The 72,089-nt window shown below is 45.1% G+C and overlaps 1 long non-coding RNA gene across 1 annotated transcript; it reads left to right on the top strand.

Moving 5' to 3' along the window:
- Positions 1-39,149: 39,149 nt before the first annotated feature.
- Positions 39,150-52,381, top strand: LOC310849337. Its single transcript, XR_014566872.1, has 3 exons — positions 39,150-39,258; positions 39,621-39,922; positions 52,334-52,381. It is a non-coding gene; the product is annotated as an uncharacterized lncRNA (long non-coding RNA).
- The last annotated feature ends 19,708 nt before the right edge of the window (positions 52,382-72,089 follow it).

Below are 72,089 nucleotides of genomic sequence, written 5' to 3'. Positions count from 1 at the left end.
CATTCCTACCCCTTGAACTTACAGAGGTAATTCTCTCCATTACCTGTTCTCTGTACTATCAGGTCTCTGAACCACTCTGCCAAATCCAGTCTAAACATATAGCTATGGCCATATGTCTCTAAGCAAAAAAACCCCATGGACTGTCTCAAATTCAGCCCTACTAGGAAGGTTCCCGCTCCATCTATTGTTTTGAAGTCTATATGGCACACCTGCTACAACAGATATAGGAGGAGTTGGGATCAAGAATAGCCTTAGATTATATCCAAGTCATGTATTGGTTCTGAGCATGCTCAAAGCTGTTTCTCTGAAAGCCAGATCCCCTCATAGGAAACAAGAGAAACAACAGGAAGTATTTTCTACTCTGAAGTGCTTTTTCATTTGGTGCTTTTATTGTGACTTTGCTAGAGAAAGAGAACAAGCAAGCAAAGGTATATCTCTTTCTATAATAAATAAATCTCTCTTTTTAACTTTTCTGAATAGGGGATTGGAAATAGCAATAGTGGATGGCTTTTGTTTGTAATAAAAACTCTGTATTAAACTTCCCCCTGCATTCACTCATTAAAAGCATCAGGAACAGCTTGGTGAGGCAGTACAAGTAGATCTGAGCCACAGGTAATTCCAGAATATTTTCCGTAGTATTTCCAGAAAAGGTACATTGATCTGTTTCCAACAAACCCCTCCCCTAGTTTAAATTCAGAATAGCTTGAATCTGGAGGAATGCAGGAAAATGCTATCACTATTGTATCTAGCTTGCTTTTACATTTCTCAAATGCAAGGTTTGGGCACTATGCCTGTATGAATGCACCGCCACATCGTTCCCCAAACCTGGAAGATATTTTCCCTAATTTCGGACATAACAGAGGCTGATTATTATTAATCCAATGTGATGTGTTCTAGAGATAATGACTTTGCATTTTCAGGGCATGCATTGTAAATATGTTCCACTGTGCTCTCGTGCGCCCTGCATCAAACGAAACCATTATTATTATTATTATTATTATTATTATTATTATTATTATCATCATCATCATCATCATCATCATCACCACCTTTCACCATTAAGGTCCCAGGGCGGGTTTCGGTATAACAAGACAATTTTCAAATAGTATAAACACAGACAAAGAAATCAGCAAACAATACACCCCCCAAGAGGCATCAAAAACCCAAAGACACATTTAAAAAATGAATAAAGGGAGGGCAGGGTGCCTTGGGAAGCAGAAAGAGGAGGTTGTGTGAGCATGTTGTTGTTTAGTCGTTTAGTCGTATCCGACTCTTTGTGACCCCCTGGACCAGAGCACGCCAGGCCCTCCTGTCTTCCACTGTTTGGTCAAACTCATGCTGGTAGCTTCAAGAACACTGTCCCACCATCTTGTCCTCTGTCGTCCCCTTCTCCTTGTGCCCTCCATCTTTCCCAGCATCAGGGTCTTTTCCAGGGAGTCTTCTCTTCTCATGAGGTGGCCAAAGTATTGGAGCCTCAGCTTCACGATCTGCCCTTCCAGCGAGCACTCAGGGCTGATTTCCTTCAGAATGGAGAGGTTGGGTCTTCTTGCAGTCCATGGGACTCTCAAGAGTCTCCTCCAGCACCATAATTCAAAAGCATCAATTCTTCGGCGATCAGCCTTCTTTATGGTCCAGCTCTCACTTCCATACATCACTACTGGGAAAACCATGGCTTTAACTATACGGACCTTTGTTGGTAAGGTGATGTCTCTGCTTTTTAAGATGCTGTCTAGGTTTGCCATCGCCTTTCTCCCAAGGAGCAGGCGTCTTTTAATTTTGTGACTGCTGTCACCATCTGCAGTAAGCCCAGGCCCACTCTGACTGGCAGCAGCTGTGATGGCCTGGGACTCGGGCTCCGACAGAGGAGTCTCAGTCTGCACTGGATCCTTTGCCTCAGGTGGCATCTGAACCAAGTCTGGGGCCTGATCCTGAAGAACCCCAGTCTGCACAGGTTCCCCTGCAACAAGCACCAGCTGGGCTGAGTCAGGGGCCTGAGCCTGCCCTGGCTCCAGATGTGGGGATTCCCTTGTTGCCTTCAGCTGGGCCATCACTTACAGCTGCTCCACTACCAGTTGGGTCAAGGGAGGCTGAGGCGGCCTCTGGGTCTAGTAACCACCGACGTCTCCCAAGCTGCAGAGACTAAGGTCTGAGAGAAGGAGAGACCTGAGTACTCACAGGAGGAGTGCTCGCCTTCGGGCGAGACAGGGAGGTGAGTCACCGGGGGATCAGGACCAGGTGTTACCTCATCAGAGATAACCCACCCCAGGTTGCAGAAGCAACATTGCTGTATGCTAGATCTTGCCTGTTACTCTGTGGCTGACCTAGCCTGGTTTCCTGCCTTGGCCCTGTCGGACTGACTCCTCGTAGAACCCTTGGATTCTGGACTGGACCTGGACCGCGTTACTCGGGTTACCCCCGGGCCCAGCACAGCAGCTTTCCAGAGTTTCACAGCCGTACCTTTAGATTCCAGGCATTGAAACTGCGACCTTCTGTATTGACAACAGGATCTCTGACAGTGAGCTGTCCCCTGTCCCTTTGTCTTTATGCCGCATCTGTGCAGTTGCATGTGACCAGGGGTGTGCCTGTGAGAGGACGCCCACAACATCCCCTGACGAGGGCCTCTGCTTTCTTTCACATATACCGTATTTTCCCATGTATAAGACGCTCCCGTGTATAAGACGCCCCCTATTTGGAGAGGGGATGCAAAATTAAGAAAATGGAGGGACATTGCCCGTAGTTGTTGAGCTTTTTAAAGGGGGGGGTTGCCAAAAATTGCTCACCCTGAACTACACTGCCACTCGCATGCGGCGCCTATCGTCTGTCCCCTCGCCTAGCACCCACCCGATTGCCATGGCAACACCAAATCAACACAAGACTTTGCCACAGCAACCAATGACACACCCAATAGCCACTCTCTCTCTCTCTCTCTCTCTCTCTCTCTCTCTCTCTCTCTCTCTGTGTGTGTGTGTGTGTGTGTGTATATATATATATAATCTTCCCCATCTTCAGCTCCCTTTTCCTGCCAGCCTCTCTCTGTAGCAAGTGACTCAGCCCTGACAGCTCAGATCGGGGGGCAGCCCCCTCAGATGCTGAAATGCCAGCCAATCTAAGCAGCAGATTCAGATTAAAAGCCAACTATTATGTACGTGTATGTGCATATATATAAATAATGGGGCTTCCCCCCCCCTTCTCCCTCCCTCCCTCTCCACGCCCCCTGGCATGGTGAGTCAGTTAATCAAGCCTGCTTTGTGATGGCATAGGGTACCATTGCTGGTGGGCAGAGACCAGCCAGCCAGCCAAAGATGGACATTTCCTGTCTCGCCCTGCTTTTGCAACAGCCCCAAGCGATTGCTAGGGAGAGAAAAAAGCCACAAGCCTAATTGGGATCGCATTCTGAGTTCCAGCGCTGCTCTTTGGGTTTTCCCTTCCAGATCTTGGGGGGGCTTTATTTGTGCCTGATCGGAGGGGAAATGTTCCTTTTCACAGATGAGACAGGGTTGAAATAAACACCAGTCTGTCTGCTCCGTTCAGTACCAGGGTCAGTGGGAGATCCTGCCTGCAGCAAATCCAGCTTTGCTTTATGTATTGCATTGTCCTGTGTTTGAGGAGGTTTGAATGGTGATTTCAGGAGGCTGGAGAAGGGGGTGGGGGAATGGTAGAGAAAAGAGGGAAGCAGTTCTGCGAGGGATGGAAGCACTACAGGAAAATGTTAAGCACCAGAGCAGTTTCAGAGTGGAAAATATATATATACAGTGGGCACTCGGACTGTGAACATGATCCGTGCAGGATACACGTTCGCAACCCACAGTGGCGCGTCTCCACATGCGCAGGTTGCGATTCGGCGCTTCTGTGCATGCACAAAGCACAATTTAGTGCTTCTGCGCATGCGCGACTGCCACAACCTGAAAAAAACGCAACCTGAAGTGTCTGTAACCCGAGGTATGACTGTACAGTGGTACCTTGGGTTACATACGCTTCAGGTTACAGATGCTTCAGGTTACAGACTCCGCTAAGCAAGAAATAGTACCTCGGGTTAAGAAATTTGCTTCAGGATGAGAACAGAAATCGTGCTCTGGCGCCGCGGAGGCAGCAGGAGGCCCCATTAGCTAAAGTGGTCTTCAGGTTGAGAACAGTTTCAGGTTAAGAACAGACCTCTGGAACGAATTAAGTTCTTAACCTGAGGTACCACTGTACTATTAAATCCCTTTCCTTTAAAAAAAGAAATGAAATGTTCTTGAATGCCTGTCAGAATAAAGCAGTCTTAACCTGCCGGTGGGAGGTCAACAAGATACAAGCCAGTCTAATGGGCACAAGAAGTTGGACATAATATTATGATGGCTGACTGGGAACAGTTATGGACCACAGGTATGAAGTTCACGGCATGTAATGCCTTAAGAGAGAATATAATGAAAATGATATACAGGTGGTACATGACACCAGTCAAGCTTGCAAAAATCTATCATTTGCCCGATAATAAATGTTGGAAATGTAAAGAGACCGAAGGTACATTCTTTCACCTTTGGTGGACATGCCCAAGGATTAAGACTTTCTGGGAGATGATCTACAATGAAATGAAAAAGGTATTAAAATATACCTTTCTGAAGAAACCAGAGGCCTTTCTCCTGGGCATGGTCAGCCAGTTGGTGCCAAAGAAGGATAGAACTTTCTTTATGTACGCTACAACAGCAGCAAGAATACTTATTGCAAAGTATTGGAAGACACAAGATCTACCCACCCGGGACGAATGGCAGATGAAGGTGATGGACTACATGGAACTGGCGGAAATGACTGGCAGAATCCGAGACCAGGGAGAAGAGTCGGTGGAAGAAGATTGGAAGAAATTTAAAGTTTATTTACAGAAACATTGTAAAATTAAAGAATGTTAGAAGGATGCTGGAATGAAGTTATGTGGTTTGAGCAATTATTAAGACAAAAACAAAGATGGAAAGGATTTGCTGAAATAGTTAATTGAACTAGAATACAAAAAAGGGAGGTGTGAGGAGGTCAAGGAAACAAGCAAATGAAAGATAAGTTATGGAAAGATTGATTTGTTTTTTAATTGTTTCTATTTTTCTGTGTTTTCTTTTTTTCTCTCTTTTTTTACTTTTGTAATTTTTTGAAACTTTAATAATTTTTTTTTTTTAAAAAAAGATACAAGCCAGTCTAGCTTCTCTGGGGAGGGAGTTCCAAAGTTGTCTGGGAGCAGCCACTAAGATGGCCCCCTCCCATGTCCATCCGTCCCAAGCATGCCTGTGTGGGTGGTGGAAGAGAGAGAAGAGGGTGTCACCCACCCAGTTCCTGCTGCAGAGGTCAACCTGTATCTGGCTTGCAACATTTTAATAAAAATTAAACAGCAACCACCATATGGTTATTTGACCTTCTTGTGATATTCCAGTTTGTCCTCTCATGGAAAGCAATCCATTTAGATTGGGTTTGCTTGATCCAGGACAGCAACACAATGCAATGATGACAGCAACAGCACTGCTTCATTATTGAGAGGGTTGCATGTATTGCAGCAAAATCAGCAGTCTTTGGAACAAAAGAATCTGTCTTCTTCTTCTTCTTCTTCTTCTTCTTCTTCTTCTTCTTCTTCTTCTTCTTCTTCTTCTTCTTCTGTGATCACGTGTAGCCAAGTAAGATTGTCTGCCATGAACATGGTCTTATCAGTGACTGTGGAGGTGAATTCTGGACCAAGACGTCCTTCCACAGTGGGGGCATCAGTTTCCAGGTGAGAGTTGATCACAGTGAGGGTTTGCCAAACGTACCTTCCTCTTAGCATGTTTCTCCCTTTTGCCCTGAGTTGGCACGTCTTCAAAGCCCATGACACCTTTGGTAAAGGCTGTTCTCCAATTGGAGCGCTTGGGGGGGGGGCAGTGGACATGATGTCAGGGATTGAGACAGAGATCATCTGAGATGCTCTGCCACTGAACTATGGACCTTCCATAGCACCTTTAGGGCTGTGGGGGTAAAGGCATAAGCCAGTGGTAGCCAGTATAGTGCCCTCCCTTCCATAAAACCTAGGAGATCCCACTCACATAGGAAGCATCTTTGGCCCCTTCAATATTGGGCGGAAGGTGTGTCCTCTGCCTCAGCATCTGCTGCCTCACTCTCCCTAATGGAAGGGCCATACCTGTGTGCAGAGCTTCGGTTTTTATGGAAGAAGAAGAAGAAGAAGAAGAGTTTGGATTTGATATCCCGCCTTTCACTCCCCTCCAGGAGTCTCAAAGCGGCTAACATTCTCCTTTCCCTTCCTCCCCCACAACAAACACTCTGTGAGGTGAGTAGGGCTGAGAGACTTCAAAGAAGTGTGACTAGCCCAAGGTCACCCAGCAGCTGCATGTGGAGGAGCGGGGACGCGAACCCGGTTCCCCAGATTACAAGACTACCGCTCTTAACTACTACACCACACTGGGGGAACATTGAGTCATTTATTTACTGTTAAAGCATCAATGATCAGGTGATTGTCATGGCTCACATAGCCCTGTGCATAGGGCTTTGCAGGTGCCGTCAATCAGCTGATCTGCAATGCCTCTAGGCCTCCATCTTTGCCCCACATTGGATATGGGCATGGCTTGGTAGCAGTGAAGATAGTACAGTGGTGCCCCGCAAGACGAACGCCTCGCAAGACGAAAAACCCGCTAGACGAAAGGGTTTTTCTGTTTTGGAGGCGCTTCGCAAAACGAATTTCCCTATGGGGTTGCTTCACAAGACGAAAAAATCTTGCGTCCCCCAGCGGTTTTTTTTTGCTTTTTTTGCCCTTTTCCTAAGCCGCTAAGCCGCTTATCAGCTGTTCCGCTGATAAGCCGCTTAACAGCTGATCGCTGGAAGCCGCTTGACAGCTCTAGCACTAATCCGCTAAGCTGTCAATGGGCTTGCTTCGCAAGACGAAAAAACCGCTAGACGAAGAGAATCGCGGAACGGATTAATTTCGTCTAGCGAGGCACCACTGTATAGCGTAATCTCTCATTGACATCCATAAGGTTGGGACTCCAGATGAACTCTCCAAGAAATAAAAGTGGAATCCAATCCATGAATATATCCAACCGGTAACAAGTGATTGCTTCCACGGGCAACCGAGTTGTTTATATGGGAAGTAAGCATTCAAATTCCACCTCTCTCTCTCTCTCTCTCTCTCTCTCTCTCTCTCCTCACTTCAAATAGAGTACTTCTTTTTCTCTCTCAAAATGATACAATCGCAGCTCACACAATCAGCTGGAAATAAACTGAAATGAAAGCCATTGAATGATGAGATGTTGAGCTGAAATAATGCATACATGTCTGAATCAGTGGAGTGGCTGTGAGTAGCCTCATTATTCCAGCTGCAATTCCTTTCTCCTCTGCGAGGCTCTTCGTTTGCTCAACACGTCAGCGATGTGTGCAAAACATTCCCGTTGCTGTGGGTTCAAGGTTCAATTGTGGGACACTGACAGTTGATGCAGTCCCATGGAGGAGGTATGAGAATGGACAATGCCCAAGTTTTGATGGGGGTTGCATGATAAAAAAATCTGGATAACACACATGTTGGTTGGTTGGTTGGTTGGTTGATTGATTGAATTTACATCCCACCTTTTTCTCCAAGTAACTCAATGTGGCTTATATAGTTTTCCCCCTCCTCAGTTGACCCCCCACAACAACCCTGTAAGGTAGTTTAAGGCTCAGTAGCAGTGGCTGGCCCAATACCAGCCAGGGAGCTCCATCGCCAAGTGGGGATTTGGGTCCTGGTTTTCCAGGTCCTACTCCAACACTCTAACCACTACACCAGGCCTTCTCAACCTTGGCCTTCCAGATGTTTTTGGCCTACAACTCCTGTGATCCCTAGCTAGCAGGACCAGTAGTCAGGGATGATGGGAATTGTAGTCTCAAAACATCTGGAGGGCCTAGGTTGAGGAAGCCTGCAGTACACCGTACTGTGTGCTGCAAAAGTTAATGGGAAAGATGAAATAAGGGGGACTGAGTAGCAAAGAGAAGATGACATGAACTTGATGGGATTTGATGTGTGATCTATATCAATCAATCAATCAATCAATCAGTGGAACATTTTTCTTTCTACTAGATCAGGAATGCAGATGAGGGATTAAGCAGGAATAAGAAGACTGTAGTCCACCACTTCACCACTGACTAATTTCCCCTGGGACTATCTGGCTATTTGCAGGGATTCTTGCAAACAAAACTGGATCGTCTTATACTCTTAAGAAAGCACATTCTTGCTTTGTATATTTAAAGCACATCAGAGGACCACAGGGATTAAAGCTTTTAGAAATAATTAGAGAACACACGTTGGAAAAGCCAGGATAGAAAGCTGCCTTCCTTCAACTCCATGTTGCTAAGTAGTGTCTACTCAAGTCTGACAGTGACTCTTAGGAACCACGTGTGACGTGAGGGTTTCTTACTATCCGTTTCTGGAGAGCCAAATGGAGAGAAGACTTCTATGCTCAGGTCCTGCTTGGAGTCTCCCTGGAGGTATCTGCTTGGCCATTGTTGCCAGTTCATTTCCGGGTTGAATTTAAGGTGCTCACACTAGTGTTCAACACCCTGAATTACTTAGGCCCCAAATATCTGAAAAAAACTGCCTTATTTCCTTACAGATTCTCTTGGGTGTTGAGATCAGCAGAGGGAGTCCTCTTGGTGGTTCCACAGCCCTCAGAAGCTCAAAGGGTGTTGGCCCAGGAGAGGGCATTCTCTGACGGAAGTCCTGCCGTCATGAGATGGTGCTTAGCTTAGAAAAAAGACACAGAGAGCCAGCTATATTTTCAGGATGGCACAAGCAGCTCCTTCGACCACTCTCCTCCGATTTTATTCTCCTTTGTTCTCCCCTGTCGCATGGCCTTTTGCCAATGTCTCACGTTACCTCATCCAGTCATGGCTTTTACTACACCCATCACCATATAAGGTAATCACTGCCCAGAGGAAACACAACTCCATATAAGGTCAATACATTCTAATACATTGTAAGGCACAGAGTGCTGGTCAGCCGAGGTCAAGGGGCACCCTGCAGTATTACAAGCCTCTGCCATGGCTTTATGACTCTCACACTCTGTGGCAACTGGTAAGTTGTGGAATTCCCCCCCTACAGAAGTGCATTGGGCTCTGTCACTTTATAGCTTTCATTGAATGCTGAAGATGCACCTCCTTATCTTTGACATATGAGATGTGCGTGTTTTCAGGACCCACCCTATCCCTGTAATTGGTGTCAGCTTAATTCAAATTCTTGCAAACTGCAGTCTTGATGAAGGACAGGGAATGAAAATACCTTCTTCTTCTGCACAAATGGGATTTTGGTCTGATTCAGCAGGATTTTTTCGATATCCTTAGCCTTGCTTCCAGAGATGCTCACCAGTGTCTGAACATGGGACCATTTTCATGGAGCAGGTAAACCCTGCGATGTACACATATCAATAAGAATTAGGGGGTGGTAAATCTCCACTTGGCCTGGGGGGGGGGGGTAGGACTTTGACTAGCTCCAGCTGCAAAATTTGAGGCTGCTGAACAGACCCTTGGGTTGGGATATCGTTTAAGGGGCTATGTTGGTGTGTGTTGTTATTATTGATGTTAAATTCTGCCTCTTTATTTTTAATTTTATTATTCTTGTGGAAATTGTTCAATTTAGTTGTGTACTTTTTGACTTACCGTATTTTTCACACTATAGGACGCACTTTTTCCTCTCCAAAAATGAAGGGGAAATGTGTGTGCGTCCTATGGGGTGAATGCAGGCTTTTGCTGAAGCCTGGAGAGTGAGAGGGGTCGGTGCGCACCTCCACAGTCACTTATGGACTCACTGTTAAAACCATGGTCATGGAAGACAATCTTACTCAACTACAAGTGATCACCAAAGAAGAAAAAGTGGAGGAGGTTTGGGAAGTTCCAGACAGGGAGGCTCTCAAACTGAACAAATTTGTTTCAGTGTCCCGAGCATGAGGGGTCCACTTTGGCTTTTATAAATGTGGATTTCTACGACATGAGGGGGGATGGTGCTGTGGGTTAAACCACAGAGCCTAGGACTTGCCGATCAGAAGGTTGGCGGTTCGAATCCCCGCGACGGGGTGAGCTCCTGTTGCTCGGTCCCAGCTCCTGCCAACCTAGCAGTTCAAAAGCACATCAAAGTGCAAGAAGATAAATAGGTACCGCTCCGGCGGGAAGGTAAACGGCTTTTCCGTGTGCTGTTCTGGTTCACCAGAAGCAGCTTGGTCATGGTGGCCACATGACCCAGAAGCTGTCTGCGGACAAACGCCGGCTCCCTCGGCCAATAAAGTGAGATGAGCGCTGCAACCCCAGAGTCGGTCACGACTGGACCTAATGGTCAGGGGTCCCTTTACCTTTACCTTTACGACATGAGAGCTCCCAATGCAAGGAGTTTGGTGCAAGATGACACACACACACACACCGGGTGCTACTAACTGCACAGATAAGCACAGAGCCTAGTGACAGAGGCTCTGGCAGCAGCCCGTCCTGAGCAGATGCACCAGGATCTTCATCCGGTGAGCTGGTGGTGAGGAAGGATTATGTGGCAAGAGCGGGGACAGGACTGAAGCAGCATCACAGCTCAGGGGCTGCGTGCAGCTTGCGGATGAATAGCTGTGCTGAACGTAGGCTGTGTGGGAAGGAACAATCAAGGAAGGGAACAGCAGTGGGCAGCACGGGAAAGAATGCCTTTACAACGTGGAGTAAAGCAAGGAGGGATGTGCGTTCTGCACACATTAGCCTTGACAACTGCTCTCCTCCCAGCCGTGGCGTAACCAGGAACTTCCACGTCTGAAAGAAGCAGCATTAGTGCAGTCAGGGAAAGGATGCTCGGTTTGCAGAGATGAGCAGGAGGGAGAAGGGGGAATGCTGCTTTCACCCAGATAAACTCCCCCCCCCCCCCAATTGATGGATGCCTGGAAATACTCAAAGCAAAGGCATACAAAAGCCTGGAAGCTGGAATAAGGCTGTAGTCCTAAGCATGCATTCTGGAAAGTTAGCTACACCAGAATAAAAAAAATATTTTTATGCAGAGTACATTTTTGTTTGTTTGTTTAAAATCTTGTCCACCCCATATATATAGAGAGAGAGCACTCACAAAAGAAGAATTAGTTCCCGGAGCTGTCTCACTTGTAGGACACTCCTTGCCCTGAGGCTTACATTCTAAAAGACATGACACACAAGGGAGAGAAGAAAGCTCAGGCATCGTTTCTTAAAGTTGGGATAGGAGCATCATATATATATGCTCAATCCACAAATGCATTTTGCCCCTATGTTGCACATATGTTCAGCTTGCCTGTAGCCCTGTTAATGTGTAAATTTTCACTGACCCAGGATTTAGAGGAAGAGACAGGCCAGGAGCTGGGAAAGGGAGGAATCTATCATCTATCTATCTATCTATCTATATCTATCTATCTATCTATCTATCTATCTATCTATCATCTATCTATCTATCATCTATCTATCTATCTATCTATCTATCTATCTATCTATCTATCTATCATCTATCTCTATCTATCTATCTATCTATCTATCTATCTCTATATCTATCTATCTATCTATCTATCTATCTATCTATCTATCATCTATCTATCTATCTATATCTATCATCTATCATCTATCTATCATCTATGTGGCTCATAGTCAAATGTTAGCCCTCGGGCAATGGGGACAGCCCAGCATTGGGCACCAGATTACATGGATTTTGGCCACTACTAATGCTCTCTTGGGACGCGGGTGGCACTGTGGGTTAAACCACAGAGCCTAGGACTTGCCGATCAGAAGGTCAGCGGTTCGAATTCCCGCAACGGGGTGAGCTCCCGTTGCTCGGTGCCTGCTCCTGCCAACCTAGCAGTTCGAAAGCACATCAAAGTGCAAGTAGATAAATAGGCACTGCTCCGGCGGGAAGGTAAACAGCATTTCTGTGTGCTGCTCTGGTTCGCCAGAAGCGGCTTAGTCATGCTGGCCACATGACCCGGAAGCTGTACGCCGGCTCCCTCAGCTAATAAAGCAAGATAAGTGTCGCAACCCCAGAGTCGGTCACGACTGGACCTAATGCTCAGGGGTCCTTTTACCTTTAATGATGTCTTCCCTCGCATGTTGCAACAGTGCAACTGATTATGTTTTCATTTTAATGAGCAATTATGTAATTCCCACTTCTTGGACCAAGACATGAACCAAAGCACAGCTGTCCTTCAAAAGTTTCACTCCTCCTCTGAATTTTGTGATGTGGTGCTTCAACTAAACATTGTGTACAAAAAATGCATATATTAAAGGCTAACGGCTAAGGGAGCTGGACATGTTAGGCTGGAGAAGAGGAGGTTAAGGGGTGATATGATAGCCATGTTCAAATATATAAAAGGATGTCACATAGAGGAGGGAGAAAGGTTGTTTTCTGCTGCTCCAGAGAAGCGGACACGGAGCAATGGATCCAAACTACAAGAAAGAAGATTCCACCTAAACATTAGGAAGAACTTCCTGACAGTAAGAGCTGTTCGACAGTGGAATTTGCTTCCAAGGAGCGTGGTGGATTCTCCTTCTTTGGAGGTCTTTAAGCAGAGGCTTGACAACCATATGTCAGGAGTGCTCTGATGGTGTTTCCTGCTTGGCAGGGGGTTGGACTCGATGGCCCTTGTGGTCTCTTCCAACTCTTCTATGATTCTATGATAGTACATGCAAAATGCATGATATTAGGGGGAAATGCTTGCCCAAAAATGTGTTCTGCAAATGTTTATGGGGAGAAATTGACACTACAGTGGTGATGAATTTTCATAATGATCCCTCGCCCCACAAAATCACAGTTTACTGAGGAAGTGTGGAACACTGAATTGGAAAAAAAGAAAGAGAAACAGAAATTGCCTTCTTCACCCATCCTTGCTTGGAAGCACAGAAGCACATGAGGCTTCCTTTTACTCAGACCCTCAATTTCTCATGCTTCCAATCTTAATTTCTTGATTTTGCAGCAATTTGCAATTTATTTCTTTAAAAAAAATAAATCTCATACAAGTTCACTGGCATTTTAGTGCAGATTTCTTCTGAACCAATAAACAAACTGAAACACAGCCATCCTTTGAAATTTATACTTTTCTGCATTTTGAAATGCAATTCTCCAGTCATGTAATGTGTAAAAATATATGTGCTCATATTAGGGTAAATAGGTGCATATAAATTCACACATTAGTGAAAATATCACGCAAGAATGCATTACATGACATAAAGCTGCTTTGCAAAAATGTGTTCGTTAGGCAAAATTTGATACAAAAATATGTATAGTCTGAAAAATCCATGCCACGCAGCTAATCAATATTCATGGGAACATTTTTTTAAAAAAAGGAAAATTCTCAAACTGATGTTTAAATGAGGAGAACTCAAGATCTGAAAAAGCCCCGCACTGGCGAGTTTCAGAAACAGAAGTTCAGTCTTCTATTACTCTGTCCCACTTTCCTACTTCTATCAGTGGAGATTGTATAACTAAAGGTTGAATTTCTATATTTGAAACTCCCTACTGAAGGGCCTGAGAGGTCCAAAATGAATTGGGCACTAAACTTTTTATCTGACCCCTTGCTTTCTGCTCCTGCCCCCTGTCAGGTGCAGGTGGTGGTTGCTCGTGAGTAACCAGGGAGGACTCCGACCTGGCTTTTACAGGTTTTATTTTGCAAACTATTTACAGTGCAGATCCACAAAGTCCATGCCTGTCTTAGTCACTTGCAGAATCCGGGAGTGGCCCCTTCCGGTTTCTCCCCCAACATAAGAACTTCGGCACCCCAAGCCTCCTCCTCCCCTCCTTGCGTTTCACCCCTCTGTGCAAGCTGGGTGACAGAAGGGGCATGCGTCCCTCCTGGCCAGCCTGGCTCGGTGAGGCGCTGGGTGTCTCAGCAGCATTCTCAAGCTCTTTCCTCACTTGGCTGGCCCCTTCACTCTCTTCCTCACTGGAGGTGTGGCTTTTCCCACCACTGAAAGAGGAACTGCTCCTCAGGAGTTTCGGAGGCTCTCTGTATCCCAACAGCCCCCCTGCCTCCCTCCCCTGTTCCGATGGCAGTCCCCTGACAGTTCTTAACCTGAAACTGTTCTTAACCTGAGGTACCACTTTAGCTAATGGGGCCTCCTGCTGCCACTGCACCGCTGCTGCGCGATATCTGTTCTCATCCTCAAGCAAAGTTCTTAATCCGAGGTATTATTTCTGGGTTAGGGGAGTCTGTAACCTGAAGCGTATGTAACCCAAGGTACCACTGTATGTTTGAAACTGTTGTAAAGGTAAAGGTAAAGGGACCCCTGACCATTAGGTCCAGTCACAGACGATTTTAGGGTTGCGGTGCTCATCTTGATTTATTGGCCAAGGAAGCCAGCGTACAGCTTCCGGGTCATGTGGCCAGCATGACTAAGCCGCTTCTGGCGAACCAGCGCAGCGCACAGAAACGCCATTTACCTGACACACCCATTTGCCCACTGTTTTTCCTTTTTTGCTGCACATTAAAGAATATCAAAATATGGAGGTGGAAAAACTGTTTTAAAAACAAATCTACAATAAAACTACTCTTGCCTAAACAGAAAAAAGGTTTTAGCAGGCATTAAAAAATGGTGCAATGAAGACACCTCCCTAATATTCCTATCAGGCCCAAGTATGTCCCCTGTTAGAGAGAAGGTGACCTTCAAAAAGGGACTCTCACAGAAAACCAGCTGGTGATACTCATGCAGACAAGCCTACAGTAACTGCAAGCAAAGGCAAAGGTCTCTTTGAGCCTTTCATGGAACCATTCAACAGGTAGTGCTGCTGTAGCTCAATACTAGGAGCAGAAATTTCATCTGCATAATTTGAATACCAGGGAGTGTTTCCTGGGAGGGTTGGGTAAATAAGAAAGCAAGGGAGATTCACAGTTCAAATCACCTCTTAGGCCACTGTGAAGTTTGGTTTTCTTGGAGGCAAGGTACTGCATATGCTTATCTCTAGTGAAAGGTTTTACCCGAAGCATCTCTTTCTCTCTGTTTCACATACTCTGCTTCAAAGAAAAAGAAGGAAGGAAGTTTGAAGTGCAGTGAATTGTGGAAGGAAGTCTTCAAGGAATGTCCAGGAAATAGATTTGCGTAACACAAATCAGGAATAAAAAGAGAGAAGATCAGCACCAAGCAAAGAGGTCATCATAGGTACAGTGGACGCTCAGGTTACGAACGTGATCTGTGCAGGAAGCACGTTCACAACCCGCAGCATACGCAACCCGCAGTGTCACATCTGCGCACACGCAGGTCACAATTTGTCTCTTCTGCACACGCGCAAAGCGTGATTTAGCACTTCTGCGCATGAGCGAGTGTGTGATGGCCTGGGAATCCGATTCAGAGGCTGAACCGGAGGAATCCCAGCCTGCACAGGAGTCCCCGCCTCCAGGGCCGGCTGAACTGGGGCAGGGCCTTGATTCTGAAGCGCCTGCACATGTGCCGGATCCTCAGGAGCAGGCACCAGGTGAATCCACTCTGGCTCCAGAGGTGGTTGAGGACTCAGTGCCTACAGGTGAGTCTCCCCCTGGGTCCAGTAACCCTCCAGCCTCTCCTGAACTGCAGAGGCTTAGGACAGAGAGGCGAAGGGAACTGGTTTCTCCCAGGAGGAGTGCTCGCCTTAAGGCCAGGAGAGGCGGGTCACCTGGGGGCCGGGACCACCCCTGGCCTCAGAGAAGATAAAGACCAGTCAGCCCGGTCCCAGGTTGTGGGAGCAACGTCGTTGTTGAGTACCTGTTCCTGCCTGGACCCAGACCTGATCCTCCAGTGTTCCTGTCCCTGCCTGGCTTCCGGCTTCGGACCTCACCCCGCTCCTTGTGAACTGTTTCCAGGCTAGTGACCCAGGACCGGACTTTGACTATGCCAACGGTAACCTTCCCCCTGGACCAGCACAGAGTACCAAAACCAAGAAGTAACCCGATCTGGTACTTCCGGGTTCAGCGCAGTGCGCAACCTGAAAATACACAACCTGAAGCGTCTGTAACCTGAGGTATGACTGTATTGAGAAAATACATAATCATGAGAATCTTGATTCATAGGCTGTGAGCCAGAAGTTGGATGGAAAGGGGAGATCCACCCCTCTCCTTCAGCCCAGGTTCCCACAAATATAATAATAATAATAATAATAATAATAATAATAATAATAATAATAAAAAATAGTAATAGTAATAATATATTTGTATCCCGCCCTCCTGGGCCAACACGAGGCTCAGAGAGGCTAACAACAGGTAAAAATAGCGCAGTGTACATATAATCACACAGTCAATTAATTAAAATACATTCTAGAATCAATTCAGAATCAAATTAATGACAACCATTGGGCTAGAGTTCCATGAGGATTACAGAAGGAGGGGGTCAGGCTGTGCCTTGGCCAAAGGCCTGGTGGAACAGCTCCGAGTTGCAGGCGCTGTGGAAAGATGTCAAGTCCCGCAGGGCCCTAGTCTCTTGTGACAGAGTGTTCCACCAAATCGGGGCCACGTCTGAAAAAGCCTTGGCAATAAGCGAGGCCAGCCTAACCTCCCTGTGGCCCAGGATCTCCAAGATGTTTTTATTTGAAGACCATAAGGTCCTCTGTGGGACATATCAGGGGAGCCTACCTCCTTTATTTCTTCCACCTCTTAGCACTGTGGGGCTTGTGACATACAGTTCATAAGGCTACATCTCAGTTTCAACCAAGCAGTTCGCCGTTCAAGTCTATGAGCTCCAGCCACACATGCATAATTCTGTTTGTGGGTTTAGGTTGATAATTACACATTAGCACGTTGCATTCTGTTAGGTCTGAGTAGGCAGCACACAATGTTGCTATGCTTCTCTGCCATGCAAATATTTGTATGTCAATAAGCCTCAGGACCACGGGTTGCCAGATCCTTCCTACAGCTTCCTTTGTTTTCCAGTAACCTGGAAGCTGCTGGTTCCTTCCCAGGGAGACAATGAATAAATCAACCTGATGTTTGGAGGAAACTTCATACACTAGGCATTGTACCTTGAGCGCACACTATTTTTAACTTTAAAAACCAACCAAACAAAAACAGGCCCAGTTTAAATTCTGCCCACAACCCACATGTCACAATTATTTGGGTGCCTGGAAAGTGCCTTTAGAGATGTATCATTATATATTTATACAGCAGATGTAGTCCATCCAAACAGATTTGCTCTGCCATTTGGTTTCTACCATGTAACAGCTGGATGAGATGAAGGTGCACATCAGACCAGAAGAAAAAATCATCAATTATGGAAAGTCCCAGCACTCCACATGAAACCCAGGAAAAGGATAGCTTATTTCACAGGAAATCCACCATTCTTCTCAGCCTCCTTGATTGAGGGCACAAAAGGAAAGACTGTCCTTGCCAGGGGGGGGCAACTTGGACAAAATTTTGGGGGGGCCATGTAAGCCCCACCCTGCATAATTGGTTGCATGATGTGGTGCGCACCCACCATTTGAATGACAATGGTCATCAACTTGGGAGCTCAAATATTTGATGGGGGGGGCAAAGACCCCTTGGCCTCTAGTAGTTGCCTCCTATGATCATTGTCCTTTATAGCTTGGTACTTTTGAATTATGGTGCTGGAGGAGACTCTTGAGAGTCCCGTGGACTGCAAGAAAATAAAAACTCTCCATTCTGAAGGAAATCAGCCCTGAGTGCTCACTGGAAGGACAGATCCTGAAGCTGAGGCCCCAAGACTTTGGCCACCTCAGGAGAAGAGAAGACTCCCTGGAAAAGACCCTGATGTTGGGAAAGATGGAGGGCACAAGGAGAAGGGGACGGCAGAGGACGAGATGGTTGGACAGTGTTCTTGAAGCTACAAACATGAGTTTGACCAAGCTGCAGGAGGCAGTGGAAGACAGGAGTGCCTGGCATGCTCTGGTCCATGCGGTCACGAAGAGTCGGACACAACTAAACAACAACAACTTCTTCACACAGTGTATAGTTAAACGATGAAATTTGCTCACACAGGAGCCAATGATGGCCCCCAACTTAGATGGCTTTGCAACAGAATCAGACAAATTCAGAGAGGAAAGGACTATCGCTGGCCAGAAGCCATGATAGCTATGCCCTGCATCTATTTCTGCAGTCAGCAAGGTTCTGCTTGTGAGATTCCTATAGGCATCTGGTTGGACACTGTGTGGACTACATCAACCAAGGGCCTGATCCAGCTCCTCCCATGTTCTTATTGACCTTCCTGTTGAGGAGAGCCATTGGCCAGCCAGGGTGGGTAGGGACGCTCCAACACTTTGGAAACTTAAACTGCCCAAGGACCTGCTTTAAGCAACCATGATGTCAGTAGATGTCAAGAAGGGCTTGAATGCCCACAGCTTCTGACTTTTGCTACCAGTATGATGGTATATTCCCTCTGCAGTCCCTTTTCCTTGGTCAGAAGACAGCTTTGATCCAAATGGATAAAATACACTAGCAATGAACAGCAGGAACTTGTGACAGGACCTAATGATTACAGAACACAGCATCAGTTCTATCAAGGAAATTAAAATTCTAGAAATGGTGACATCCAGGGACCAAACACAGTATTAGTCCTTCAAAACAAAAGAGAAGCCTGAAAATCAAGAGAATTATCTAAAATAAGGTTAAATGTTATCAGCTGAGAAATTGGGGGAGATGATGAGATGATGATGATGATGATGATGATGATTATTATTATTATTATTATTATTATTATTATTTTATTTATACCCCGCCCTCCCCAACCAAGACTGGGTTCAGGGTGGCTAACACCAGGTATAAAAACAATTGATTAAAATACAACTTAAAAACAAGATGCAAATACAACATTAAAATGCAGCCTCATTTCAGTAGAAACTCAAATCAAAAACTTTTGGGGGATGAAAACCTTAAATCTTCACCAAGGCCAACTATCCAGACTGGTCCTACGTGGGCCAGAAAAAAGCCAGGGAAGTCCCCAAATAGAAATTCCAGAAAAAAGAAAGAGGGGAAGGGGATCAAGTTGATTCTAAGCCAAAGGCCAGCCAGAATGAAATGACAAAACTCTGCCAATTTCCAGGGGTGGGGAATAGAAATCAGGATGTGTGGCAAAATGTACTGGACATGAAACACTTTCCCAAGTGTTGGCTGTTTGCTCCGAATGACTCTGACAACTGTCGCCTGAACTAGACACACCTTTTCTTCCCTGCACCATAATTCAATGGGTCATGGGGGGCAGGTTATAGCTTTGCATGCCCAAAGTGTCAGGATCAGTCCCTGGCATCTTCAGCTCAAAGCATCAGATAGTAGGTGATAGGAAAAGTAACAAGATCATTGTTTATGTATGGTATAACAGCAGCTAGAACCCTTGTAGCAAGGAATTGGAAAAATGAAACGCTCCCAGAGATTACAGATTGGCAGATACTCATGTTAGAATATCTACAATTAGCAAAACTGACGGGATCAGTTAGAGGAATATCGAAACAAGAAACAAATAGAGAATGAATAATATTTAAGAATTATGTAAAACTTTATTGTACAAATAACTCCTTATTAGCAGAAATTGAGTGATATTTGTAAAGAAAAGATCAAAGGAATGTATACAAAGCAGAAAGAAATGATATTATATAACGTAAACCTGTGTAAAAAAGAGTACTTTTACTATGTAAATAACTGTCTTTTTTATTTCTTTGTTTCTTACATTTGTTAGTTCTTTATTTTTATTTTTTTCTTTCTTTATAAATTTTCTATTTTATATCATTTTCTTTTTTATACCTGTTAAGAGACTGTACATAATGTTTGTATAGACATGTAAATTTTTTAATGAATAAAGAATATTTTTTTTTAAAAAAAAGGAAAGAAAAAAAGGAAAGGCCTACCAGAATTCCCAGGAAAGCTCCACTTGTCAGAGTCAAAAGATGTGCTGAGCTAGACAGTCCTTGGGAACAAGGCAGCTTCCTACATACACACATCAGGCCCTTCCTAAACAACAGAGACATGTGCACCTAGCAGCTCCTCTATCAAAGCTGCTTGTTTAAGCAGATACCTATATTAGAATTGAGGATGCTTAAGAGACTTCCAGCATGCATGCTCAGCATTTGTTTTGTAGCATCAACTGGTGTGAATGAGACATTACAAATTAATCATCATAGACAGAACTTTCAATGCCTGCTCAAGTGCAAGAGAGAGTCAGTTCACACATCTCCAGACACCAAATGCTGAGTAAGTTACATTGCTTGGGTACATATACCTGGTGCTGGTTGGGAAGAAAAATGGGCACGATCCATTCTGCCCATGAAAGGATTGTGCGTGGCAGCTCAGAAGAGCCCCGGTGGACCTTTCCTAAGCTCTTTGTCCCTTGTGGACACATGTGGCTTGCTGGACCATTATGAAGAATGGAAGACCCATGTCAAATTCCCATCCAGACCTCCCTTCCGCACATTAGTGAAAGTCATTCAAACTGTAATATCCCGTTGCTTGGATTGAACTTGATGAAGGATGTTGGGTGCAAATGGGGTAGTCAGGAGCCCTTTTGCTCTTCTAGTATCATCTGGCAGGCACAAGGAAGACCAACTTATCTGGGGATCTAAGAGCCTCCACCTTTCTCACCAGGATTAAGCTCACAATAGACTAGCCCAAAGGATGGTTAGCTCCCACTACAGTGGCAGGAGTCTACAGTAGCTCAGCCAAATGCCAAGGCAAGAATGCTGGTGAGATCAGTAGTCCCAGCACTCATATTAAATGCAACCAAGAATTTGGGGGCCTCTCCCTCCCTCCCTCCCTCCCCCCCTTCCATGCATCATCATCGTTGTTGTTGTTGTTTTCTTATTTTTACCCCGCCCATCTGGCTGGGTTTCTCCAGCCACTCTGGGCGGCTCACAGCATATCTAAAAACATACTAAAGACATCAAGCATTAAAAACCTTCCGATAAAGGGCTGCCTTCAGATGTCTTCTAAAAGTTGTGCTTCTTTATCTCCTTGACATCTGAAGGGAGGGAGTTCCACAGAGCAGGCGCCACTACCAATAAGGCCCTCTGCCTGGTTCCTTGTAGCTTCACTTTTTGCAGTGAGGGAACTGCCAGAAGACCCTCGGAGGAGGACCTCAGTGTCCGAGCTGAGCTATGGGGGTGGAGATGCTTCTTCAGGTATACTGGACGGAGGCCGCTTAGGGCTTTAAAGGTCAGCACCAACACTTTGAATTGTGCTCAGAAACGTACTGGGAGCCAGTGAAGATCCTCCCCCAGTCACCAGTCCAGCTGCCACATTCTGGATTAGTTGTAGTAGCAAGGTCTTGCCTTATTGATCATGAGCTTTAACCATTGGACAAACCTTGGCTACAGACCATAATTAAGGGGGAGAGACCTTAACTTTGCTCCTCCCTGGACTTTTTAGCTTAGCACAGCATGGCAGCTAAGTCAAGGTATGGCTTAGCATGTCATCTGCACCTAGGATCATGGTTTAGGTCTCTCCTCCTTAAGCACATAGTCAAGGTTAGTCCGGTTTTTACAGCTCGTGGTTAAGGAGGGGAGACCTTCAGATGACACACTGAACCTAGGCTTAACTGCTGCACAAAGCCAAAAGGCCTGGGGAGAACAAAGTGTCTGTAATCTCCCATCAGGAGGCAGCTCAGTTACCCATTCCCACTGCATCAGGGTTTGCTTCAGCACTATGTTCAATGCAAGGCTGTGTCTGAATCTGTACTGAGAACAGAAGTTACAGAAAGAAAAGGTAAACAGCCTCACACTCTCTGCATGGGCCCATTGCCTTCTGCCAACAACAGCAAAAGTGTGCAATGAAACCTCTGCAGTGCTTCAAGAAATGAATTGTTGGCTTGGTTGCTTGAGCAATGTGGATACAGTGGTACCTCGGGTTACATACGCTTCAGGTTACAGACTCCGCTAACCCAGAAATATTACCTCAGGTTAAGAACTTTGCTTCAGGATGAGAACAGAAATCGTGCTCCAGTGGCGCAGCAGCAGCAGGAGGCTCCATTAGCTAAAGTGGTGCTTCAGGTTAAGAACAGTTTCAGGTTAACAGCAGACCTCCGGAACGAATTAAGTACTTAACCTGAGGTACCACTGTCCTTTTCAGAGGGAGAATAATAACACAAGTGACTCAATTGCGTAGTACGTCTTGGGGTGTTGCCGGACTTTGGAGTCAAGTGGCAGCATGAGACAGGTGAGGAAGAGGAACAGGAGCACTGAGACCAGGGAACAGAGGCTAGGGTGGTGGCTGACACAGCCAGGGAAGCCGGACTCCCATTTTCCCTCTTCCCTCCCAGGGAGAGCACAGCAATAGAATTCAAGGAGGATATCAGCCTACCACTAGGTGGGTAGGAACAGTAGTCAGAAAGGGAGGGGACAGCATGGTCACCTATGGCCTAGCAATATTCCATCGGTAGGGACAGATGCATCCTTCCTGCCAGGCATGAGACTTTCATGCGTAAGTGTGCCATGCCCTGCCTTTAAAAGCTTGGCCGGTGGGCATGCCAACCTTTTGGGGCAACTCTGTTGCTTCTTTGCAATTCTGCACTCCTTGCCCTGATCTTGGCCGCATTGGACTACTGCCCAGAATGCCTCACCTTTGCTGTCTTCTAGCCTGAGCATAGCAGCAGCTGCTGTGACTCCTTACCTCCTGTGGAGCCTGCAAGTCATCTTTGTTTCAATACAGAACTCTCCCTTACTCTCAAGTGAGAGTCTCTGTTGCCACAGACTGGGTAGGAGCCAGAACAAATTTGCTCTTGACAACACTGATAAATACACAGAGATGACTGGTTATATAATGTTGTGACATCACTGCATACTCTATGGGATCCCTGATTGACAGTCATCGCTGTCCCCCACAAGAATGTTGTTATTGTTGAATGGCACCAAATCAGCCGCTGATCCAGACTGGGGAATAGGTGGGAACAGCCAGTTGGAATACTGAGCTGGTGGGGGCGGGGAGCATTTTGGCACTCCCTGAAGTCCAACTTTTACAATGAAAATGTCTGGGGTAGGAACATTTTGTCCAGCTCTAATTCCTGATTCTTGCAATGGTTTGATGTGGCTGCGACTCTGTGCCAAAACGAAGGAGGAGGAGGGAAACTGGGCTCTACAAAGTCCTATTACAATCCTTTTAAACACTGGAGCTGTGACTGCGCTGGATCATGCACAAAGTCTATAAGTACTTTTTAATAAAAAGAAAAGAAAAGAGGGAAATGGTTGAAAGAGAAAAGCTAAAATAACTTTCAGCAATAGCCACTTTTTGCACATAAGCACCTGTGGCACCAACAATCCTTTGTGTCAATCGCCCCTCATCAAAAGGTGTTTCAAATGACTCTTGACACACCCCCAGGGGATCACAGTTCTTGGCAAGGCGTGAGGTTATGAAACCAGAGAAAAGATCCATCCCAATTTACTACTTTGGGCTGGGCTGGCCTTTCCTAGCAGTGAGTGGGGAGTAGGCAGGAGTAGAGGAGGGAGAAATGCTTCAAGGCTTATTGCAAAACCAGCAGCCGCTGTCAAATGCTGGATGAGGAAGAAAGTGGATGACTTGCCCCATTTTGTAGGGGAAAAGAGAGAGAGAGAGAGAACCACAACACTTGGGTTATATGAATATACAATACCTGATGAAGCATAGGAATGACATATTGCCCCAAAGATCATCCAGATCATCTACATTACTCTGAGAGAGAACATCATTTGTCTCCAACTACTGTTACCACAGGGACGCGGGTGGCACTGTGGGTTAAACCACAGAGCCTAGGACTTGCCGATCAGAAGGTCAGTGGATCGAATCCCTGTGACGGGATGAACTCCTGTTGCTCGGTCCCTGCTCCTGCCAACCTAGCAGTTTGAAAGCACATCAAAGTGCAGGTAGATAAACAGGTACTGCTCCGGCAGGAAGGTAAACGGCATTTCCGTGCACTGCTCTGGTTCGCCAGAAGCGGCTTAGTCATGCTGGCCACATGACCCGGAAGCTGTACGCCGGCTCCCTCGGCCAATAAAGCGAGATGAGCGCCACAACCCCAGAGTCGGCCACGACTGGACCTAATGGTCAGGGGTCCCTTTACCTTACTGTTACCACATTCACACTATAAATTTAGATCATAGTGATACCACTTTAAAAAGTCATGGCTTCCCCCAAAGGAATCTAGAAACTGTCATTTGTTAAGAGTTGTTAGGAGACCTTTATTTCTCGCACAGAGCTGCAATTTTCAGAGCCGTTTATGTTGCAGATATTAATACTGTGCAGTTTGAAGTAACTGAAAGCATAAGAACTGACTCCTTTTGTCCAGCCCCCCCCCAAAAAAAATTCAAATTTCTACTGGCAGAAGTCTTCAAAAATAGAAACATAAACATCAAACGATAGATCCAAAACTATCCATACAGTATCTTGTGCTGTCCAGCACAGGCTCAGCATCTTAGAAAATATGAAATAATCCAAACAGACCAAGAAGCAGAGGTTTCTCTCTCCCCACAGTTTGCATTCCAGCCCCCACTGGCCTTAGCTTGTTTACTCTCCCTCCAGGAGAGCTTCATTTGCATCATCACTCCATGGAGTTTGGGAGTCAAAAGACACAAAGGCAACTGCCTTCAAAATGGAGATTTGCAACCCAATACTTTCATCACATGATCTAAGGTTACAACACTCACATGTTAGCTACCAGAGAACAACAGTTAGTTAGGTAATTATCAACTCAGGAACTATACAACCTTTAGAAGACACCTGATGAGAGCCCTGTGTAAGGAAGCTTTTTTAATGTTTAATGTCTTACTGTATTTTGATATAAGTTGGAAGCCGCCCAGAGTCAAATGGGCAGGTTATAAATATTATTATTATTATTATTATTATTATTATTATTATTATTATTAAATAGGATGTCCCTATTTTCATCAGAGAAATGGTGGAGGGTATGAAGTTCTTAGGTGGAAAAGGTTTTCCTGCCCTTTCTCCAATACCTCACTGCCCCTCAGTATCTGATACCAGAGGCAGCTGCCCACTTTGTTAGGTGGGCCTAGCTAATAGCTGATGAGCTTAATAATAATAATAATAATAATAATAATAATAATAATAATAATTTATTTGTACTCTGCCCATCTGGCTGGGTTTCCCCAGCCACTCTAGGCAGCTTCCAACAGAGATTAAAAATACATTAAAACATCAGTCATGTCTTTCAGACAGCTCATCCACATTTGACTGATTGGAGGAATGCCTCCAGTTTCTTTTCTTCAATTTTTAAAATTAATTTTCCAGATTTTTTTTAAACAAACAAACAAACAAACAAACAAACATAAATCTCAACCATATTTAAACCAAACTTAATAACATTGCTACATGACTTCCTTGTATCCCCCTGTTTGAATTTCATTGTATATCAAGGTTGGATGGCCATCTGTCATAGATGCTTTAGCTGAGATTCCTCTATTGCAGGGTGTTGGACTAGATGACCCTCAAGGTACCTTCCAACTCTACAATTCTATGATTCTATGACTCCTACAACATCCAGCTTCTGGGGTCCTGGGGTCCAGTGTTATGAGATAGAGGGAAAAACAAGTGGTCCACCCAGATGGAATGAGTGCTAATGGTCCAGGAGAGATTGGTAATCTGGAGGGATTCTTTGTTATAAATATTTCCCTTCTACTTACATAATACTACACAGGTCTGAAATACGAGTACTGAAATGAAGATAAATGTATATGATTAAGCCCAAAGTCAGAGGTGTCGTTCTCCTACTCAACAACTGAAATTCTAGCCTCCACCCCCTGTCCAGGTAATTATCACCTGTCAGTTTAGTTTACCCACTCTTACTATTTTTGAACTATTGTTCTGTTTCAGAAGGAGAAAAAACAGAGGGAAAATAACCGAGTTTTGATCCCCTGCGAGAACAAAATGCACATTTCATAAGAGCCTAAATATTTAACCGTGCCTGCAAAATGTTTCTTTATTATTGTTGCTAAATCATTGTTTGATTCCCCCCCCCCCCAGTTGGGATATCTTTTTAATTAATCTATTTCTGAGTCAATCACTTTCCATTTAGCAACATGTCACTCACCTCTTTTGAAAGCAGAATCCATAATGCAAACTCTCTTCTGTTAGACTTTGACATTTCCTGCTTTTTGAGGCGGGAGAATCGACACTTAATGGACACTAATGGGCATTCCAAGGCCCTGGAATATAATTCATATTCATCTGCCAAAAGAGGCTCTGAACCTAGCAGAGGTTGTTCATTTGTTGATGAACTAGGCTGTTACCTAGCAGAGGATATGCAAGGAAGGCTGAATAGCAAAAGGCTGGATTTAGCTAGAGAACTGGTTTGAATCTGGAAGGGACAGAATGTTGCATCTCTGGGTCTAACATCAGGGCACATATAAGCAGCTCATTAATAATAATAATAATAATAATAATAATAATAATAATAATAATAATAATTTTTTATTTATACTGTAGCACCCTGCTTGTGGTTAACGCTTAGCTGGAATGAAATATTCAACGCAGCAATAGAGAAATTAAAATAGTAATTTATTTGTCAGACAAATAAATGAGAGGCACAGTGGTATATGGTTACCAAGCTCTGGCCTGGCCTCCTGCCATTCTGGCCAGCACTTATATTTCCTTAATCCAGTCCCCTTGCTCCTCCTGTGGCTGCCTCTGTCCAATCAGCCTGGTTGAAATTCCTATTGGCTGTTTGCTAGAACCAATCACAAAAGATACACCCATTTCCTTTTGTCCTTTTATGGGAAACAAAAAGCTATATATTCTTCTATCTATAAATGACAAATAAGTAATAATATATCTTACATGTGTCTCAACAAGGAATCTTAATTACCAGCTCACCTCTTGCCCTCCTTGCCCTATTGCCTTCCAAAACAGATGGTTAATCTTAAATTTTTATCTTAAACTTTTATCTTAAACAGATGTCAAGGATCTTGAGTTCACATCAACATTGAAAGATCTCCTTCATTTGGAGGTCTTTAAACAAAGGCCTGATAACCATAATGTTTCCTGCTTGGCAGGGGGGCTGGGCTGGTGGCTGACTTAATTTTCAGGATAATTACAACTCTTACAACTATATGAAATAAGAATCCATCATTTCTTAAATCCTTTGCATAATTACATTTAAGCCAATATATTTAATACATTATCATAAATAACCTTTTAAAAGGAAAAGAAATCTTAAAAGGATCTCAGTTTAAGACAGAAACAACTTTAGAAAAGACTTCCAAAAATACTCTCTTCCTTTCTGCCAGCCAGATGCTCTTGGCCTTTTAACCTTAGGAAAATATGGCTCAAGTTTAATGGGAGGCACATGGTGTTATTTTACTATTTACCCACTCTTAATTATGTTTATCTCTGCTTTTTTTTATCTTCTGTAATATGTAGGGTCAGTGTCCTCGCTCTCAGCCTGTAATTCCCTTTTTACGACTTTGAGAATTGTTTTCTGCTATAAATCAGGGGGCCCCCTTGTCTAGGAGGAAAAACATCTTGCCAAGGTTCTTTAGGCAGCTGGTCTTCTGCCTGGCATGAAACATTTGAAAATCTTTAAGCTTTTTAAGATACAGGCCCTGATCAAAATATATAAGCTTTGATAAAAAAAATGCAGGCTTATGATTAGATGCCTCAATACCCTGCCCTCCCCAGCCAAGGCCGGGCTCAGAGCGGCTTACAAGCAATAATAAAAACAAGATGAATGATTACAACTTAAAAACAAAAATAAAATACAACATTAAAATAATGGAACATTAAAATATTAAAATGTAGCCTCATCGCAGCAGGAGAAGGAAAAGAAAGAAGAAGAAAAAAGAGAGAGAGAGGGAGGGAATCAAATTGGCTCCAAGCCAAAGGCCAGGTGGAACAACTCTGTCTTACAGGCCCTGCGGAAAGAAATCAGATCCTGCAGGGCCCTGGTCTCATGAGGCAGAGCGTTCCACCAGGCCGGAGCCAGAGTTGAAAAGGCCCTGGCTCTGGTTGAAGCCAATCTAAGTTCTTTAGGGCCTGGGACCACTAGGGTGTTGTTATTTATGGACCTTGAGGCTCTCCGTGGGGCATACCAGGAGAGGCGGTCCCGTAGGTACGAGGGTCCTAGGCCGTGAAGGGCTTTAAAGGTCGAAAGCAGCACCTTCAATCTGACCCTGTACTCCACCGGGAGCCAGTGCAGCTTGAAAAGCACTGGGTGAATATGCTCCCATGGCAGAGACCCCGTGAAGAGCCTCGCTGCAGCATTCTGCACCCGCTGGAGTTTCTGGGACAGCTTCAAGGGCAGCCCCGCATAGAGCGAATTACAGTAGTCAAGCCTGGAGATGACCGTCGCATGGATCACTGTGGCCAGGACGGGGCTGGAAAGGTTTCATATATATGAAACGAGAGCTTGAAACTATATGCATGTGAACATTTTGATAATTAATAGCATTTGTTGTGATGAACTTTGTTCTCAGTTTGGGTGAGGGCACAGCAAATCTTGCAAATTCTCATTGCAATGTATTACTCCTAGGCCCATGATGCACATTCAAACTTTTGAAAGTCCAGTCAAAATTTGATGCCAGCAGGATTCCAACATGAAACTGGCAGATGATCTAGGCTCCAGAACCAAGCCTGATGAAGAACGGTTGAAATAGCTGGGTAGGTTTATCCTGGAAAAGAGGAGAGTGAAAGGAGATATGATAGCCATCTCCCAATACTTCAAGGGCTATCCCATGGAAGATGGAGCAAGCTTGTTTTCTCCTGCTCTGGAGGGTAGGACTCAAATGGCTTCAAGTTACAAGCAAAGAAATTTGACTAAACATCAGGAAGAATTCCTGACAGTAAGAACTGTTTGACAGTGGAATGGACTCTCTTGGAAGGTGGTGGAATCTCCTTCCTTGGAGGTTTGTAAACAGAGGTTGGGTGTCTTGGGACGTGGGTGGTGCTGTTGAGCCTAGGGCTTGCTGATCAGAAGGTCGGCGGTTCAAATCCCCATGATGCGGTGAGCTCTCGTTGCTCGGTCCCTGCTCTGGCCAACCTAGCAGTTCGAAAGCACAAAGTTGAAATAGATAAATAGGTACCGCTCTGGCGGGAAGGTAAACGGCATTTCTGTGTGCTGCTCTGGTTCGCCAGAAGCGGCTTAGTCATGCTGGCTACATGACCCGGAAGCTGTACGCCAACTCCCTTGGCCAATAAAGCGAGATGAACGCCGCAACCCCAGAGTTGTCCACGACGGGACCTAATGGTCAGGGGTCCCATTACCCTTTACCTTTGGATGTTTTAGTTAAGATTCCTGCATTGCAAAGAGTTGTACTAGATTACCCTCAGGGTCCCTTCCAACTCTACAGTTGTACAGTTCTATGATTCTAAGATCCCATCTCTTTTTGCTGACCTGTATTTTGACTTGCTACACGACTCTCTGATTTAGGAAAACCTTGGGGGTAACACTCTTCCTTAATGCAAGCACTGTGAAAAATGCCTTATCACAATCACACAAACTGCAGTCCCTTGTCCCAATTTTCACCTGCAAAGAGTTCTGAGCTGTTGAAAGACGGAAAGAAATGGAGAATATGCTTTTGCAATCCAGGCATAGTTGACTGTGTCAACTACAGCAAACTATGGCAAGTTCTTAAAGAAATGAGAGCGCCTGATCACCATTGGATATGGAACAACTGATTGGTTCAAAATTGGGAAAGGAGTACGGCAAGGCTGTATATTGTCTCTCTGCTTATTTAACGTATATGCTGAATTCATCATGCGAATTCATCATGCGAAAGGCTGGACAGGATGTCGGAATTCAGATTGCCGGAAGAAATATCAACAACCTCAGATCAGTGGCGTAGCGTGGGTTGTCAGCACCCGGGGCAAGGCAAGTAATTTACGCCCCCTAACCCGTGGATTTGTGCCCCCTAACCCGTGGATTTGTGCACCCTAACCCTAACCCCCAGATGTTGCGCCCGGTGCGGCCAGCCCCCCCCTGCACCCCCCATGCTACGCCACTGCCTCAGATATTCAAATGACACAACTTTGATGGCAGAAAGTGAGGAGGAATTAAAGAACCTCTTAATGATGGTGAAAGAGGAGAGTGCAAAATATGGTCTGAAGCTCAACATAAAAAAAACAAAGATCATGGCCACTGGTCCCATCATCTCCTGGCAAATAGAAGGGGAAGAAATGGAGGCAGTGAGAGATTTTACTTTCTTGGGCTTCATGATCACTGCAGATGGTGACAGCAGTCACGAAATTTAAAAATGCCTACTTCTTGGGAGAAAAGCAATGACAAACCTAGACAGCATCTTAAAAAGCAGGGACATCACCTTGCCGACAAAGGTCCGTATAGTTAAAGCTATGGTTTTCCCAGTAGTGATGTATGGAAGTGAGAGCTGGACCATAAAGAAGGCTGATTGTCGAAGAATTGATGCTTTTGAATTCTGGTGCTGGAGGAGACTCTTGAGAGTCCCATGGACTGCAAAAAAATAAAAACTCTCCATTCTTAAGGAAATCAGCCCTGAGTGCTCACTGGAAGGACAGATCCTGAGGCTGAGGCTCCAATACTTTGGGCACCTCATGAGAAGAGAAGACTTCCTGGAAAAGACCCTGATGTTGGGAAAGATTGAGGGCACAAGGAGAAGGGATGACAGGGGATGAGATGGTTGGACCGTGTTTTCGAAGCTACCAGCATGAGTTTGACCAAACTGCGGGATGCAGTGGAAGACAGGAGTGTCTGGTGTGCTCTGGTCCATGGGGTCTCCAGCTGCTTTTGGACTACAGTTCCCATCATCCCTGACCACTGGCCTTTCTAGCTAGGCATGATGGGAGATGTAGTCCAAAAGCAGCTGGAGACTCAAGTTTTGGAAAACCCTGAGTTAGAGGAAAGAGACCATAGTTCAGTACTTGAATACACCCCTATTTCAAATATACATATATGCATAGAAAACCCTGGAGTTCCTGTATTCCATCTCTGCCATCTCCAGTTAAAGGATATCAACCATCCAGACTGTGGAAAGACCTTTGCCTGAAACTTTCCAGACCCTCTGCCAGATGGAGGAACCAACAATGGACAAGATGGGTAAATTGGAGACTCAATATTAGGCCATTGCATAGAACCTAAGGAGGGAGAGATCCCAAGTACATTTCTCAGTAACATCTTCACAGCCCCCTTTTCAATGTTTAGAGAAAGAAGCCCAAAGCAAATATATTATGAGCAAGTGAACTGTTAGAATTTGCCGTGAAAATGGCAAGGCTTTAACACGCACCACCTGTGCCAATGTCCTTCTCACATAGAAGAGATAATTGGGTGCTTGCTGATCTAAAAGTAGGGCAAAATGCGGGACAAAGGGCCTGAAGAGTAGGGAGTTTCTACTGGTTGCTGTTGGATATAGTGTCTCTTCTAGAGAAAGGAAGATTGGACAAAGGGGTCTGCCATTGCCCTTTTAGTTCAGTATGGGGAGAAGACTGCTATCTGAAAAGAGAGAACTTGCACACTTTAGAAACTGAGGCATTGGCTCCTGAGATCACGACATCTATATGAACAAAGAGAGCTTTTTGATGGTTTCAACCTCTGCCATAGCTGGCAGCTTAGGGGTTTGTGATGGTGGTGAAGGACAGTGGCACTTGCTAAGTAACTAAGACACAGGAAAGTTTTTTGAGTTGAAAAGATGATGGTATTGATCGGGAAAGGACGGTAAAACAAACACATATGTAAGAAAGGCTCGATAACAGACAAACTGGATGAAAGGGCACCACCAAACTCTTATGACCGAGTCAGTGAAGAGCTGAAACTTTTATCCCTTCACTATCCCTCCCCCAAGTAAGGTAAAGGTAAAGGGACCCCTGACCATTAGGTCCAGTCGTGACCGACTCTGGGGTTGCAGCACTCATCTCACTTTACTGGCCAAGGGAGCCGGCGTACAGCTTCCAGGTCATGTGGCCAGCATGACTAAGCTGCTTCTGGCAAACCAGAGCTGCGCATGAAAATGCCATTTACCTTCCTGCCTGAGCGGTACCTATTTACCTACTTGTACTCTGACATGCTTTTGAACTGCTAGGTTGGCAGGAGCAGGGACCGAGCAACGGGAGCTCACCCCGTCGCGGGGATTCGAACCACCGACCTTCTGATCAGCAAGTCCTAGGCTCTGTGGTTTAACCCACAGCGCCACCAACGTCCCTCTATCCCCCAAGTACTGGGCCACAATTCAGTTCAGGAATTCAGTATTGCCTAGCCCTCCAAAACAATGACATATATAAAAACAAATAATAAAAAAGTACTGACCTTGCTGTGATAATGGAGTGTCATTTCAGGGCTTTTGGTTTTAGTTTTTACTGAATTTAAATACAGTGGTACCTTGCTACTCAAACGGCTTGGCTCCCAAACAAATCAGCTCTTGAAAACTTGGAAGTAAGTGTCCTGGTTTGCAAACATTTTTCGGAAGCCGAACATCCAACATGGCTTCCACTTGAGTGCAGGAAGCTCCTGCAGCCAATCAGAAGCCACGCCTTGGTTTTTGAACGGTTTCAGGAGTCGAACAGATCGAATTAAGTTCGGAAACCAAGGTACCACTGATGAATGATAACAAAGATATAAAATATTGTAGAATAATATTGCAGAAAGTCTTCTGGGTGGCAGTTTGGAGAACTGTAGTTCTCACAACACACATTAACACACCTACTTTTACACTTCAGCCACACTCATGTGGCCCTTGGAAGTTTGCCCATGGGTCAATGTGGCCCTAAGCCCACAAAAGGTTTGCCACTTCTGCTTTAAATAATAATAATAATAATAATAATAATAATAATAATAATAATAATGCTTTAGATGCATGAATTGGTCTGAGCTGGGCCTGATCTATTCACCAAGCAACACGGACACTTGCATAATTTCCCCATGTATTGGTGTGCAGAACCACATGTCATATGAAGGGACCTCGAGAATGAGCAAAACTGAGCCATTATTGGAGCATGACCATACCAACATAAATGTTTTAGAAATGTAGGTTGGGGGGGGGACATAAATATAATATAATAATATATTATTTTTACCCCACCCATCTAGCTGGGTTTCCAACAGCTAGCAGCAATTATATAAGGTCTGGAAAATGAGACCGAAGAGATCTAGACAGTGGAATGGAGACAGGTTAACTGTCTCTGCCAACAAATATAGGCTTATTATAAAATGGGAAGGGATCAATTGCTTCATTAGGTAATGAGGGGAGAACAATAAATAATAGTATTATATGTGTGCAAGTGGGAAGTATTTCAGACCACTGCTGTGGTTAAATGCCATGGTCAGGGCAATCTGCCTGGTTTGTGATTTTACACAAGCCCTAAGGGAGTGCCAAGATTGCTTTCAGGTGCAAGATTCAGTTCACCAATATTCTTTCTCTTCCGGGCATATTTAGTGACAGGTAGTGGGACACGAAGATCATGGCCACTGCTCCCATCACCTCCTGACAAATAAAAGGGGAAGAAATGGAGGCAGTGAGAGATTTTACTTTCTTGGGCTCCATGATCACTGCAGATGGTGACAGCAGCCATGAAATTAAGAGACACCTGCTTCTTGGGAGGAAAGCAATGACAAACCTAGACAGCATCTTAAAAAGTAGAGACATCACCTTGCCAACAAAGGTCCATATAGTAAAAGCTATGGTTTTCCCAGTGGTGATGTATGGAAGTGAGAGCTGGACCATAAAGAAGGCTGATTGCTGAAGAATTGATGCTTTTGAATTCTGGTGCTGGAGGAGACTCTTGAGAGTCCCATGGACTGCAAGATCAAACCTATCCATTCTTAAGGAAATCAGCCCTGAGTGCTCACTGGAAGGACAGAGCTGAGGCTCCAATACTTTGACCACCTCATGAGAAGAGAAGACTCCCTGGAAAAGACCCTGATGTTGGGAAAGATTGAGGGCGCAAGAAGAAGTGGACGGCAGAGGATGACATGGTTGGACAGTGTTCTCGAAGCTACAAACATTAGTCTGACCAAACTGCGGGAGGCAGTGGAAGACAGAAGTGCCTGGCGTGCTCTGGTCAATGGGGTCATGAAGAGTCAGACACCACTAAACGACTAAACAACAAGTGGGACGCGGATGACGCTGTGGGTTAAACCACAGAGCCTAGGACTTGCCGATCAGAAGGTCGGCGGTTCAAATCCCGTGACGGGGTGAGCTCCCGTTGCTCGGTCCCTGCTCCTGCCAACCTAGCAGTTCGAAAGCACGTCAAAGTGCAAGTAGATAAATAGGTACTGTTCTGGTGGGAAGGTAAACGGCATTTCCGTGCGCTGCTCTGGTTCGCCAGAAGCAGCTTAGTCATGCTGGCCACATGACCTGGAAGCTGTATGCCGGCTCCCTCGGCCAATAAAGGGAGATGAGCGCCGCAACCCCAGAGTCACTCAGGACTGGACCTAATGGTCAGGAGTCCCTTTACCTTTAGGTGTTCATAGGATTGCAGCCTACCTCTCCCATGGTGCAGTAAGATGCTGATAAAATTATTCTCAAAAAACAACTATGTGTGTGTTGATATACAGCAGTTGTGGGGAACCTTTGACTCTCCAGTTGTTGCTGAACTGCAACTCCCATCATCCCTCACCCCTGGCCATGCTGGCCGGAGGTGTTGGGAGTTGTAGTTCAGAAACATCTGGAGTGCCACAGATCCCCACACACCTGCTTTAAGACATCAACAATCATGCAGTTGTGGGAGAATGTGAGAAAAAGTATACCTATGCTGAATTACAGAGGAATTTCATAAAACAGTGTCCAATTTGGGTGCAGCATCAAAGATGGGTTTTTATTTGACCAAGGGATTTTTCCACGAAACAACAATAACCACCCCACCCTGTCTGTTGGGGTGAATGAATTTTGGAGAGGTTATTTTTACAGGTTAGTGTGGGATGTGAAACACAGAGCAGCCAAGTTCAACATCCCTAGAGTGGACATAAAAAGGGGGTGTCTGGACCAGCCATTCAGAACTTCCTGTTTCCTCCTAGGCTGGGACAGACTTCCTCTACATGTGACCAGAGGTGGGCATGGCCTCACCTGTGCAGGTAACAAAATACCTCACTGGAGGCTGCCATCTCCCACTCTGACTACATTCATCAAAGAAGCAACATCTGCTTAGCCTAAGATGCTCTCTTGGCTTCCAGTCAAGAGAGGACAAAGGAGCTGTTTCCTTATGGGATAGTTTCCAGGTATATTACTTTTGTAACTTAAGTTTGCCTTCTGGGGTCCATCTGTGAACAGAATGTGAGTGAGTAAACTCTTTTTATACTTTTATAGAAGACTGTGCCATGTCTATCGTTTAACGAGGGACTAAAGGGTAAATCACCAGGTAACTTATTTTAGAGGCTTTAGCGAGCCTGAGCAAACACATCCACTGTGCGAGTTTAAAAAGGGGAATGTTACTCTGCTAAATTGTAGAACTTGTTAACACAAGTTGGAAAGGATATAATCAAACAATATATCCTCTCCTGCATCCCTGAACATTCCCACAGTTAGCTGATGTGGTCAGGATTTGTTGCTTCCAAATAAATGTGCTTAGGACTTCAGGACTTGCACTGACGTTTCTATGGAGAGAAATGCAGGGTACAAAAAATGCTTCAGGTCACTGTACGCTTCTCTTTAAGCTGATGCTATTAAGCAACAAATTCAACTGTTCAGAGTAATTATTTGTTTTTTTGTGAATGCAAAAATCTGGCTAGTCTAATTGCCTCATTTTGTCGGGCCCTCCAAACAAGAGGTCTGAGATCTACAAATAAATGGCTACTCATATATTAAATATCAGACAGATCAGGGAACCCATGGAGAATGTAAATGCAAATAAGAGTGGAAGGACAATTATGTGTGGTGTATTATACATATTTAAAGTGTTCTTATTATCTCTACATGCATCTGACTCAAGAGACATGAGTCCCCACTGGAAAATCAATAACAGCACCTCTGCGAGTGCTGCTGGAAGCTGGACCCTTTCAATTAGTGCTCAGGAGAGACCAATCTTTTCCGTTGACTTGTCACCTGCTAATTCCATTGGAAGCTGCTGCATTACTGCTGTCTGGAGACATGTAAGACCCAGAGGTAGTAAAAGGGGACGATTAATGTTCATTCTTTACTTTTATGTGAAATGAGAATTTTCACAGCTAAATGCAGAAATCAAGCAAAGAGCCATGTAATACAGTCAGTCCTCCCACGATGAGATTTGCATCAATTCAGACAAGGAAATAGGTGTGTCGTCCACAAAATCAGCGTGTATCTGGACTAGCTAACATAATACCGTTATAAAAATCTATGGTGCGAATGCATTCGGAATACTTTGTGTCATTCTGGTTGCCTCACCTCATGAAGAATATTGCAGGGTTGGGAAAGGGGAACTGACGTGTGATGTCACGGTCGCAGTGCACGTTGTGTATGACATCAGGCTGCACCGCTCTTCGATTGCTGCAATGCCCTCCATCCCCACAGACATTGGAGGGGCTGTAGAGGCTCAGTTCCTTCTTCCAAAAAGAGCAAGTGGATCAAAACACAACTATCCTTGCAGAATTCACACTTTCACAATGCAGTTCTCCAACCCCAAAATGGGAACAAAACTGAATCGGCCTGGAGGAAAAGGTGCATAAAAATGCATTGCCTCTGAAAAGTGATGTCAAATAGTGTACACTAGGGGAATTTTCTCTCTCTCTCTTTCTCTCAGATGTGAGGACATTTTCTTTTTTACAAAGGAAATAAGCCACAACCTGATGCAGCAATGTGGCAAACTGAATTTGGGATTGGAAAAATGAGAGCACGAGAGAAACCAAAACTGGTATGTGTTAGGGTCCAAGGGGTTGCTCGAGAGTAAGTAGGCAAATGCCTCCCTGCTCGGCTGTGAAGCCTTGCTTTTGATGCCAAAATAGACTTTCTCTGTGCAGAGTGCCACTCTCTCGTGGCTGGCTCATTCACTGGCAGAATCTGTGAGTGTGCGGTCCTAAAACCTTCCCCAGCAGAGTAGTTTCTTGATGCCCAGTCTGCGCCTCCCCTCTCGGCGTGGAAGCCTACTGCGCAGGGAGGGCGTGGGTAATGGAGGAGCTCTCTCCTCCCTGCTTTGCCCAGGCAAGGTGCCCTGGCACCGCCTGGCCTCCTCTGAGCCCTGAAGCTCCTCTCCACTGGAGACGTGGTTACTCTCCTCCGCTGAGGAGGAGCTGCTTCCCATGATCTTTGGGGGCTCTCTGTAATCCATCCAGCTTTTCCCCTCTCCCCCCTGAGCCGATGGCAGTTCCCTGACAGTATGATTCATGCATCCTTAAATACAAATATTAAAAATGCCAATGGGCATCAGACTTACAAAGTTCCACCTTCCCTTTCCCATTAGGGCAGCCTTTCTCAACCTTGGGTTCCCAGATGTTGTTGAACTACAACTCCCATCACCCCTAGCTAGCAAGGCCAGAGCTCAGGGATGATGGGAGTTGTAGTCCAACAACATCTGGAGACCCAAGGATGAGAAACACTGCATTAGGGCATCCTTTCCCTTGGAATTCTCTTCCTCACAATGTGTCCTTAGATTCATGTTAACAGTTCGATATCCACTTCAGAGCCAGGAGGTGATTCCTACGAGCTGCACATGAATCATCAGAAGCTCATACAGGTTGTAATGAACCTGAAAAGATTCACTAACTGCTTTCACCCATGATGTCAAGAGCTACCTTCACTGGGAAAACCCAGCCTGCGCTGTAGTATGCGGAGATCCTTCGCTAGTTGTTCTTTAATCATGTATTGTGTTGCCTGCACATGAATGCTGGGTGGACATTGTGCACTGAACTGTGCGCACAGAACCTCTCCCTCACAAAATAACGGGCCTTTCCACAGAAAACATTTTAACTTGGGTTTCTTCAAGGCTGGATGACTGCAATGTGTTGTATTTGGGGCTTCCCTTGTGGTTCATCCGCAAGCTGAAGTTAGTGCAGAATGCTGCAGCACGGTTGCTGGTGGGAGAGAGGCCTTGTCAGCATATAATAACTGTGCTCAGCAATCAGCACTGGTTGCCGATTTGCCCCTGGGCAAAGTTCAAGGCATTCCTGTTCATATCTAAAGCCCTTAACATCTTTTTAAAAAGAATTTACAGTGGTACCTCGGGTTAAGTACTTAATTCGTTCCAGAGGTCTGTTCTTAACCTGAAACTGTTCTTAACCTGAAGCACCACTTTAGCTAATGGGGCCTCCTGCTGCCGCTACGTCGCCACTGCACAATTTCTGTTCTCATCCTGAAGCAAGGTTCTTAACCCGAGGTCCTATTTCTGGGTTAACAAAGTCTGTAACCTGAAGCGTATGTAACCTGAAGCATATGTAACCTGAGGTACCACTGTATATAAGTTTTACAATTTTATATTCAACACAATCATCATTATCACAAAAAGAATATATGAATCCCAATCTCTCCCACCCTACTCCCATGACTTCCCTCAACTTCCTCTTCTGGTTCTTTAAATATTGCTTCTCCTACCTATCTTATTCTACCTTAATTTTGTAATCTTTTAGTTAAATATTGTTGTATTCTTATCATTTTGTACCATTTTTTCCCCAAATTACATCTTATACTTTGTTATTTTCCCCATTATTACATCTTAACTTTTATGCTTGTTTTCTTAATTGTCAGTGTTTACTCAAACCTTGCTAGTGAGTCCACTTTTTTACAATGTTTCTGTAAGTACAACATAAATGGTTCCCAGTCCTTTATTTGAATTTCTATTGTCCTTGTCTCTTACTTTTCCAGTTAGCTTCGCCATTTCATTGTATTCCATCAGTTTTTCTTGCCATTCTTCTTTCGTTAGTATCTTGTTGTCTTTCCATCTTTTGGCTAGTAACATCCTAGCTGCTGTTGTAGCGTACATAAATAGTTTCTTCCACTCTTTTGGCAAGTCTTGACCTATAATGCCTAGCAAGAAAGCTTCTGGTCATCTAACAAAGGTTGTCTTAAACATTTTTTTCATTCCGTTATAAACCATTTCCCAATAGCTTTTGATTACTTTACAGTTCCACCACATGTGATGAAACATGCCTTCTTTCTCTTTATACTTCCAACACTTATTGAAGCTTGTTCTATACATTTTTGACATTTTAACAGGAATAATATACCATCAATACATCATTTTCATATAATTTTCTTCCAAAACTATACAATCAGTGAATTTTAAATTCACTTTCCATAATTTTTCCCAGTCTTCTACTTGTATGTTATGTCCTAAATCTTGTGCCCGTTTGATCATTACACATTTAAGCTCTTCAGCTTTGGTCTCCTACTCTCACAGTAAACTATACATCTTCTTCAGTGTTTTGGTATAAAACCCGTAACAACTTGAGACCATTTTACTTATGAGATCACCTTATTTCTGAGATCAGCGGAACTGGCACAGGTGCGTCGTAGTACCATACCCTCCAACATTTCTCTGATGAAAATAGGGACATGCTAAGGAAATGCGGGTGGCACTGTGGGTAAAACCTCAGCGCCTAGGACTTGCCGATCGTCAGGTCGGTGGTTCGAATCCCCGCGGCGGGGTGCGCTCCCGTTGCTCGGTCCCAGCGCCTGCCAACCTAGCAGTTCGAAAGCACCCCCGGGTGCAAGTAGATAAATAGGGACCGCTTACTAGCGGGAAGGTAAACGGCGTTTCCGTGTGCTGCGCTGGCTCTCCAGATGCAGCTTGTCACGCTGGCCACGTGACCCAGAAGTGTCTTCGGACAGCGCTGGCCCCTGGCCTCTTAAAGTGAGATGGGCGCACAACCCTAGAGTCGGACACGACTGGCCCGTACCGGCAAGGGTACCTTTACCTTTTAAGGAAAAGCAGGACATCCGAGGACCAAATCAGAAACCTGGATGACTTCTGTAAATCCGAGACTGTCCTTGGGAAATAGGGGCACTTGGGGGGGTCTGTAAACCCATTTCACATTTGTAAGAACTCAGTCATTTAGTGTGGCCTGTTTAAAAACCTCCAAGGAAGGAGAGTCCATCACCTTCTGAGATTCCACTGTCAAATAGCTCTAAACGTCAGAAAGTTCTTCCTAATGTTTAGTCAGAATCTCCTTTATTCTCATTTCATTCCACTGGTTCGAGCAGCTGAAAACAAGATCACTTTGTGATCTTTTCCATGTAACAAACCTTCAGATATTTGAAAGATTTTGCATGGGCCTTCTTGAGAACTGCTTTTCTTGAAAGGGTAATATTTGTATTGCTGCTGCTTTGATTTGGTGCTGAAATCAATATGCTTAATGCTCTTATTGCTATCCAGCTGGACTGTATATATCTTGGTTTTGATGCTGTTTCTTGCTATGCCATTGCTATTTCCACTACCGATTTATGGTGCTAAATTTGGGTGTTGATTTGTTGCATTTTATACGTCAGAATCCATCTTGTGGGGGCTTGGCCCTGCAAGGTGGACGGAATATATTGTAAATAAATAAAATGAAAATGAAAACACACGTTCTAGGTCTCCTGTGCCTTCCCACTAGTCTTGCCACTAGTCACCCGTGTCCTGAGGGGAGCCTAGTTTTTCTAATCCGGCAGCAACAGCACAGGTGCAATTAGAAAGATTGGCTCTCTGCCATTCCTCAAATTGGCCACAGAAAGTCACTGACTGCTGTGGAAGATGCAAGTTGGCCTCCAGGGTCATTTGTCCCACCCTTGCTCTTCACAGTCCACAATTGCTTTGTTCCTTAATCTCCTTAGGTCCCTGTTTTCCAGGGCAGATAAGCTGCTTTCCTGTGAATAAATGGAGCGTAAATGGGTTCTTACACTCCTCTTAGTACCAACTCCAGATTCTCTGCAAAGCCCACATGCAATGAGCTTAGCAGCTGCAAAGCACCTGACGTACCAGCAACTGGGGAGGGGGGAAAGGAAGTTAAATGATCATTGTCTCTCTGCTTCACTCATGCCCAGTCATTTTGGGCAACAACTTCTATCAGTCCTACCCAGAAATCTTCCAGCTTGTGGGAGACTTCGTGTGACAGGATGCTCTCAATTATTAACCCCAAGCACCAGAAGGAAGTTAATAATAATAATAATAATAATAATAATAATAATAATAATAATTTATTACTTATACCCTCCCATCTGGCTGGGTTTCCCCAGCCACTCTGGGCGGTTTCCAACAAAATATTAAAATACAATATTCTATTAAACATTAAAAGCTTCCCTAAACAGGGCTGCCTTCAGATGTCTTCTAAAAGTCTGGTAGTTGTTTTCCTCTTTGACATCTGGTGCAAGGGCGTTCCACAGGGCAGGTGCCACTACCGAGAAGGCCCTCCGTCTGGTTCCCTGTAACCTCTCAGGGAGGGAACCGCCAGAAGGCCCTTGGCGCTGGACCTCAGTGTCCAGGTGAAACGATGAGTTTGGAGATGCTCCTTCAGGTATACTGGGCAGAGGCCATTTAGGGCTTTAAAGGTCAGCACCAACACTTTGAATTGTGCCCGGAAACGTACTGGGAGCCAAGACCAGTGTTATGTGGTCTCGGCGGCCCACATAACAGAAGGCTCTCGGCACTGGACCTCAGTGTCCGGGCAGAACGATGATCATGGAGAACCCATTCAAATCTTTGGGAGATATTCTGCTCGGAGCACACTCGTTGAAATCTGCAACTTGTCCACTGATTCCAGCAGAACTTCTCTAAGAAATTATTAACATTGGCTAGCACCTTATGATGTTCCTCCACATAATTTACCAGTTGCTAGAAACCGCAGCAGGGTGCTTGGATCCTGCCTGTGGGTATCCCAGAAGAGGCATGATGCTGGACTAGATGGACCATTGGCCTGATCCAGAAGGCTCTTTTAATGTTCTTATGTAAGGCAAACCTGTGGAAGACAGAATGTGACAGCACCTCCAAACCCTTTGTACAACATTGGGATGTGGTGCATGTTTGCCTTACATACAAAGGAACATCTCTATTAGAATAGATAGCTAGATAGCTAGATAAATAGATAGGCAGACAATGCATTTTATTCCATTTTTAATTTCTCATTATTCTGAGGAAGGGCTCAGCATTTAATTTCCTCTCATCAGTATGCATTTATCTATAAACAATACTGCAGAATTCATTTCTCGTTCTGGGTTACACACACACACACACCAATTCCCAACAAACCAGTGGTTGATTGCATGCTAGGCTCGGTAGCACTATTAAAAATTAAGGGGCAAAATGTTGTTTGCATTGCACTAAACGGCAAAAGTACACAATGTTTGTAAGTTCCCGTTTATTAGTCTCTTCATAATATAAACAAGAATAATATGTGGGATGCTATTAATTCTCTCCTGGGCCTCTGTTATAATTATGTTTATTATTGCCATTTATTTCAAATCCATAACCTGAGCAAAGGAAAGAACAGAGCAGCTATTGAGCCGCGAAGATGAAGGTTTACAAGGATATAACTGCTGTCTCTCTAACCCCCTCTAGAGGCTTGGGACAGTTGCTCCATTCGTCCAACAGTAATGGCAGCCCTCATTATTCCTTTTATGAGTACATGGCACTGGTAGCAGCAGTCAAAACATACTCTCTTGCATGCTGACAAATCTTGCAGTTGAGTTGTCCAGCTGGTGACCCAAACAACCATTTTTAATTTAGCAGCCCTTTTCAGCAAGGCCTCTAACCTTCATTGCACCCTCCCATGACATCATTAAGGATCTGATGGGATCTAGAAGCCTCCTTGCAACTCAGTCCCTCCTTGCATGGACAGGATCCACCTTGCCACCACTGTTACATATTATCGGAGAGAGATGCTTGCAGATAAAGGGCAGATCTACACTCCTGGTTTATAATGTTAAGGAACGGTTACGGAACAGTTATCATAAGGTTGTTGTTGTTTAGTTGTTTATTCGTGTCTGGCTCTTCATGACCACATGGACCAGAGCACGCCAGGCACTCCTGTCTTCCACTGCCTCCCGCAGTTTGGTCAAATTCATGCTGGTAGCTTCAAGAACACTGTCCAACCATCTCGTCCTCTGTCATCCCCTTCTCCTTGTGCCCTCCATCTTTCCCAACATCAGGGTCTTCTCCAGGGAGTATCATAAGGTATTTGGACACAATTACATTTTGCTTGTAACTTTAATAGTGTGTTATTAAAATGTGACACCAGAGGGCGGTGCAGAGCAACTGGAAATTGGCAGTAAGAGAAAGAGAATGATATATCTAAGATCGTTCTAACAATGTTAAAAAATGTCAGTGTAGATCCAGCCAAAGATCCATTTAGTCTGGGAAGAATAGAAACTGCAGTAAGGGCTTAGTAACACCTTAGCACACATTGGGGGAAGCAGTGGCCACCTGGGTGCTGCTGGGCTACAGCTCCCATCATCCTTGACCATTGGCCAAGATGGTTAGGGCTGATGGGAGCTGGAGTCCACTGACATGTAGAAGGTACCACATTGATTAATCATGGTCTAGTCTGACTGGCACTGACTCTCCAGGGACTTAAAATCACAGAGTTGGGAATGTACCGCAAATGTCATCTAGTCAATCTGCCAGCTGAGGACAGCATCTCTGATAGGTTGGCCATCCAGCCACCCCTTAATAACCACCAATGAAGGAGAATCCACAACTTTTCAAGGTCTAAGATAAAGGTACTTTTCATCCCTTGCTAACTGAACTGTTCAACTGGAGATGTAGGAGTGCAACGACGTAGCTTCTGCTTATAAAACATTAACTGTATGACTTATGATCCTGTAAGGTACAATAAGCTAGCATTATTATCAACATCCAGTGGAACCTCTGTTGTCGAACATAATCCATTCTGGAAGACTGTTCGACTTCCAAAACGTTTGACAACCAAGGCGCAATTGCCGGTCGGCAAAACCCACTGAAGAAATGGAGAAACGCACCTCGGAAGCCGTTTGAGAACTGAGGTTCCACTGTATTACAGAAGTGGGGTCCCCTGTGTCAGCTGTACATGTTGCATCTATTTCAACTGGGCCACATGGGCTCTGTAGTTCATATGTTCTCCCAGTGGTTCAGTTGTACTGCAGTATCCAAGGCCTTCCTGAAACTTGAACCCTATCCCACCACACTAGGATCTCCATGCCAACGTCTCCCACTCTGGCACATAGTACAAGGTATGGGAAGTGGCAAGGAAGGTTGGGAGCTGGTGTTTTGTGTGTCTGAAGACTCCGAGATTCCAGCCTTGCCCTAGTCATCCCTACATGGAAGATGGAACCAGCTTGGTTTTAACTTCGGGGGTACCTTCCAACTCTACAATGTTATGATTTCATGCTTCTCTACTCCTCCCATCCCCACAGATTCCTCCAAGTTTCACAGCCCCATAAGTATACTCCTGATTCTGGGTTATTCCTGAGTTATGTCCTGCTGCAAGAACTGGCTGGACTGTTGCATTTTTAGATTCCAGAGGGATCACTGAAAGATTTAAATGGGAGAACCTAAACTGGCAACAGTTGGGCTAATTCCTAATTGCCACTAGTACGTTCCCTTTAAAAACTACACACACACACACACACACACACACTGCCCTGCTGCTTTCCCCCTTCCAACTGGCCCTCCTCTAGCCTTTCTGAATAATGAAACCCACTTCAGATTCCAAGTGAAGTGTACGTCTTAATTGGCTGGGCAAGGCGAAAAGGTCTGGAACAGACATATTGTGCCGGCTAAGACTTTCTTTGAGCGTGTCCATATTTTAATCCTTACGGGCCCCTAATGCTCTTATCTCTAAATTTCATAAGACACAAAAGAGGCATCTTGCCCAGCATGGGAATGTACAGAGGATAATTCTCGTGATGGAGCAACGGCGGAGGGAAAGTAATGGTCCAGGAACATGCGGCAAAGGAAATCTGCTGCAACCAATCAGGATTGCATGGGGGAATTGAGGCAGGCACTGTGTTATTAAACTAATTGGGATACATCCAAGAACGCTCTGATGTCAACCCAACTTTTCCAGAAAGCGTCTTGGGGCTCGCTGATGATTGTGTTTCTTTCGGATCTTTATTGCTTTCTGTCGCTTCCAAAAAAAAGAGAGAGAAAGAAAAAAAGAAAGAAAAAGGAGGGAGGTGGAGAATTGCAACTTGACTATGCTGATGAAGGTGACTCAGCAGAAGTAGCCCAATGGACACCAGCAGGAGCAAATCTTTGTCAGCAGAAAGCTGGAATGTTTTGCTATAAACAACACAAAACCAAGAGAAACACCTGCATACTTCTTACACTGATGCATCTGGCGTTCTGCCTTGCAGGACGATGGGGTTCATATTGCAGAAAAACCAGCTCTGCTCTCAGAGATGGACCAGAGAGCTTCATTCTGGTCTCCCATCATGCCTGCCTCACAACAGTGGCAAAAATTCTCTGTCTTTGCTCTCTTCTCCTCTCATTTTTATTCCACAACGCTTCTGTCCTGGCAGCATCTGTGACCCACTTCCCTTTTATCCTCACAACGCCCCTGCAAAGTAGGTTTGGCTGTTATAGAAGACCAAGGTCCTCTAGGGTAGGGTTACCAGACATCCCCATTCCCCGGGGACAGTCCACGGGTTTGCAAAGAAGTCCCCAGACAAATTCCATCCCCGGAATGTCCCCAGATTTCATCTAATGTCCCCGGGAAATGCAGCAGCGGCAGTCTCAGCAGCCCGGAGCAGTTGGATCTGGCTGGCTTCAGGAGCTGCTCGGAAGTCCCCATATGATGGTGGTGCAGGGGCTTGAAGATGCAGCTTCTGGGCTGCCTCCACCTTCCCTGACCCCAGCAACTAAGCTGTGAAGGGAGGTTTCATGCTGCCTATCGGAGCAGCCTCCCAACTCATGCGTGCATGCAAGCAGGAGGGGGCAGGGATCTCTCAGTTAGGCAATGGGAAGCCTCTCTTCCCAGATGAGGGATCCCCGCCCCCTCCTGCTTGCATGCAAGTAGGAATGGGATTGGGGCTGCTCCGATGGGAAGGGAGGCATTGCGCTGTCTGAGAGATCCATGCCTCCTCCTGCTTGCACGCAAGTAGGAGTGGGATTGGGGCTGTTCCGATGGGAAGGGAGGCATTGCGCTGTCTGAGAGATCCATGCCTCCTCCTGCTTGCATGCAAGTAGGAATGGGATTGGGGCTGCTCCGATGGGAAGGGAGGCATTGCGCTGTCTGAGAGATCCATGCCTCCTCCTGCTTGCACGCAAGTAGGAGTGGGATTGGGGCTGTTCCGATGGGAAGGGAGGCATTGCGCTGTCTGAGAGATCCATGTCTCCTCCTGCTTGCACGCAAGTAGGAGTGGGATTGGGGCTGTTCTGATGGGAAGGGAGGCATTGCGCTGTCTGAGAGATCCATGCCTCCTCCTGCTTGCACGCAAGTAGGAGTGGGATTGGGGCTGTTCCGATGGTAAGGGAGGCATTGTGCTGCCCGAGCCTCACCACTGCCACCACTCTTGGCCCTCCTTCTTTGCCTTCCATGCCTGACCCACCACGCACCACTTCCCCACCACCACTGAAGAATCAACAACTCAGGGGCTGCCCAGGCTCATGGAGAAAGGAGACAGAAACCTCGGAGGAAGGGGAAACACAGCAGCCGGCCCTCTACCACCGCCATCGCTGCAGCATCAATGTCCCAAACATGTAGCATTTATTTAATTAATTTAAGTGTCCCTGGATTCATTGAAAAAAATCTGGTAACTTTACCTAGGGTCACTAAGTAAGCTTTACAACAGAGCAGGAATTGGAATCCGAGTCTCCTGAATCCAATCCCACTAGTCAGTGGTGACTACTCCAACAGAGAAACCAGTAGGAGAACACTTCAATCTCCCAGGACATTCTATACAAGATCTCAAAGTAGCTGTTTTACTACAAAGGAATTTCAGAAATAGACTGGGAAGAGAAGCTGCTGAATTGCAACTTATCACCAAACTTAAAACCATGGAGAGACCTGGTCTGAACAAAGACATTGGATTCTTATCTCATTATACATGACAAAGCCATTTTTCACCTTCTCACCCCTTGCTTTTTCCTGTAAGACCTATTGCGGTCGTTAAGAGTCGTCAACAGGCTCATCACAGCTATCTGCCAATCACCCATTCCCACCACCCTTCTGAGTAATACCCCTCCCCACCTTCTCACTATATAGAAGGGTCTGGAAACTTCTGTTTCAGTGTATCTGAAGAAGTGTGCATGCACACGAAAGCTCATACCAAGAACTAACTTAGTTGGTCTTTAAGGTGCTACTGGAAGGAATTTGTTTTGTTTTGACTATGGCAGACCAACACGGCTACCTATCTGTATCTGTACTCCAACCCAGTTACCTAGAGGGTTGATGGGCGCATCGTCACTAGATGGCACTAGGTGACTGGTGATGGCTGAGGGTGAGGAGACCTGGTGGGGCTGGCCTGTCACAGGAGAGCGGATGGAAGGAGCACATTCACATGCACTGACTCCACACCCACCACCCATGAGAATGGACACGGATTCATTCCTAAAAGCAGCCACCACCATCCCTCAGAAAGCCTTGAAATGTTCAACCAGATCTGTCTTACACAGAGATGGAGGAGAGGGTATTATTGTGGGCTTTCTAAGAGCAAGGAATGTGGGAGGCAGATGTAAGAGAAAGTGTGTGAAGGCGCACAGGGCAACATCGGCTGGGCTTTCAAGAGGAGTATCTGTGTTTGCGCCACAAAGCAAGACGTATGGAACATAATGGCAATGTAAAGCACTAAGGGGCTGGGATGAATCAGCTTTGTGTGGGGGGGGATAAAGGACAAAGGGAAGGTGGGAATGGATGAAAGAAGGCTTTGGGGAGGAAAGAGTGGAAGAGAATTGGGTGAGGAAGTGGAAAGAAGGAGTGTGGATGAGTCAACAATATTGTGGGTGGGTGGTATGCTTGGCAAATCCACACTGTGATCAACTCCTGCCCGGAAACCAATGTCCCCATTGTGGAAGGACGTGTGAATCCAGAATTGGCCTCCACAGTCACTTACAGACACAAACTGTGTTTATGGAACAGATAGGTAGCCGTGTTGGTCTGCCATAGTCAAAACAAAAAAAAAAAAATCCTCCCAGTAGCACCTTAAAGGATGTGTATCTGAAGAAGTGTGCATGCACACGAAAGCTCATACCAAGAACTGACTTAGTTGGTCTTTAAGGTGCTACTGGAAGGAATTTTTTGTGTTTATGGAAGACAATCTTACTTGGCTACGAGGGATCACCAAAGAAGAAGAAGGGTGGATGGTTGGGTGAGTGCGAGAGTTTGGTGCTTCCAGGATCCAGGAGGGGACTTTGGGAAAGATACCCCACCCACCCCCCATCTGCCTTAACAGTGAAGAAGCAGGTTTTGCAGACAGAGAATTCTCTTGTGCTGCCTCTGAACTTTTGGGATTCTCTCCACATTCAGCACTGTTCAAATCCTCACGATGGCTCCTGTTGCTCTGTCCCAGCTCCTGCCAACCTAGCAGTTTGAAAGCACACCAGCACAAGTAGATAAATAGGTACCACTGTGGCAGGAAGCTAAACAGTGTTTCCGTGCGCTCTGGCTTCCGCCACGGTGTCCCGTTGCGCTAGAAGCGGTTTAGTCCTGCTGGCCACATGACCTAGAAAGCGGTCTGTGGACAAACGGCGGCTCCCTCGGCCTGAAAAGAGAGATGAGTTCCACACTCCATAATTTCCTTTGACTGGACTCAACTGCCCAAGGGTCCTTTATCTTTTACCTTTGAGGTAGTGGGCCCTGTTATGTATAATTATGTGACACTGAAATAGGAATGCCTGTGTATTGCTGAAAAGATTGAACATGCAAGATTCCACTGAAGCTAAGCTAAATTAAGAGCAAAGAATGAGGATTTGAACCCTGGTCTCCCAGGTCATGGTCTTACAATCTAACCATTATGCCACATTTGCTCATGTATTGGCTGGTTTTTGTATGAGTGTTTTAAACTTTTTCATGTTTTTATTGGTACAATGCCTTGAGAAAGCAAGCAAGCAATAATAATAATAATAACACCTGAGTCTAGAGGGAATGGGGCTTACCAGCCCTTCATCTAGTCTTTAGAGCAGGGGTCAGCAAACTTTTTGAAATATACTTGGAGTCGAGAGTGGATTTCATGCTCTTTATTCAGCTCGTTGTGGTGAGGAGGAATGGAAGTTCCCCCCGAATGTCTGCTTTATATACATTATATACCCAATGGGCCCCACATGATTGGCTAATTCCAGGATTCTCCTGTAGGCCAATCAGGTTTCGGATTCACTTCCACCTGGAGCTGGATTGGGTGGCTCCTGTGGACCAATCAGACTGCTACATTCTGGGCCCTATTGTTCTAGGACCAATCAGACTGCTGCATTCTGAATCCTATTGTTCTAGGACCCATCAGACTGCTGCATTTTGGATCCTATTCAACTCAGTACATAACACTTTTTCAGTAGGGGGCCGGTCCACTGTCCCTCAGACCTTATGGGGGGGCTGGACTATATTTTGAAGGGGGGGGGAATGAACGAATTCCTATGCCCCACAATTAACTCAGAGATGCATTTTAAATAAAAGGGCACATTCTCCTCATGTAGAAACATGCTGATTCCCAGACTATCCACAGGCCCAATTCAGAAGGTGATTGGGCAGGATCCGGCCCCCGGGCCTTAGTTTGCTACCCATGCTTTAGAGCTATGTCCCCTGAAAAGACAGCTTTCCACATGTGTCGTACCCTGTTTGACTTCACAGCGTTTGACTTCACAGCACCAAGAATGCAATCTGCATCTGGAGACTTTGCAAATTGAAAAGTATCCATAGAAACGGATGTAGCAGAAGCTACGTCTACCGGCATTTTTCTCAATGTGGAGTCAAGGCCAGACTGGACAAGGGTGATATATCTGAAAAATACCATGAAAACTAACATTCCAAATGTACGGTCCAGTTAGCTGAGCAGTGAGATAAGCCATGTTTCTTGTCCCTGATAGCTTCTTTGTGCATCAACGAAGCAGTCCAGGGTTGTTGTTGTTGTTGTTTATAATAATAATAATGTTATTATTTATAACCCACCCATCTGGCTGGGTTTCCCCAGCCGCTCTGGGTGGCTCCCAGCAGAAAAGTAACAACACACTCATCTTGCTTTATTGGCCGAGGGAGCCGGCGTACAGCTTCCGGGTCATGTGGCCAGCATGATTAAGCCGCTTCTGGCGAACCAGAGCAGCGCACGGAAATGCCGTTTACCTTCCTGCTGGAGCTGTACCTATTTATCTACTTGCACTTTGACGTGCCTTCGAACTGCTAGGTTGTCAGGAGCAGGGACCGAGCAATGGAAGCTCACCCCGTCGCAGGGATTCGAACCGCCGACCTTCTGATCAGCAAGTCCTAGGCTCTGTGGTTTAACCCACAGCGCCACCTGCATCGACCACCAAAAAGAGAGGTATGTGTTGGTTTATATGTTTGACGTATTCCTAGCATAACCAAAACATTTAGACATTTAAAAATATAATAAAGAAGAGTTTCCAAACTCCTCTGGTGACAGGGCATGGTATGTTGGTGAAGGCATAGGCAACAGCCAATAGGTCCTGTCCTAGGCATTCCTCCGCCTTGCCCCCCAATTCAAACTGATCACATTCTGGGAAATGAAGATTCCAGCATAGAATAAAATGTATCATTCTATTAAGTAGGAAGAGTACACCTTCAGATCTCACCCACTGCCCTTGAACGTTATGCATGCTGTAATATTAAGATGACAATTCTATACACATTTAATTTGGATAAGAACATAAGAGCTCTGCTGGAACACGCCAAAAGCCCATTTAATCCACTTTTTAACAGTGGCCAACTAGACACATATGGGAAACCCACAGATAATCCCGTTGAAATCAGTTTGAATGTATTTATTAATGATATTTTAATACACATTTGTCTTGAAGCTCCAAGCAATATACAAACATCGTAAAACAAAGTTAAGACCTGGTACAGTGGCTTGAAATCATCATTAAAAAATAATTAACAATAAACACAGATAAGGAGAGGCACAAGTGGAGGAGAGCGTTGGAAAAATTTAATGCTGGTTGTTGGAACATCAGTTTGGAAATTAGAATATGTAGCTTGAATGTCCCTTTTGAAATTGGATTTCATCTCATGATGATAAACTGCCTGATGCTGGGAGGAGGGAGGGCCGTGACATCACAGCATAATAATAAACAATTTTAATAGTAATTATGGCTGATGGCTATGCTAATAATAATCACAGACAAATATACAGTGATTAAACAAGGTCGACGGGCTATTTATCATCTTACTTTTCCATTTAACTACTTGAACAATAGTTTTTCCTTGTACTGAAGTTTGTGGAGGAACATGGGGGAAAGCATATGAGAGGTTGGAATAGAAGAAATCTACAAAAAAAACAACAGCAACAACCCCATAATATCCCAAGAATTCCAAAGCATGCCTCACTCAACCCTTTTGGTTGTAGGCACCTACATTTTACTCAGAGTAGACCCATTAAAAAGAACAGGCCTCAGTCAGTCAATTAGTTTATTTTCCTATGGGTCAACCCATTATATATGTTTCACTGTTACTCCATGCAGACGTTGAAAGTGTCCACAGTGTTCAGTAAGCATGCTGAGAACACAAACTATGTATGTATGTATGTATGTATGTATGTATGTATGTATGTATAAAACCAGGGGTCAGCAAACTTTTTCAGCAGGCGGCTGGTCCACTGTCCCTCAGACCTTTTGGGGGGCTGGACTATATTTTTTTTGGGGGGGGGGAAATGAACAAATTCCTATGTCCCACAAACAACTCAGAGATGCATTTTAAATAAAAGGACACTTTCTACTCATGTAAAAACACGCTGATTCCGGGACCATCTGCGGGCTGGATTGAGAAGGCGATTGGGCCGGATCCAGCCCCCGGGCCTTAGTTTGCCTACCCATGTATAAAACTCTCTCATACACCATCAGGTTTCTAGAACTTAGAGCTCCAAAACATGCTAATGATTTGTGATGCAACCTCAGATGTCCGAGGGGAAGTTGAACAAGCTTTCTAGTCGCCAGTTGATAACCCTTCAGAACAGATGGGAAGGGGGGCAATCCGAGGAGTTCAGTAAGTAAATTCCTCCCATTGGGCAATCTCTCCCCCTCCCTATACAAGCGGAGTTCAGTTTGCCTCGAGGTGAGGATGAAACCCCTTGCAGAAAAAGTCTTTACCCAAAGTCTGCCAGGTTATTTGGGTGTTGGAGGCAAGAAAAATCCCACCAGAACATTACAGTGGTACCTCTGTTTAAGAACTTAATTCGTTCTGGAGGTCCGTTCTTAAGCTCAAACTGTTCTTAACCTGAAGCACCACTTTAGCTAATGGGGCCTCCTGTTGCCGCCGAACCACTGCTGCGCGATTTCTATTCTCATCCTGAAGCAAAGTTCTTAACCCGAGGTACTATTTCTGGGTTAGCGGAGTCTGTAACCTGAAGCATCTGTAACCTGAAGTGTCTGTAACCTGAGGTACCACTGCATCCCTTCCCTAGCAGCAAAGTGCAATAATGATGACAACAACAACAAGTCAAAACAAAAAAAATTCCTTCCAGTAGCACCTTAAAGACCAACTAAGTCAGTTCTTGGTATGAGCTTTCGTGTGCATGCACACTTCTTCAGATACACAGTGTGTATCTGAAGAAGTGTGCATGCACACGAAAGCTCATACCAAGAACTGACTTAGTTGGTCTTTAAGGTGCTACTGGAAGGAATTTTTTTTGTTTTGACTATGGCAGACCAACACGGCTACCTATCTGTAACAACAACAACAAGATTAAAGAACTATTTGCTTTATTTCCATGATATCCAAAATCTTGCCTGATGATAGGGCCGACCCTGTTAGTATGGTCATGGCTCATATTGACTCCACCACTAACCAGCTCCCCACCGCAAGGCACAAACTTCCCAAATTGACCCTTCTACAAAGGGTGAAACTTCAAAACCTGCCATCATCAGACTTGCAAGACAATGAAATATCCCATCATTTGTCCCTTGGGGTTGTGTTTATGGTTATTATTGGACGGTTACATAACACTTCAGCTTTGGTGGCTTGGTTTTCCAGTTGGGGTCGAGATGTTTGAATGGTACGACAAAAGGAGAGATCAACAGAACGGAAATCAAACATGCCTCGTATGAATTTCTGAATATTGGTAATGATGCAATTAGAATCCTGAATGCCAAATACAATCTTTGGTCTGACAGTGAATAATTTGCAGACTAAGAGGGGTCAATGCAGTGTGGGTACCTGAATACAAAGGAAGAAACTGAAGAGGTTTGTTTGGTCAGCCTGTGTCCCCATTCTTCTTATGCATTTCCTGAGATATTATTCACTCCTCGTTTGGTTCTAAATTACTCATAATGTTAGTAAGAAGTGGGTGGCTGATGTTCAAGCTACCAGTTTGCGTAAGTTCTTACAGTATTTTTTTTGCCCTGAATCTACATGGGACGTAACCGGCTGTACTTTTGAATAAATAAGGTATACTATTCATTGTATCAAATTGTAGATTTCAGCGGAAGTCTCATAAAGTTCAGCAAAAAGCAGAAGACCCAGTAGATCAGTTTATTCTCTAGTTAGTTCATGCATAAGGTAAATACATGTATAAGTGTCTTTTCCACCTGTCTGTTCATAGAGTCCAATAATCCACATGAAGGCTTGTTACAGTTCCATAGAATCCTTTCACAGAGTCTAAGACAAGGATTTCCAGAATATTAGCCTTGTTTCACCATCCTAGGCTTCATCAGTAGTACAGTGGTACCTCGGTTTAAGTACTTAATTCATTCTGGAGGTTCGTTCTTAACCTGAAACTGTTCTTAACCTGAAGCACCACTTTGGGGCCTCCTGCTGCTGCCACGCCGCCAGAACACAATTTCTGTTCTCATCCTGAAGCAAAGTTCTTAACCTGAAGCACTATTTCTGGGTTAGCGGCGTCTATAACCTGAAGTGTATGTAACCTGAAGCTTATGTAACCTGAGGTACCACTGTACAGGCTCTAGGTAATGCATATAAATACAATATCGTAATCTCACACATTTTTACAGCAAGAATAATATAATTTATGTATGAGTTTACATGTATAACATCTGAGCATGGATTAAGTTTGTTTTACTTCTGTTGTGCCATATGGGTCACTTTAAGAAAGAAATTTTGTATCTGTGGATTGCCAACACCTGTTACTCAAACCAACATTGTGCTTGTCCATCTAATCTTGATTTGTAACACTTGCTGCTTACTGCAGCCACTACTATGCTATAAGATCCACTATCCCGTAATATTACATATGTTATGTACAGTTGTTTATGGCTTTTATATTATTTTATATATGAAAGGATTCTGTGGAACTGTAACAATAATCATGTGGATTATTGGACTCTTTGAACAGACAGGTAGAATAGACACTTATACATGTATGGACCTTATGCATGAACTGACTAAAGAATGAACTGATCCACTGGGTCTTCTGCTTTTTTTGTTCAACTTAATGAGACTTCCATTGAAATCTACAATTTGATACAATGAATAGTATACCTTATTTATTCAAAAGTACAGCCGGTTACGTCTTGTGTGTTTATTGAGTATGTTTCACGTAACCAAAATTTTGTTGTTGTTTTGCTAAATCAACATAGAGCTGGTATTCAAAGGACAGGGCAAGAACCCCAAATGGGAAAGCACCCCAGCTTTTTGGGATATTCCACCTTATGCAAGAGCTTCCTGCCTTGAATTCAGAAGATTCCGGGTTCAACCCTCAAAGCCTCCAGATAGGGCTGACACAAATCCCAGGAGATCCACTGCAAGTCAGTTGAGAAGAGGAGGAGGAGGAGGAGGAGGAGGAGGAGTAGTTTGGATTTGATATCCCGCTTTATCACTACCCTAAGGAGTCTCAAAGCAGCTCACATTCTCCTTTCCCTTCCTCCCCCACAACAAACACTCTGTGAGGTGAGTGGGGCTGAGAGACTTCAGAGAAGTGTAACTAGCCCAAGGTCACCCAGCAACTGCATGTGGAGGAGTGGGGAATCAAACCCGGTTCACCAGATTATGAGTCCACCACTCTTAACCACTACACCACACTGGCTCTTTCAATATTTTGCTGGTTACACCAATGATCTAACTCCGTACAAGGCAGATCTTCATGTCTGAATGTCAATGTGGCATCACAGAATCCGCAAGCTCATTGGCTGTCTCTTATTTGTCAGTTCCCATTCTCTGGCACCTATTCCTTATTATTATTATTATTATTATTATTATTATTATTATTATTAGTTGTATACCACCCTATACCCATAGGTCTCAGGGTAGTTCACAACACAAAGCTGCAATATAAAAACACATAACAAAAACAACAACAATTTTATTATTTACCGTATACCCCGCCCACCTGGCTGGGTTTCCCCAGCCCCTCTGGGCGGCTTACAGCATATATAAAAACAAAATAAAATATTAAACATTAAAATGCATTCTAAAAATAATTAAAGCAATTAACAATGCTAATGTATGCAAACTAATGAAAATACACTACCCAACAAAAGCCCCAATATAGGGGTGAATAAAATACTGAGGGGCAGGTAAGCCCCACCCCGCATAAATGATCACAAGACATGGCACACACACCCCATTGGAATGGCAATGCCCATCAACTTTGGCCAGCTGCCCCTCAAACATTTTAGCTCCTGTGCCCCTAAACAATCCCTCAGCCCACAAATACAGATACAAAAATCCAAATTAACATATAACATTTAAAAATAATTTAAAGAAGCCCCATCAAATAAAACAACACCCACCCAAGTTAAGACACCCCCCTTAAAACAGTAATTTTAGCACAAGGGGGCTGGGCAATGCCCTTTCTCCATGCCCAAAGTGCCGTCCCCAAAGGGTGTCATCCCTTTCAGTGGTGGCCCCACCCCCAGGGCAGGTCGACTTTACAGAGACGCCTCTGGGAGACCATTCTCCCCGGTTTCTGCTTTTTGAGGGTGCCATTCTTAAGCCTCTCCAACTCCTGACAACATATTGGAAGGCAATTCTGCTTTACTTGTAAGCTCTGCAACCTAAAGGGCAAACATGATCCTGATTTTCAAAACGCTTACTTATTTATTATATTTGAAATATTTAAAAACTCTCTAAGCAGCATGCAACATAAAAAAACAACAACAAATTGTGCCAGCGTTTATATAAGAAGAGCCCTGCTGGATCAGGCCAAAGGTTAATCTATTCTGCCTTGGTCAGATCCCACCTGGAATCCTATGTCCATTTCTGGGCCCCATAGAAGAAAAGGTTATCGAAGAAGCTGGAATGTGTGCACAAGAGGGAGATGGATACATTTAGCCTGGAGAAGAGACGATTTAGAGGTGAGATGATAGCCATCTTCAATATTAAAAGGGGTACCACAAAGAAGATGGAGCCAGCTTGTTTTTCTGCTGCTCCAAAAGGTAGGACCCCAAATCAATGGATTCAAATGACAGGAAAGGAGATTCCGTCTAAACATTAGGAAGAACTTTCCAACGGCTGTGGAATAGGCTGCTTTGGAAGATGATGGAGGCATTATTGGAGGTTTTTAAGCAGAGGTTGGATAGCTACCTGCCAGTGAGACTTTTGCTGTGATTTCCACACAGTAGGGAGTTTGACTAGATGTCCTTTGGGGTCACTTCTGACTATTATTGTTGTTATTATTGTTGTTGTTTAGTCATTTAGTCGTGTCCGACTCTTCGTGACCCCATGGACCAGAGCAAGCCAGGCGCTCCTGTCTTCCACTGCCTCTCGCAGTTTGGTCAAACTCATGCTGGTAGCTTCGAGAACACTGTCCAACCATCCGTCATCTGTCGTCCCCTTCTCCTTGTGCCCTCCATCTTTCCCAACATCAGGGTTTTTTCCAGGGAGTCTTCTCTTGTCATGAGGTGACCAAAGTACTGGAGCCTCAGCTTCAGGATCTGTCCTTCCAGTGAGCACTCAGGGCTGATTTCCTTAAGAATGGAGAGGTTTGATCTTCTTGCAGTCCACGGGACTCTCAAGAGTCTCCGCCAACTCCATCATCATCATCATCATCATCATCATCATCATCATCATCATCATTATTATTATTAGAATTTATATACCACCATATACCCAGAGGTCTCAGGGCAGTTCACAGAAAATATACACATAAAAACCACAGTATATACAATCAAAATACAAACAACAACCCAATAACACACACACGCAAACACCCATACACAAAGAGAGCCACATTTTAAAAGGGCACAGGATGACAATCAGATCAACCAAAGACCTGGCTAAAAAGGCACATTTTTACCTGGCACCTAAAGGTGTATAATGAAGGGAGAACATTCCATAGACTGCAGAGAAGGCTCTGCTCTCATGTTGCCACACTCCGGACCTCTCAAGGAGGAGGCACACAAAGAAGGGCTTCAGAAGATGATCTCAGGGTCCAGGTAGGTTCAAATGGAAAGAGGCAGTCCTTGAGGTATTGCGGTCCTGAGCTGTTTAAGGCTTTATAGGTCAAAACCAGCACTTTGAATTGGACCCAGAAACTCATTGGTAGCCAGTGCTGTCAGACCAGGACTGGTGTAATATGTTCAAACCGTCTTGCTCCGGTGAGCAACCCAGCTGCTGAATTCTGCACCAGCTGAAGTTTCCAAACCGTCTCCAGAGGCAGCCCTACGTATAACGCATTGCAGTAATCTAACCTTGAGCTTACCAGAGCATAGACTAACAGTAGTTAGGCTATCCCTGTCCAGATAGGGGCGTAGCTAGGCCACCAGCTGAAGCTGATGGAAGGCATTCCAGGCCACAGAGGCCACCTGAGCCTTGAGTGACAGCGAAGGATCCAGGAGGACCCCCAAGCTATGAACCTGCTCCTTCAGAGGAAGTGTAACCCCATCAAGAGCAGGTGACCTCCCACCCATCTGGTCTAGGGAACCACCCACTAACAGTGCCCTGGTCTTATCTGGATTGAGCTTCAGTTTGTTGGCTCTCATCCAGTCCATTATCAAGACTTCACTGGTCCACCAAACATCAGGAAGAACTTTCTGGCAGCAAGAGCAGTTCAACAGTGGAACAGACTCTCTCAGGAGGTGATGGAGTCTCCTTCCTTTTAAGCAGAGGTTGGATGGCCATCTCTCATGGATGCCTTAATTGAGATTCCTTCTTTGCAAGGGGATGGACTAGATGTCCCTCGGGGTCCCTTCCAACTGCGCAATTCTATGACTCCATGACTTCTAGTGCCACAATTCCATGATTCTGTTCGCCAAGTAGGTCTTAGCAGGGCAAAGGTGATGCAAGGAAGGTGCCTTCTTCTCATTCAGGCCTTGTAGAAGAAGCCAAATTAGGCTCATTATTAGGCCCTGCTGTTCTCTATCCCTCTCATGACCCACACAAACGCACATACGGTGTTGCCAAGATACATCTGCTAATTAAAAAGGGGTGGGGGCGAAGCTACCCAAGAACAACAGGGAGTTGTGGGAAGGAAGGATGAGGGAAGCACTGTGGGGAACGAAGACGTGCCATTGACATTCTAGTCATGCACAACGTGAATCTGAGCTATTTGCCTGTTGCTTAAAACACACACACACAAAGTATTCTAGGCTCCCTCTGTCCTTCCCAGCCCAGCCCACTAATTTCCTCTTCTCTCCTTCCTCCTCCTCCCCCTTGCACACCCACTTCTTCAATGTCGTGATTCCTCTTTGGGGGCACCCAAATTCTCTCACAATGGTGGGCCGCCGACCAGTTGGCAAAGTCTACGCGCCGGGGTGTGCTGCTGGAAGCACAGGCCTTAATTCTTCGGAACACAGAGGACCATGTAATCGCTGGCTTAATTGAGTGCTGGGAGGGGGGAGAACAGAGGGGAGCTGAAAGAAGGAGGAAGCTCTGAGGGAGAGGGGCTGGCGAGCCAAGGGCAAAAGCTGGCGAGAGGGCTTGCATTGTGAACGATAAGCTAGAAATCTCACTTCGCTACATCATTGTAAGGCCACGTTCCACCTGGTGTTTTGCAATTTATTCATGTTATGTATTTATTCGATTTCTAGTCTGCCCTTCATCAAAAGATCTCAGGGCGGTTCACAACATAAAAACACTAATCACTAATAATAATAATAATAATAATAATAATAATAATAATAATAATAATATATTATTTATACCCCGCCCATCTGGCTGGGTTTCCCCAGCCACTCTGGGCGGCTCCCAACAGAATATTAAAGACACGAGAAAACATCAACCATTAAAAACTTCCCTAAACAGGGCTGCTTTCAGATGTCTTCTAAAAGTCAGATAGTTGTTTTTTTTCCTTGACATTCCACAGGGCAGGTACCACTACCGAGAAGGCCCTCTCCCTGGTTCCCTCCAACCTCATTTCTTGCAGGGAGGGAACCGCCAGAAGGCCCTCGGAGCTGGACCTCAGTGTTTGGGCTGGATGATGGGGGTGGAGGCGCTCCTTCAGATAGACTGGGCTGAGGCCGTTTAGGGCTTTAAAGGTCAGCACCAACACTTTGAATTGTGCTTGGAAACCGTTAGTACTTAAAACTACTCAGAAGTAGTTAAAATGGTGTGTGTGCACCATGTCATGTGATCGATTATGCAGGGCAGAAATTACCTGGCTGGCCTCCCAACCAATATTTTATTCAAGTTGGGACCCCTGTTTGCAAACCATGGTTTGTGTTAACTAAGCCCATTGGCAAAGCACAGTTAGGGCCATTACTTTGCTTCAAGAGACTGGTGCACCATGGAGTCAGGAGTGAATTTATGAAGCAGATTCAAGAGCCTGATTTAGAGTAGCTTGCCTGTTGTACACTAGGAAGACGTGCATCCCATGGTCAGTGTGAACCATGGTTTCAGATTATGTTTGGAGCCAGCCAATGAATATTCACTCACATATTCCTCTCATAACTACTTCCAAAGCACTGGAGATCTGTCTGCTTATAAACATGTAAATTAAGCATGGGGGAGCAGGTAAGCAACTTGACAGATGGTATTAATCTCCAAGCAGAAGCAGTTTTCCACAAAATAAACAGAACAATCCTTGCTGGGGAAAAGGCTAGGGTGGGGGGGGGGAACCGTCCAGTCCTCATGGGAGTTGGAGTCAAACAGTACATGGAAGTCCATGAGAGCCCCTAGAGCAGTGGTTCTCAACCTGTGAGTCCCCAGATGTTGTTGGACTACAACTCCCATCATCCCTGAGCTCTGGCCTTGCTAGCTAGGGGTGATGGGAGTTGTAGTTCAACAACATCTGGGGACCCACAGGTTGAGAAAGGCTGCCCTAGAGCATGGGTAGGCAAACTAAGGCCTGGGGGGGCGGATACAGCCCAATCGCCGTCTAAATCCAGCCCACGGATGGTCCAGGAATCAGCGTGTTTTTACATGAGTAGAATGTGTGCTTTTATTTAAAATGCATCTCTGATTTATTTGTGGGGCATAGGAATTCATGCATTCCCTCTCCCCCCCAAAAAAATATAGTCCAGCCCCCCACAAGGTCTGAAGGACAGTGGACCAGCCCCCTGGTGAAAAAGTTTGCTGATCCCTGCCCTAGAGGGGAAATCAACAACTCACTTGATGTCTGACTAACTGTTACATGGCACTTCTCCTAAATTTTGAAAGAGTTTCAGATACATACTATTACACCTACCCAGGTTCCTTTTGTAGTTACGTTTCAGGATTTACAATGCTTACTTGGGGTTTTGTTTCCCTGGAATGAGGTTGGTGGAGAATGACTGGTGTTTTGTGACCCCTGGTTTGATCACATACACACAGGATGCACATAGGTGGAGATTCACACCATTAATACGCTGGCAAATACTGCTCCCTGTCCAGATTTTTTTTATTAAAAAAGATATTTATTAAAATTTTATAGACAGTAAAGGTTACAGAATAAAAAAGAGAAAAAAATGCAAATAAAAAGAAAAGATACAAAAATACAAATTAACAAATACAAAATACATACAAAAAAATTATAGATGAAAAAATAAAAAACATTAAAAACAAATCAATCTTTTCATATCTTATATATCATTTACCTATTTTCCTGACCTCCTCACTCCTCCCTTTTTTGTATTCCAATTCACATGGCTAATTCAGCAAATCCTTACCCTCTTTGTTTTTATCTTAATTTTAACATATTGAGCTTCATATTGTCATCTAATTATCAATCCATTTTTACATATTCTTTTAACTTTGTTGCTTAAGCCGTCTCATTTCAATCCTACATCAATTTAACATTCATTAATTTTACAATGTTTCTGCAAATAGTCTTTGAATTTCTTCCAGTCTTCTTCCCTGTCCAGATTTTTGGAGATAGGTCACCAGAGCCAGCGTAATGTAGTGGTTAAGAGTGGTGGACTTGTAATCTGGTGAACCGGATTCGCTTCCCTGCTCCTCCACATGCAGCTGCTTGGGCCAGTCACACTTCTCTGAAGTCTCTCAGCCCCACTCACCTCACAGAGTGTTTGTTGTGGGGGAGGAAGGGAAAGGAGATTGTTAGCCGCTTTGAGACTCCTTATGAGGAGTGAACGGTGGGATATCAAGTCCAAACTCCTCCTCCTCCTCCTCTTCTTCTTCTTTTTCTTCTCTTCTTTTAATTGTTATACAGAGCAACTCAGCTCAAATAATGTAAAAAGACACTGCTGAAGGCAGTAGCCCATCTAATCAAACATCCCAGTCTCACAGTGGCCAACCAGAAGCCGATGGGAAACTCACAAGCAGGAATGGAACACAATTAAACATCAGGAAGAACTTTCTGACGGTAGGAGCTGTTTGACAGTGGAACGGACTCCCTTGGGAGGTTGTGGGCTCTCTTTCCTTGGAGGTTTTAAAGCAGAGGTTGGATGGTCATCTGTCATGGATGCCTTAGTTAAGATTTCTGCATTGCAAGGGGTTGGCCTAGATGACCCCCAGGGTCCCTTTGAACTATACAATTCTATGATTCTATGGCACAACAGCACTCTCTCCACCTGAGGTTTCCAGCAACTGATATTCAGAAGCATACTGCAACTGTGAAGGTAGAATATATCCATCAGGATAAGTAAAAGGTAAAGGTGAAGGACCCCCGGGTGGTTAAACCCATCCAAAGGCGACTATGGAGTTGCAGCGCTCATCTCACTTTCAGGCAGATGAAGCCAGCTTTTGTCCACAGACAGCTTTCCAGGTCATGTGGAACACCGTAACAGAAAACAGAGCGCATGGAAATGCTGTTTACCTTCCCGCCACAGCGGTACCTATTTATCTATTTGCACTGGTGTGCTTTTGACTGCTAGGTTGGCAGGAGTTGGCACAGAGCAGTGGGAGCTCACTTCGTCAGGGGGATTTGAACCACCAGCCTTCTGATTGTCAAGCCCAAGACACACAACACCACCCATGTGGTTCAGACCACAACACCACCCATGTCCCATCAGGATAATTACCCAATGATAGCCCTCTCCATCAATTTGTTTAATCCTCTTTTAGAGCCATCCAATTTGATGGCCGTTACTCTTGTGGAAGCTAATTTCCTAGTTTATGCACCGTGCGAAGAAACACATTCTGTTTGTGCTAAATCTTTCAATATTCAGCTCCTTTGGATGTCTTTGGGCTCTAGTGCTATGAGGAAGAAAAAAACATTTCTCCACCCAGTTTCTCCATGTCATGCATCATTTTTTAAACTTCTTTCATGTTGCCTCTTATTCCCTTTTTCTCTAGACTAAAAAGCCCAAAATGCTGCAAACTTTCCACAGTAGGGGAGTTTCCCTTGATCATTTTGGTGTCCCTATTCTGAACTTTTCCATCTCTGCAATATCCTGCTTGAGGCGAGGCTACCTGAACTGTACACAAGATTCCAAATATGGTCACACCATAGATCTGTTATAATGGTAGCATGATGTCAACGGTTTTATTCTCAGTTTGGTTCCCAATGATTTCTATAATGTAATTTGTCTTTTTCACACACTGGGTTGATACAGTGTCTTCATCAAGCTGTCCACAATGATCCCAGGTCTCATTCCTGGTCAGTCGCTGACCCCATGAACTCATATGTGAAATCAATATTTCTTTGCCTCAGTACACATCACTTTATACTTGTTTACATCGAATTGCATTTGCCATTTCACTACCCATTTACACAGTTTGGAGAAGTCCTTTCGGAAGTCTTTGCAATCCCTTTTGGTTTTAACCACCCTGAGCAATTTCATGCCCTCCAGGTGTCCCTATTTTCCCTGGGGTGGTCCCAGAATTATGAAAGCCATCCTGGTTCCTGGAATGTCCTGGTTCCTAGAATGTCCTTATTTCAACTGGTTCCTGGAATGTCCTTATTTCGCCCACCACTGCTACAGCCACCAAGCCCAGGAAGAAAGCTCATTGCATGTCCTGAGCAATGTTAGTGGCAGCAGTGGCAGCTGTGAGGGAGCACCCCGTTGCCTCTCCATGGCCACTGCTGCCATTCTCCTTCCTTGGACAGCTTGTACCAGCTGCTGGAGAGTGTGCGAGGAGGAGGAGAGGCTGCATGTGACCCGCTGGCTCTGAGGGGCAGGCAGCGGGCAGAGCCAAAGGAGGAGTGTGGCAGTGCACAATGAGAGCCAGCGTGGTGTAATGGTTATGAACAGTGGACTCGTAATCTGGTGAACTGGGTTCGCTTCCCTGCTCCTCCACATGCAGCTGCTGGATGACCTTGGGCCAGTCACACTTCTCTGAAGTCTCTCAGCCTCACTCACCTCACAGAGTGTTTGTTGTGGGGGAGGAGGGCAAAGGATATTGTTAGCTGCTTTGAGACTCCTTAAGCGGAGTGAAAGATGGGATATCAAGTCCAAACTCCTCCTTCTCCTCCTCCTCTTCTTCTTTGTTTATTTTATTTATTTATTTTAGACAAAAAAAATGCTTTGTGTGTCCGTATCTTATTTTGCGCCTTTCTAAAATGTATATATTGGCATGTGTTTTCCTTTTTGTAAATCTACCAGAGAGAGAAAATACATTAAAAATAGGGTTGAGGGGTTTTCTCAGGACAGTGGAGGTCGTGTGTGCTGTGTTTGGCAGTCATTTGCCCTTCTTCTGATAGGAAATGCTGTCTGTCTGTGTGTGTGTGTGTGTGTGAGAGAGAGAGAGAGAGAGAGAGAGAGAGAGAGAGAGAGAAATGGGGGGGGGGTTGAGGAGGGAGGAGAAATGTCCCTATTTCATCTGAGGAATGTTGGAAGTTATGCAATTTAGTACCATCAACTCTCTCTTATATTCCTCTTCCAAAAACTGCTGGGGGAGCCTTTTGTTTTCTGCTAATGTGTACCTGGTCCGCTGCAGAAGAGCATTAGCAGGATTACCCATCTCTGCCCATCCCCTTTTCCTTCCTGGATCACCTTAGCTCTCATCAAGATGCATCCCCTAAATATTACACGATATCAGTGGCATTTTGTCAGGTTCTTAGAGGTCTTGCCTCAAGCCAGCCCACACTGATAGTTCTATTCACAGAACTCCTGACAGGATCAAACCCTCTGGCAATCCTTACAACAGCTCTGTAAAGTAGGCCAGCAGAATTATCTGCATAATACAAAATGGGGGCTGAGGCTTACAAATAGCATCTTCCCTCAGGCTACCAGGTAAGTTCATGGATGACAAGACACTTAGCAGGAAAATTCCAGACTTGCAGCTCTAAAGAAGTCACGTTGCTTGACTCACGTATTAATTGCAAAGAGGTGTTTTGTTAAGAACTGAAACCCAAACCCATGAACGGAAAATTGGTTTGCAATTATTATTGATTTGATCATCATCCTGCATTTAAGGCATCACTGTGTAGTGCAGCTACCTCCAACCAAGTGCCTCCAGCTATTTTGGGCTACAAGATGATAGCTCAGTTAGTTCGAGTGTGGTGCTAATAATGCCAAGGTTGTAGGTTCGATCCCCGTATGGGACAACTGCATACTCCTGCATTGCAAAGGGTTGGACTCCCTTCCAACTCTACAATTCTATGATTCCCAGCAACCCCAGCCAGCCGGAGCAATGGACAAGGACAACAAAGAAGGCTGCTCTAGTGATATTTGAGGACTTTGGTAGGCGATATGATATAAGAAGTGGGATGAGCCTCCATGAAGCAGGAGACAAAGGAGTCAGACACAATGAGATATGAATGCAAACTGAGCCTCTCTTAGCAAGGAGAAGAGAGGATGTGGGAGTATATGGCAGTGCTCACCTGTGGCCAGGGCCGGAGCACGGTGGGGGCGGACCACCCCAGGTGTTATCACCAAGGGGGTGATATTCGGCTCGCTGCCCGCCGGTGACTCCCGCCTACCCTGAGCCTTCAGGGGAAGGGGAGAGCTGCGGCATTCCCCCCTTCGCCCTTTGTTTTGACAGCTGCATGATCCTGGGCTGCTGGAGAAGGCATGACTTCCAGAATTTCGACAGAATACACCTGAAAAAGCCAACAGTCTGAGGAACCCCAAAGTTTGTAGTAGCCATCTACCTCCTCCTGCTGCTTGCTTCAGACTGGAGCAATATGGACCTAAAGCTAAAGAAGAAATTTTCATCAAAACTTGGCTGCTCACAGGGAAGCAATTTGTGTGTGCATATATACTGTTGCTATAGCCATTGCTGCAGTTGTTGCCTGGATAAACTATTCAGATTGCAAATTCTGTTCGTTTTATTTTATTTTATTTACTGAGAGGCATGGTAATCAGTGTGGAAGTGGGCTTCCTACCAGATTCCTGGAAGAAGACCTCTGAGGGCTGCCCCAAGGCAATCCCTGACCTAAACCGTAGACTCCTTGACAAAGGCAATGGATGTGGAGGGGGAGAGATAGCCCTGTTGAGAGCCCTGAAGAGTGTTTCCATGGGGACTCCAGGAGATGATGTCGTATTCCCTGCTGAGAAATAAGTGAGGGTGTTTCATCTCTCCCCATCCCTAATCCATTACATCACTACCTACAGGTCTCCCCTGATGCCCCCATGGAAAAGGGGGAGGGAAATCTTCTGAGTCAGACTACACTGAATCCCTCCAAGCCCAAACTGAGCTGAAAGGGGTTGGATTCTGGCCAACATATCTAGCAATGTCAAAAGCATCCCCACCTCTTCTACCTTTGAGCTAATTGTCAAGGATTGCTCAAAAGCAATTGTTCATGCAGAGTGATAGCAGTCGATGACACAAAGAACTGAGATGGTCATTGTGACCTTGCCTACACTCGCAATGGACTTCATTTGCTCTTAATGATCGGCTATGCAATACTATGGTCATCGCTGCTCATGTAACTAAAGAAGGGTGAAAAAGAAGCAGCGTAGGCTCAGTAAAACTGTGACACTGAAGCAGAAAGAGAGGAGAGAGAGAAGAAGAAGAAGAAGAAGAAGAAGAAGAAGAAGAAGAAGAAGAAGAGGAGGAGGAGGAGGAGTAGCAGTAGTTTGGATTTGATATCCCACTTTATCACTACCCGAAGAAGTCTCAAAGTGGCTAACATTCTCCTTTCCCTTCCTCCCCCACAACAAACACTCTGTGAGGTGAGTGGGGCTGAGAGACTTCAGAGAAGTGTGACTAGCCCAAGGTCACCCAGCAGCTGCATGTGGAGGAGCAGAGACGCGAACCCGGTTCCCCAGATTACGAGACTACCGCTCTTAACCACTACACCACACTGGCTCCCAGTGAACAGGCTTCTTGAAAGGGAAACAAAATGGGTGGTATTCAGGTTGTTCCCTGCCTCAAGTTCTATTCCCCACAACACACACACAGCTGACAAATATTTAGTGTGATCCCATTTCAAACTCTGGCATACATGTTGATCATCATTTTCCCTGGTTTGAACAAGACAAGTATGGGTCTCTCCCAAATGATAATTGGAAGGAAGGATATACTTCTATAAAACCAAGCACAACCAATGTCCTAATTTTAATTATATTCAAGACCGGATTTTGAAGAGAAACTCCCACTGCTGATGATGCCCCTGGAAGTTAAAAGTGTACAAGGAAGGTCATTCACACATTGCACGGAACCCAGTTACACTGCCTCTACACATGCACAAGTGTTTCTGTGAAAGATTATACACTTCAGCATATGTACAGCTCAGCAATGGTGTACACAAGTATACTGATAGTACACTTGTTGAACATCACATGCAAATTATCATTCAAGAGTACAGCTCAACTATTTGCATATGCAGGCAAATTGACCCTGTAATTATCATTGACTGTGATGTGTGAACACCCCTTGTGTGGGGGGTTTGTTTTGAGGGGAGGTACATGGGAAAGGGGCCTTTATTTTTCCTTCAGCAGTAACATGGAAAACACTGCCTTTGTATTCACTCAAGACAAACCGTTTTTCATTAAAACCCTATCAAAGTAGAATAAAATACTTGAAAACCGTTGTATCATTCTTGGTCATGACTGCTTCTGGAATCAGCAGCTGAACAGCCTTCATGGGCCCAAATGGCATCTATGTTCCTGGTGTGTTGTCCACAACGAGCAAAGATCTTGTTGGATACTTTAGCTAGGGTTGCCATATTTCAAAAATTGAAAATTGGGATACCAAAATTGTTGAGCAATTTCTGCCTGGACACTGTTTCAGACTGCTGTATTCCAGCTGTGTCTGGGAAATTCCGTACGTATGGTATCCCTACTTTAGCAGTTGGCTGTGCTTGATTCTTGAAGCTGGTGACAGCCACAGAACATGCCCCTTATTGACCTCCAGCAGGTGGCATCACAGATTAAAACAAATACTTGTCCCAAATTACTAGAGCTCTAGGGAGAATTGGGGTGACTCAGGGGCTCCCGTCATTGGTGTTCCATGACAATTTCTTGTTCAGATGGCTGCTCAGCATAATCCAAGACATGCACCCAAAATTAGGGTTGTACGTTGGATTTAAATCTTGAAATCCAAGGCAAAGTGGGGTGTCCCTGGTGGTATCTTGGGCTTGTCAGGAGACAATGCAGAAACTCTTCAAGGCAGCAGAAGTCAAAGTAGGGAACCCTCAAGTGCTTCATGGCACCTTGGTGACCCAGACATGATAAAATGCTGCCAAAAATCTGCCGAAATTAAAAGTAATGCAATAACACCATAATGCCAAAGTGAAGTAGTAAGGGAAAAGAAAGCAAACATACAACTGGGGAGAGGTTTCTGAGGGAGGTCTAGCCTGCAATCAGTGCTTTTTTTACCCAGAAACCAAATCTCATTTAGTTTTTGTCATTTCCGCAAAATCAATTTGAAGGTTCTTAGCACAAAAGTCATTGAACCTATTTTTCTGCACTTTGGAATGTTTCTTACTGAGAGGAACCTCTCTCATGCCTGTTATTTTTGAACCAGTTTCCTACTAATTACCCACAAAACACTAAAGGAGATTAAGTTATTCCTTTTTCATTCAACCCCGAAACTGTAACAGCTGCCCTTGCAGGGAAACCACAGCAGCTACCCTTCTGGAATTTGGAACGATTCAAGCCTTCGGAAGCAGTGACCTTACCTTCAAATTTCATCCATTTCTGTCCAAAATTTAAAAGGTTTTAGACAGCTCCTTTTTGGGAAGGGGAAAATGAACACATTTTAGAAGTGTCTGCTACAAGAGCCCCTGGGCTCATTTCTGTGAAATTTATTAGGTTTATCCACCCTGGAAGGAAAAGTATGCCTGCAAATTTTATCTAGTTCTGCCAGAAGGAGGAGGAGGCATAAAGAGGTCCAGGATAATTAGTAAGACTGCACTTCCCCTGTGCCTTTCCTGGTGTTGGTTATCCACAAGGTTGGTCCAAAGAGTCTCTACACAAATACTTGGCATTGGCAGTGGGAATTTGAAATCAGATTTCACAAGCTGATCTTCAAAATTAGCTTCTTAAAAACAGCAAAGGACATTGGTTGCATTTAGTTTTGTCAAAGTATATCCTTCTGCATGCCTAGAGCCAATTATTATTTGGGAGAGTTCCATAGTTACCCTTTTCAAACCAAGAAAAATGATTATAAACGTGTGTGCCAGATGTTGAAAGAGGATCACACTCTGTTCAATGTAAACTTAACCTGCCCTTTCAAACATCAAGGGAACATTGGACAATTCCTCCCACTTCTGATGACAACCAGTTCTACAATCAGTGGGTCCAGTTGCCAGATTTTGTTGGAAAGTCGTCCCCCCCCCCCATTTCAGTTTGGAACCTGGGTTAAATCCCCAGACTAAAATGTCTCTGACCACCTTGGGAAGGTGAAAGATTGTGTAAGAACTTCAGAACCCTTCTGAATCAGACCAAATAATAATTTGAAGCAGGAGGTTGGGTAGGTGGAAAATCTATAAACTACTCTCGTGCACCTACGAAGGGTGGGGTAGCAAAAACAAAAACCAACAACAACAAGGACAACACACTTAGAAACTTCTTGTATTGATGTCTTTTGAGGCCCTTTCAGGAGATGGACTTGACTGGCTTCAGTTACAGATAGGTAGCCGTGTTGGTCTGCCATAGTCAAAACAAAACAAATTCCTTCCAGTAGCACCTTAAAGACCAACTAAGTTAGTTCTTGGTATGAGCTTTCGTGTGCATGCACACTTCTTCAGATACACTGAAACAGAAGTCAAACTTAAAACCATGGAGAGACCTGGTCTGAACAAAGACATTGGATTCTTATCTCATTATACATGACAAAGCCATTTTTCACCTTCTCACCCCTTGCTTTTTCCTGCAAGACCTATTGCAGTCCTTAAGAGTCGTCAACAGGCTCATCACAGCTATCTGCCAATCACCCATTCCCACCACCCTTCTGAGTAATACCCCTCCCCACCTTCTCACTATATAGAAGGGTCTGGTGACTTCTGTTTCAGTGTATCTGAAGAAGTGTGCATGCACACGAAAGCTCATACCAAGAACTAACTTAGTTGGTCTTTAAGGTGCTACTGGAAGGAATTTTTTTTTTGTTTTGACTGGCTTCAGTTGACTTAATTCCATGGGAAGAAGTTTCATTGGCCTGTGTATGGTGTTTTGGGAGAACAGATTAGGCACTCACCATATTAAATCAGTTTGACCATCCTTTCTATTTACCACCATTGTGATTTGAAGGGGAGGCTCTCCATCCACACAGTTCTGCAAGTCTCTCAACACCACACTGCATGAACTGATGAGTGTACTGTTTTACTGATGTGGGATGTGGAACAAGAAGACGACAGTGACTAATCAGAATTTTAAAATCCTAGATTCAGGGGGTCCAGGATTCTGTCTTTTCATAAATACCTTTAGGGTTTGGGATTCTCACCAGCACCACCTTCCTGGAGGCGGTTGGAGGTTGGATGGCGGCTAACAGATTGAGGTTGAATCCTGACAAGACAGAAGTACTGTTTTTGGGGGACAGGAGGCGGGCAGGTGTGGAGGATTCCCTGGTCCTGAATGGGGTAACTGTGCCCCTGAAGGACCAGGTGCGCAGCCTGGGAGTCATTTTGGACTCACAGCTGTCCATGGAGGCGCAGGTTAACTCTGTTTCCAGGGCAGCTGTCTACCAGCTCCACCTGGTACGCAGGCTAAGACCCTACCTCCCCGCGGACTGTCTCGCCAGAGTGGTGCATGCTCTAGTTATCTCCCGCTTGGACTACTGCAACGCGCTCTACGTGGGGCTACCTTTGAAGGTGACCCGGAAACTGCAATTAATCCAGAATGCGGCAGCTAGACTGGTGACTGGGAGTGGCCGCCGGGACCACATAACACCGGTTCTGAGAGATCTGCATTGGCTCCCAGTACGTTTCCGAGCACGATTCAAAGTGTTGGTACTGACCTTTAAAGTCCTAAACGGCCTCGGTCCTGTATACCTGAAGGAGCGTCTCCACCCCCATCGTTCAGCCCGGACACTGAGATCCAGCGCCGAGGGCCTTCTGGCGGTTCCCTCATTGCGAGAAGTGAGGCTACAGGGAACCAGACAGAGGGCCTTCTCGGTAGTGGCGCCCGCCCTGTGGAACGCCCTCCCATCAGATGTCAAAGAAATAAAGAATTACCTGACGTTCAGAAGACATCTTAAGGCAGCCCTGTTCAGGGAAGTTTTTAATATGTAATGCTGTACTGTTTTTAACACTGATTGGGAGCCGCCCAGAGTGGCTGGGGAAACTCAGCCAGATGGGCGGGGTATAAATAATAAATGATTATTATTATTATTATTATTATTCCAATGCTCTGGGAATGCTTGGAGCTTAAATAGTGGAGTCTCCCTCTCATAGCTCTTCCAGCCTCATTTCTCTCCCTCCTTTGTTGTCTTACAGTCTCTGGTGCTGTTTTTTCTTTCACACTTGTTTCCTTCTTCATCCTGTAGATGAGGACCTCCAGCAGGTTGCTTTCTTTTCTTTTTTAAAAGATAATTTCTCTCCACCGCCTCGGAACTGGTTAACGCCCTCCCCCCAATCAAAAACAGAAAGCGCACACACAGCCGTTGTGTCGCCAAAGTGCCTAGAGGTAACACACTGGAATCAGTCGGATTTAGTACTTCTGAGCAAACATGGAGAGGATCCAGGCGCGAAGTAACTCATATCAGGAGTAAATGGGTTCTAAATTCACCCCTCCCTCCCCCTCCCCCCCACGCCACACACACACACACACACACACCAGTTCATGGCGCTATTAAACTAAAATAGATGTTAGCCCTAATCCAAGACTGCAGTCCTACACACGTTTAGGAATAAATTCCGTTGGATAAAGCGGGAGTTACGTCTGCGTAAAGGCGCGTGGAACCAGGCTGCAAGGGCAACAGCGACCCACAAGCCTGTAGGAGCGCTCGGCAGTAACCCACTCGCGCCTCCGGCTGAACTGGGCTGTGGATCCCTCTGGCCGGATTCGCCGAGCCTTCTCCACCATGCCTTGCACCAAATCGCGAGGGGATGCGGTTGGAGACGTACCCAGGAGGGAGAGACAGAGAAATGGTCTGGATCGTGCAATAACCATCAACGGGTTGGGGGGGGGGGTTTGAGAAGCCTCGGGGAGAGGGGCTTACCTCGGCCCAGATAGGAGCTGCCTAGATTGCCTTGTGTGTGCGCGCGCATGCGTTGGGGGGGGGTTGCCTCCACCCTCCATACACGAGCGTCTCTCCATCCCCTCCGCCTGTTCTGTGACTCAGTGTCAGACAGCGCTGACATTCCCTGCTCTTCCTCGGAGGGAGGCAGAGAAAACGAGGAGTGTGTGTGTGTGTGTGTGTGTGTTTCGAAAGAGAAGGAGGAGAGAGAGAGAGAGAGAGAGAGAGAGAGAGAGAGAGAGAGAGAGACGGGAAAACCGCAGCCAAGGCTTCCCTAGCGTCCTGGTCAACCTCTCCAAACGCACGGCCGGCGCAATCCATCACCTCTCCAGCTCCGTGCCCACGTTCATTGCGCAGCGCGCGCTCTCCTCCTTCTTCTCTCTCTCTCCTTCGCGGAGGAGGAGGGAAGAGGGCCTCCGCTCTTCCCACTTTAAACCCTCTCCTCCCCCGTGTAAAATCTCCCCTCTCCGATCCTTTCCCAACGTTACCGGGCAGGCGAGAGAGTGTCGAGACCCGGGCGC

This window comes from Podarcis gaigeae, assembly GCF_964106915.1.
Source record: "Podarcis gaigeae genome assembly, chromosome: 7".
NCBI lineage: Eukaryota > Metazoa > Chordata > Lepidosauria > Squamata > Lacertidae > Podarcis > Podarcis gaigeae.
This window is presented reverse-complemented; position numbering and strand designations above follow the sequence as displayed.